This window comes from Nicotiana tabacum, chromosome 20, assembly GCF_000715075.1.
Source record: "Nicotiana tabacum cultivar K326 chromosome 20, ASM71507v2, whole genome shotgun sequence".
In the NCBI taxonomy this organism is placed as follows: domain Eukaryota; kingdom Viridiplantae; phylum Streptophyta; class Magnoliopsida; order Solanales; family Solanaceae; genus Nicotiana; species Nicotiana tabacum.
The window spans coordinates 84,714,697-84,786,785 of NC_134099.1; the positions used below are offsets into that span (position 1 = coordinate 84,714,697).

The 72,089-nt window shown below is 38.8% G+C and overlaps 2 protein-coding genes across 5 annotated transcripts; one reads left to right on the forward strand and one right to left on the reverse strand.

Moving 5' to 3' along the window:
• Nucleotides 1-37,014: 37,014 nt before the first annotated feature.
• Nucleotides 37,015-44,268, forward strand: LOC107813058 (putative RNA methyltransferase At5g10620). Of its 3 annotated transcripts, none has more exons than XM_075241036.1 (8): nucleotides 37,015-37,179; nucleotides 37,261-37,295; nucleotides 37,396-37,538; nucleotides 38,366-38,432; nucleotides 39,582-39,659; nucleotides 39,876-40,021; nucleotides 40,605-40,684; nucleotides 44,250-44,268. In XM_075241036.1, the coding sequence occupies exons 1-7, from the start codon at nucleotides 37,131-37,133 to the stop codon at nucleotides 40,642-40,644; spliced, it is 558 nt and encodes a 185-aa protein (XP_075097137.1). In that variant the 5' UTR covers nucleotides 37,015-37,130; the 3' UTR covers nucleotides 40,645-40,684; nucleotides 44,250-44,268. The 3 variants fall into 3 exon arrangements, with proteins under 3 accessions (XP_075097137.1, XP_016493760.1, XP_016493752.1); XM_016638274.2 differs by lacking the exon at nucleotides 44,250-44,268 and adding an exon at nucleotides 41,273-41,410; XM_016638266.2 differs by lacking the exon at nucleotides 44,250-44,268 and having other exon boundaries at nucleotides 37,016-37,179; nucleotides 40,605-40,861.
• On the reverse strand, nucleotides 43,245-45,793 carry LOC107813044 (gamma-glutamylcyclotransferase 2-1-like). 2 transcript variants are annotated; one of them, XM_016638258.2, is made up of 8 exons: nucleotides 45,625-45,793; nucleotides 44,970-45,105; nucleotides 44,809-44,885; nucleotides 44,487-44,543; nucleotides 44,345-44,401; nucleotides 44,116-44,156; nucleotides 43,892-43,963; nucleotides 43,245-43,801 (listed from the first exon to the last, which is right to left on the reverse strand). In XM_016638258.2, exons 2-8 carry the CDS (start codon nucleotides 45,076-45,078, stop codon nucleotides 43,537-43,539), a joined length of 678 nt encoding a protein of 225 aa, XP_016493744.1. In that variant the 5' UTR covers nucleotides 45,079-45,105; nucleotides 45,625-45,793; the 3' UTR covers nucleotides 43,245-43,536. The 2 variants fall into 2 exon arrangements, with proteins under 2 accessions (XP_016493744.1, XP_016493739.1); XM_016638253.2 differs by having other exon boundaries at nucleotides 44,970-45,110; nucleotides 45,625-45,790.
• Nucleotides 45,794-72,089: the final 26,296 nt, after the last annotated feature.

Consider the following 72,089-nt stretch of genomic DNA (forward strand, 5'->3'; position numbering starts at 1 on the left):
TGGAGCTTTCGGTTGTGTTCTGAGGCAGCATGATGAAACGGGAAGAAAGGAGCAGGCCATCTATTATCTCAGCAAGAAGTTCACCCCGTACGAGGCCCGGTACTCTTTATTGGAACGCACTTGTTGTGCCCTGACTTGGGTAGCTCAGAAGTTGAGACACTATTTATGTGTCTATACCACTTACCTCATATCAAGAATGGATCCTTTGAAGTACATCTTTCAGAAGCCCATGCCTATTGGCAAGCTAGCCAAGTGGCAAATCCTGTTGAGCGAATTCGACATTATTTACGTGACTCAGAAGGCAATCAAAGGACAAGCACTCGCAAATTATCTTGCTGAAAATCCCGTGGATGGAGAATACGAGCCTCTAAAGATGTATTTTCCCGATGAAGAGGTATCTTTCATAGGAGAAGACATTGTAGAATCCTATGACGGTTGGAGAATGTTTTTCGAGGGAGCAGCAAATTTCAAAGGAGTTGGCATAGGAGCAGTCCTAGTATTAGAAACCGGTTAGCATTATTCGGTATCTGCCAAGTTCAGGTTCCCGTGTACCAACAACATAGCCGAGTACGAAGCCTGCATCTTAGGGCTCAAGATGGCCATTGACATGAACATTCAGGAATTGCTAGTGATCGGAGATTCAGACCTACTTATACATCAGGTCCGAAAAGAATGGGCAACCAAGAACTCCAAGATACTCCCTTATCTGCATCATGTACAAGAATTGAGGAAAAGGTTCACAAAGACAGAGTTCCAACATGTTCCCAGAGTTCAGAATGAGTTTGCCGATGCATTGGCTACCCTATCGTCCATGATACAGCACCCCGACAAGAACTTCATTGATCCTATTCCGGTAAAGATCTATGATCAGCCAACTTACTGCACTCATGTAGAAGATGAAGCGGGCGGAAAACCTTGGTTTCATGATATAAATGAATACTTGACGAAAGGAGAATATCTAGAACTCGCAAATCCTACTCAGAAACGCACACAAAGAGACTTTCTAACAACTTCTTTCATAGCGGAGGAATCCTGTATAGGAGGACTCCTGATTTGGGGTTACTAAGGTGTGTCGACGCAAAGAAAGCATCCAGGCTATTGGAAGAAATTCATGCAGGGACCTGCGGTCCGCATATGAACGGCTTTGTCTTAGCCAAGAAGATACTCCGAGCTGGTTATTTTTGGATGACTATGGAAGCGGACTGCATCCAGTATGTCCGAAAATGCCATCACTGTCAAATACATGCGGACATGATAAAGATGCCTCCAAACGAGCTTACTGCAACAAGCTCACCATGGCTGTTTGCCGCTTGGGGGATGGATGTTATCGGACCTATCGAGCATGCTGCATCAAACAGGCACAGGTTCATTCTAGTTGCAATTGATTATTTCACCAAATGGGTGGAAGCAACATCGTACAAAGCAGTGAGTAAGAAAGTGGCAGCAGATTTTGTCCGCGGCCTCATTGTTTGTTGGTTCGGAATTCCGGAGTCAATCATCACTGATAATGGTTCCAATCTCAATAGTGACCTGATGAAAGTCATGTGTGAAACCTTCAAGATCAAACACAAGAATTCTACAGCATACAAACCTCAGATAAACGGAGCTGTAGAAGCCGCTAATAAGAATATCAAGAAGATACTGAGGAAGATGATAGAAAAGCATAAGCAGTGGCATGAGAAGTTAGCATTTGCTTTATTGGGATACTGCACCACAGTTCGCACATCAACCGGGGCAACTCCCTATATGTTGGTTTATGGTACAGAAGCAGTCATTCTTGCCGAGGTAGAAATTCCCTCGAGAATCATACAGGAAGCAGAACTTGATGATGCAGAATGGGTAAGGAGTCGCTACGAGCAGTTAGCTCTTATAGATGGGAAAAGAAAGAATGCAGTTTGCCACAGTCAGCTCTATCAGAACAGAATGTCCAGAGCCTTTAACAAAAGAGTCAAGCCGAGACAGTTTACATCGGGGAAGCTGGTGTTAAAGAAGATTTTCCCGCATCAAGATGAAGCCAAAGGGAAGTTCTCTCCCAACTAGCAGGGTCCATACATGGTTCACCAGGTTCTAACTGGAGGAGCCCTCATACTTGCAGAAATGGACAGTGAAGTTTGGCCGAAGCCGATCAATTCAGATGCAGTGAAGCAATACTATGTGTAACCCTTACGATTACTTGCATAATGTATTTGAACTACGCCTGACCTGATTCCTGTTTAAGAGGGGATACGTAGGCATCCCTATGGGTTCGGTCATAATTCAATAAAATTTTCATTTCCTCCCGCTATTGGAAACTGGGGCAGAATTTTGAGGAGGACCCTCAAAATTCTGAAGTGATTTCAGCCATTCGAAGCAAGCAGCCATCGGAAGCAGCAGCCCAATAAACTGGGGCAGAATTTTGAGAAGGACCCTCAAAATTCTGTAGCGAGAGAAGTTGCAGTATCTTGGACCATGTCGCCGTTGTCAGTTCATCTAAAGAAAACTATTCTTAATTATGTATTTATTGTCACATTTCTTTACTAAATCATGCATGTCTGTTACCAAAGTTGCTTCGTTTAGCAACGCTACCCCAATGATATGCCCAATATCATCGGAACAGAGCCGAGCAGGTCAAGCAGAGCCAGCGGGAATACGAACTAACCTCCCCTTTTTACAAAACTCATGATTTTCCTTTGAGTGCAGGCACTTGAGTTGCAAAATCATCAAATATACCATACACTCACGAGACTCACATTGCTCAGGAATATAACTCTCAAAACCGTTGCACTTACTCACAGCTGCCATCCGCACACAGTGCCACCAGCAGACACAGTATTCCCAGCAGTCACAATGTCTCGATCCGCTATCAGCTAAGAAAATCCTATCATCATTTTGCCCTTTTTCTGCATTGCATAAGGCTACCTTTCTACCTTCCGAGGTTAAGCTCTACCTTCATCTGCATTCCTGCATTGCATAAGGCTACCTTTCTGCCTTTCGAGGTTAAGCTCTACCTCCATCTGCATTCCTGTATTGCATAAGGCTACCATTCTGCCTTCCGAGGTTAAGCTCTACCTCCATTTGCATTCCTGCATTGCATAAGGCTACCTTTCTGCCTTCCGAGGTTAAGCTCTACCTCCATCTGCATTTCCCTGCATTGCATAAGGCTACCTTTCTGCCTTCCGAGACTAAGCACTGTCTCCATCCTGCATTGCTCTGTATTGCATAAGGCTACTATTCTGCCTTCCGAGACTAAGCACTGTCTCCATCCTGCATGGCTGAAATATCGCCACTTTATCACTCTTGCATCGGCTAAACACTGTCTCCATCCTACATGGGCTGAAATATCGCCACTTTATCGCTCTTGCATCGGTTGAAATATCGCCACTTTATCGCTCTTGCATCGGCTGAAATATCGCCACTTTTTATTTTCGTCTTGCATCGGCTGAAATATCACCACCTTCTGCATTTCATGGGCTAAAAGATCGCCAAATTGTCCAAAGGCGTCATTGTTCGGAGGCACCATTTGCATAGCCCGAAAACGCCATGCCATGGCTTGAAGATCACATTTTATCTCTTGCATATCATTATTAAAAGGCTTCATAGTTCGGAGGCATCATTCTCATAGCTCGAGAATATCATTTCATGGCCTGCGAATCCTTTATCATACGCTTCATGGCCCAGGACGTCATGGTCCGAGGACATCATCCTAACCGTCCGAGGACAACATTCATGGTCCAATGGGAACTTGCATCACGTTTAAATTTATGCACAATATATGCTCATTTGCAGGTAAACCGGCTAGCAACGGCCGTCTCAGCAAGGGAGATCTCGTTCTAGTTCCCGCAGCTTATCAGACTCTGACCATCTTTCTCAACCCAAACATCGCATCCGCTTTTCGAAATCTCCATCGGTATATTCCGCCAATGGATCCTGAACTACATATGGCCTGATTCCTATAAGACCAGGGATATGTTGGTAGCTCAGGAACCAGAGCTCGGTCAAAATTCTTCAAAGCATTTCATTCGGTCAAAATTGGCCATCATATCTTTACCCGGCAACTCTTTTATCCTTCCCGGGTAAAGAGGGACAACTGTTGATACCTAATTTTTCTTTATGTATTTTTTATACACAAAATACTTTCAAAATAGCATATACATGCATACATAAGCATACCCAAGTGTTTTAGTATTTTTCCAATCTTTTGAAGAGTTTTTAAAATCAATTTACTATCCATTTTAGCTGTACAAAATCCATAATTATTCCCAAAATCATCAATTTTGGTGAATAATTTATTTTATTCCCATATTTATACCAAAATGCAGTTAAGATAATTTTACAAATCTATTTGGTATTTAAAAGACTAAATTGCATAGAATTGCAATTATAGCCTACTTTAAGATTAATAGCATTTTATAATTGTAAAATTTGTTCCAGTATTTTTATATTAATATTTGTGTATTATTAACTGGTTTTGTACTTTTAATTTGTTTTTAAAATCATTTTTTACCATTTTTATAAAATAAAAGGGAAAACCTGGCCATTTAACATTTAGCCTCATTTCATTTCAATTACAACCTATTTACTTTTCAATTTTAGCCCTCAAATTAACCCAATCCTAACCCCCAGCTGGACCGGCCCAATTTCATCTTTTACCCGACCCATGACCCAATTAAAAAACCCGTCCGGTTTCCCTTTTTGATCCAGGTCATTGATCATTTTGATCAACGGCCATAATTCCCCCTTTCCTTTTTAATTTCCCAAACACCCCTAACCCTAATCACTTTCACCTAACTAGCCGCCTTTGAATCCCTTCGTCTCTCAAACTCTCTCAAAGGTTCTTCGGAACCCTAGTCGACCTCAACCCTTTTCAACCGTTACTTCACCGGAATCCATGGCTTCTCAGGCCATGGATGGCCTATACCCACCCTCTCTCACCATTAAGCCTAAGCTGTTCGATGATTTGAAGACCGAATTTGATGGTTCTCTTTAGATCCTGCTAAGATCTGTAGATCTATGGCTTCTCCGGCCATGCTCCGGCATATTCAAGCACTAGAAGCCTTTTCTGACCTCTCCGACTAGAGATCGGACCTTCTTCCAAGCCTTTCTCATTTCTAGGGTTTCTCTGAAACCCTAGATATTCGAGGTTTTTCTCTGGTTGTTTTCTTAGATCTATGCTATATCTGTGTTCTACTGGAGTTTTAAAACGTTTTCCTCAATCTTCTCTTTTAAAATTTGTTTCTCTTCGATTTAGGGTTTCTGAAAAAGTTTTAAAATGTTTTCTGACTCCTCTTCTTCTTTTCTTTGTGTGACTCTGTCTATGCTATGTTTTTATGTTCTCTTTTCTACCTCGCATGACCTTCTCCCGTGTTCTTATGTTTGCTTTATTATACATATTCTTCTATTGTGCTCCGTTCTTTCTCCTATTGGTCCCTATATCATGCTTTCACACGTTTATCTTATGTGTTCACTTAACCCTGTGTCCCTTTACTGTATTTTCTACTAAGCTCTTAGTTTTTATTTGCCTTCTTCTGGATTTTGTTCGAGTTCTTTGATTGTTCTCTTAAGTGCTATGCTGCCTCTTTTCTCTTCTGAACCTGTTTAAGTTCTAGATTCTTCTTAAAACATGTTCTTTATGTTCTCTTAAGTGCTATGCTGCCTCTTTTCTCTTCTGAACCTGTTTAAGTTCTAGATTCTTCTTAAAATATGTTCTTTGTGCTTCAAATCAGTTTCTTCACTATGTTTGCCTCGAATTCAGAATTCCCTTTTTAATAAGGTTCGATTGATTGTTACTGATTTTCTTTAATTAAACCTTTCTTTACCTTTTCCGGTTGGATTCATTCCTACCAAAACTCAATTTATGATTTTTACTAGCTGTTGATTGATCGCCTTTCCTTATTTGCACAAACCGTGTTGCTATCAAACCCTTTCCTTAAATGGTTTCTATGTATTTTCCCTTATTGTACTACTTTGAAAAAGATTTTAATCCAATTCTTTCCTTAATTGTCTTCTACCCGTTTGAAATCAGAATCCCTTAATTGAAGGGAGATTCTGTGTGATTGATTGCAAACTATTCCCTTACCTTTTCTTACTTGTTTTCTGCACTATAAAAGGGGCACGACCCTTCTGCACTTATACACCTTGAACCTTCAATTCAATACTTCAAATTCAATACTTTGCACACACACCTTTCAATTTCAATACTCTACTCTCTTCTGAGAACTTTTGTTCTGATTGCTTGCAATTTGGTTTACAAGACTTCAGCTTTCACTTATTTGTTTCCCTGAAACTGGTATGCCTTAATCCATATGTGTTTATTTTACAGTTGCTACATTTTTGTCTATTTGCTGTTCATGTTCTGTATTGAATATGCTACTCTCTCTTTGCATCTGTTGTTTGTTATGAACTCCATATACCCCACTCCTTTCTATGTGTTTGAGTTAAGGTTCATGGCCTGACAGCTTCTAAATTGCTGCTTAGGTCTGAACCTGATCCTCAATGGATCCCAACTCTTAAAATGTGGATAATAGGCTAGACAGGGGTGTGCCAGCACTCCTAATTGCTGGGCATGACCACCAGCCTGCCATGGCTTTCCCTGATTTCCCCCCTTTATGCACTTATACTCTCTCTCTTAGATTCTAAGTTCTGCCCTCTTATGAGCATTGCTTTGGGACCTTGAGTTCCCTCTGAACTTGGACATCTGAGGGCTTGCATTTCCACACTGCACTGTCTTAATTCTGCAATATAGTTGGGTTATAAGTACTGCCCGGAGTCCACTCGAGGTTCTTAGGGAACTTTGACACACCCCAAAAAAGAGAAGGCTTTGGAAATCTGTTCCTGGAAGTTGGTTCACCTCATATTGTTGGACCTTGAGTCTGAATTAGGCTTCTTGGTTGTAGCTTAATTTCTGATGTAATTTTACCTTTTTCTTAATTCATTCTGGTCTGTAATATGTTATAATAACTTATGGGGTTCTAGTAAAAAGGGAAGGGTCACTTATGTATGCATACCGGTAGACATCATGATCTTAGGTATTTATTCCTGCAATCACATCCTATTTTACTTCTGCATTTCATATAGAGATCCTGTCTATAGGATTCTGCACTTCTATATTTCATATAGAAATCTTGAGTATAGGATTCTACACTTATGCATTTCATATATAAATTATGCCGATAGGTTTTCTGCACTTCTGCATATATATAGATCATGTCTATATGTTTTATTCACTTCCGCGTATCATATAGATAACCGGTTTATAGGGTTCTGCATTTTACATCTATCATTAGGCAACAGTCATAGGTTAAACAATAATCAATTGCATTCTAGATACCATGTCTATAGGATGCCTGCACTTTCATAATCGTTTTAAAACCAACAACGCCTAGAAATCATGCCTATAAGAGTAACCTTTGAATCTGATTCATTTATTTCATCTACAAGTCTAAAATCAGTGGTAGTGTCATCTAACATCTGCAGAACTTATGTGTTTTCCGCAATTAGTAAGCCTTCTTTAAAATCGGAGTAAGCGCTGTTAGATATCATGCCTATAGGTCTCATTTAGGCAAACCATTAGGTAATTAGGTGCATCAGTCTTTGATAAATTACAATCAGGGAAGGATAATTAGGACTCCTCATCTGAGAAATATGTGATGAACCAGCCTATCCCACACTTTAATTTGATTTCAGACCATAGCCAGTACTTGTAAGGCATGCTAGCCAATTTGTCTCTTTAAATGAGAAGGCCTGTTTGAGCCCTTTAAACTGTTATGTGTTCTTCCCATACTTGCCCTATATGTTTTGATTGTCGCCCTAGAATTTTATCCTTTTAAAACTCTGAAAAGCCAAATTTCCCTTCTCTTTAGGACTAGTAGTCCCAAATGCCTCCGGGACTGATAGGATTGGGGCGGGTACTAGCATGCAATAAGTAACGACACCATTCTGCGTTGTACTACCTTAACGACGTGGAAAGGGTAGATATGGATATGATGACTGGTGTGCTAATACCACGTGCAACCCCTCTTCTGAGGAGCGATTGCCGGTTATTGCATTGATGTGATCCATATTAATCATAAACCTAGGAACCCCCTCCCTTTACCTGTCCTTATCTGCTTTCTTTAGAATTGCTTAAATCTTTCATAAATTTCTGCCCTCTTTGCTGTTCCTCAAACGTTTTCAATTTATTTGCCATATTATATGCAAGCCCCTCTATTTGAGCCCTTAATTGCTTGTTTGATTATGTGAAGTCACAATTGTAACATGGCCGGGAACCACACTAGTGGATCTTGAGGGGTGCCTAACACCTTCCCCTCGAGATAATTTCTAGCCCTTACCCAAACTCTGGTTCTTCAAACTCAAACCCTTCTTAGTGTCCTAATGCACTTAATCATTAGGATGCGACTCTTCAAGTTCCAAAACCCAATTCCCAAAAGGGAACGAGTTGTCCTCCCAAATGTCACAAACCCGATTTCGCGAGAAAAAGGGGGCGTGATAGTCAAGAACATACCTGAAGCCTTAAAGAGGTGAGGATATCTACTCCACATCTTCTGCTCGATTGCCCAGGTAGCCTCCTCCACGGGTCGACCTCTCCACTGCACTTTCACTGAGGCTATATCCTTTGATCTCAACTTTCGAACCTGACGACCCAAAATAGCTAATGGCTCCACATCATAAGTCAAATCATCATCTAAATGAACCGTGCTGAAATCTAGAACATGAGACAGATCCCCAATATATTTCCGGAGCATAGAAACATGAAATACCGGATGCACACTCGACAAGTTGGGTGGCAAAGCAAGCTCATAAGCCACCTCCCCAATCCTCCGAAGCACCTCAAAAGGCCCAATGAACCGAGGACTCAATTTACCCTTCTTCCCAAATCTCATAACACCCTTCATGGGCGAAACCTTCAACAGAACCTTCTCACCAACCATGTAGGACACATCCCGAACCTTCCTGTCAGCATAACTCTTTTTTCTCGACTGCGTTGTACGAAGACTCTCCTAAATTACCTTCACCTTTTCTAAAGCATCATGCACCAAGTCTGTCCCCAATAGCCTAGCCTCACCCGGCTCAAACCAACCAACTGGAGATCTACACCGCCTCCCATACAAAGCCTCATATGGAGCCATATGAATACTCGACTGGTAGCTGTTGTTATAAGCAAACTCTACAAGCGGTAGAAACTGATCCCATGACCCTCCGAAATCGATGACACAAGCACGCAACATGTCCTCCAATATCTGAATAGTGTGCTTGGACTGCCCGTCCATCTGAGGCTGAAAAGTTGTGCTCAACTCAACCTAAGTACCCAACTCTGCTACACCAACCTCCAAAACTATGAAGTAAACTGAGTGCCCTTATCTGAAATGATGGAAACCGAGACACCATGCAAACAAACAATCTCCTCGATATAGATCTCTGCCAATCGCTCTGAAGAACAGGTAGTACACACAAGAATGAAGTGCGCAGACTTGGTCAGTCGATCCACAATCACACAAATAGTATCGAACTTCTTCAAAGACAGTGGGAGCCCAACTACAAAGTCCATGGTGATCCTCTCCCACTTTCACTCTGGAATATCCATCTGCTGAAGCAAGCCACCCGGTCTCTGATGCTCATATTTCACCTGCTGACAATTGAGACACCGAGCTACAAACCCCACAATGTCTTTCTTCATTCTTCTCTACCAATAATGTTGTCTCAGATCCTGATACATCTTCACGGCACCCAGATGAATGGAATACCGCGAGCTATGGGCTTCCTCCAGAACCAACTCCCAAAGCCCATCCACATTGGGCATACAAATCCAGCCCTGCATCCTCAACACCCCATCATCACCAATAGTCACATCTCTAGTATCATCGTGCTGAACTCTATCCCTAAGGACGAGCAAATAAGGATCATCATACTGGCGCTCTCTGATGCGATCATATAAGAAAGACCAAGAAACCACACAAGCCAATACCCGACTGGGCTTCGAAATATCTGACCTTACGAACCGATTGGCCAAGGCCTGAACATCAACTACAAGAGGTCTCTCCCCAACTGGAATATATTCCAAACTCCCTATACTCACCGCCTTTCAGCTCAAAGCATCGGCCACCACATTGGCCTTCCCCCGATGGTACAATATAGTGATATCATAATCCTTTAGCATCTCCAGCCACCTCCGCTGCCTCAAATTGAGATCTTTTTGCTTGAACAAGTACTGGAGGCTACGATAATTAGTAAACACCTTACAAGACACACCATACAAGTAATGCCTCCAAATTTTCAACGCGTGAACTATGGCAGCCAACTCCAAATCATGAACGAGGTAGTTCTTCTCATGGGGCTTCAACTGATGAGAAGCATAAGCAATAACTCTACCCTCCTACATCAATACACACCCAATACTAAGCATCACAATACACGGTATATGAACCTGAAGCTGATGGCAAAACTAACACTGGAGTTGTAGTCAAGGCTGTCTTGAGCTTCTGGAAGCTCTCCTCACACTTATCCGACCATACAAATGAAGCACCCTTCTAAGTCAACTTGGTCAAGGGCGATGCGATGGATGAAAATCCCTGAACAAATCGGCAATAATAGCCTGCCAAACCAAGGAAGTTGTGAATCTCTGTGGCTGAAGATGGTCTGGGCCAACTTTGAACTGCCTCTATCTTCTTCGGATCAACCTGAATACCCTTATTGGATACCACGTGCCCGAAGAAAGCCACTGAACTTAGCCAAAACTCAAACTTGGAGAATTTTGCATAAAGCTTCTCTTCCCTCAATCTCTGCAACATAACTCTCAAATGCTCCGCATGCTCCTCCTAACTACGCGAATACACTAGAATATCATCAATCAATACTATGACAAACGACTCGATATAAGGTCGGAACACTCTGTTCATCAAATGCATGAATGCTGCTGGGGCATTGGTCAGCCCAAAAGACATCACCAAGAACTCATAATGACCATATCGGGTCCTGAAAGCTGTCTTAAGAATATCCGAGTCCTTGATCTTCAACTGGTAATAACCTAAATGCAGATCAATCTTGGAGAACACTCTCGCTCCCTGAAGCTGGTCGAATAAATCATCAATGCGAGGCAAAGGATACTTGTTCTTAACTTTTACTTTGTTCAATTTCCTATAATCGATGCACATCCTTATAGTGCCATCCTTATTCTTCACAAATAAAACTGGCGCACCCCAAGGTGATACACTAGGCTGAATGAACCCTTATCAAGGAGTTCCTGAAGCTGATCCTTTTAACTCCTTCAACTCCGCTGATGCCATACAATACAGTGGGATAGAGATAGGATGAGTGCCCGGTACCATGTCAATACCAAAATCAATATCCCTGTCCGGTGGCATACCCGACAGGTCTGCAGGAAACACATAAGGAAAATCCCTCACAACTAGAACAGAATCAATACTGGGAGTCTCTGCACCGACATCCCTCACAAAGGCTAGATATGAAAGACAACCCCTCCCAACCATATGCTGGGCCTTAAAGAATGAGATCACTCTACTGGGAACATAATCAGTCAAACCTCGCTGCTCAATCCGTGGCACACCCGGTATAGCCAATGGGACTGTCTTGGCATGACAGTCCAGAATAGCATGACACGGAGTTAGCCAATCCATACCCAAAATAACATCGAAATCCACCATACATAATAGTAAAAGATCCACTCGGGTCTCCAAACTTCCAATAGTCACCACACACGATCGGTACACACGGTCTACAACAATAGTATCACCTACCGGGGTAGATACATGAATAGGTGAAATGAGAGACTTATGAGGCATATCCAGATAATGAGCAAAGTATGATGACACATAAGAAAAGGTGGAACCGAGATCAAATAATATAGAGGCATCTCTGTGGCATACTGAGACAATACCTGTAATAACAACATCGGAAGCAATAGCATCAGGTCTAGCTGAAAGTGCATAGAAACGAGCCTGACCGCCTTCTGATCGACCTCCCCCTCTAAGGCGACCCCTAGCTGACTGACCTTCACCCCTAGCTGGCTGGGTGGGTAGTGATGAAGTAGCTGGCGCTGAAGCCGATGGCTGACTCCTCTGCTGAGATGAACCCGCAAGATGACAAGGACACTGCCTCCACATATGACACATCTCTCCACACTCGTAGCACACCCGATCCGTCAATGGTGGTGGGGATTGAATCGGACCCCGAGAACCAAAATAACTTCTAGAAGAACCCAGCATAGATGAACCTTGAAATGATGGAGCATGAGATGAACTCTGAGCTGGAAGGGCACTGAGAGATGACTGGCCCTGATGAGAACTGTCAGAACCATGACCCGATGACGCCCCACGATAACCTAGACGAGCTGGCTGAGCATGCTTGAATGGACAGCCTCTGCCATGCTGAAACCGACCTCTCGAAGGAGCACCACTATAACTACCAAATCCTCGAGGCCTTTTGGCCTCCCTCTCCTCTCGCTCCTGGCGACGAACTGACTCGATCTCTCGAGTAATGTCTACAACCTCCTCAAAAGTAGCACCAGTCACCCTCTCTCTAGTCATGAGAATACGAAGGTGATAAGTGTGGCCATCAACAAACCTCCTAATCCTCTCTCTATCTATCGGAACCAACCAAATAGCATGACGAGCTAACTCAGAGAACCTCATCTCATACTGCATCATAGTCATCTCTCCGTGATGCAACCACTCAAACTGCCTGCATAGCTCCTCTCTGCGAGACTGTGGCACATACTTCTCCAGAAAGAGAACGGAGAACTGCTGCCATGTAAAGGGTGCTGCACCAACAAGCCTACGCCTGAAAGCCTCCCACCAAGTGAAGGCAACCCCACTGGTCTCCAGAATACCCATTGTATGAAGCACCCTCTAACACTTATCTAAGAAACCCTGGGCATCCTTGCCCTCTGCACCACTGAAGGTCGGAGGCTGAAGTCTACCAAACCTCTCCAACCTACGCTGCTCGTCCTCTAGCATGGCAGGAATTACATAGTCTTGAGCAGCTACAACCGGTTGGGCTAGATGCTCCCCCGGTGTCTGAAGTCCTTGCATGACCTGCTCAGGTGTGCGAGCGGTGGGAGTTTTAGTGCCTCCCCAGCCTGAGAAGTAGCTGCGGCTGTAGTAATTGAGACCGCCTAAGCTAGGCCAGTGCAAACTGATAGAATCTGAACCAAGGCCTCCTAAAGACCCCGAATCACAATGGGAACACCTGGTTCCTGAGCTGGTGCTGGTGGAGCCTCCACAACTGGGACCTGATCCTGAACTGGGGCGGCTGGTGGATTTGCAGGTGCTGTGTAGGTCACACCTCTTCCCCTACCACGACCACGACCGCGTCCTCGGCCTCTAGTGGCCATAACTGGTGGTACTGGTGGTCGTCCATCCTGACCGGTAGCACGTGTCCTCACTATCTGTGAGAGAATAGAATAACAGAAGTTTAGTACTCGGATTAACGAATTCGCATGACAAGAATTTCAAGAATATGAAATTTTTCCTAGAGGTTCTGCAACCTCTCGAGGATAAATACAGACTTCTCCGTACCTATCCACGAGACTCTACTAAACCTGCTCATGACTCGTGAGACCTATGTAACCTAGGCTCACCAACTTGTCATGACCCTAAACCCGGACCCAGTCGTGATGGCACCTCTCGTGAAGACAAGGCCAGCCAACACATTCCCACTTCATTTCAAGCAATTAAAATAATAAGTATTAAGTCTATAACATGATAAAATCCCCCAAATAAGTAGCGAATAGTATAATTTGCGAAATTTAAAACCAACACAACCTAACATCGGGGTGTCACCAGTCATCAGCATCTATAATAATACTACAAGTCTTCAAGAGTCTACTCAAATTATTACAAAACACTAATAAGAGAAAAGAAATAAGATAAAGGGAGGAACACGGGGTGCGAACGTCGAGCAGCTACCTCGTGAACTCCAAAATCTGCCGGGAGCTCTCAACCCTCGCAAGCAGGATCTACAATGCCTAAATCTGCACACAGGGGGTAGGGAGTAAAGTAAGTACTCCAACTTAGTGAGTAATAATAATAAATGAAGACTGAGAAATAAGAAATCACGTAAGGCACATTTCAGGCTATAAGGAAGTAGTAAACACAAGTAAAAGTAATGGAACAGTGAAAATATGCAAAGTTACTTAAGTTTAGTTTAAGCTTCTTAAAATGCCTTTTTAAACAGTTAAGCAAGCAAAAGACAGACAACTAGAAAAGGTAAACACATAAAGAACCGCCTCTGGGGCACAATACTACCAGAATTAGCCCCTCGGGAAAAACATGGAACAATACCAGCCCCTCGGGCTCTATCTAATATCACAATGGGTACCCGCGCTTTTAGGGGTGTGCAGACTCCTGGAAGGGCCCCTTACGGCCCAAGCGCAATATCAAGCCATCTTGTGGCATAATCACATAGGCTCTCGACCTCAAACCAACAAGCCACCTCGTGGCATACAAATCTCAGGCCCTTGGCCTCATAATCATAACCAGTGTTTCCTCACAACAAAGGCCCTCGGCCTTACTCAGTCAGAATCTCACAAGCCACTTGGGCAACAGTAAAAACATGATGCTCAGTCCAAAATATCATTCAAAATATCATTTTATGTGTTAAAGCAGCGTAAACATGATTGAGTTATGAAAACAGTAGAATATAGTATGACTGAGTTCAAGTATAAAGTTAAAACAGTGAGGAAATATTAGTAAAAATCCCCTAAGGGTTCAAATAGTTTGCACAAGGCCCAAATATGGCATTCAACCTAAAACATGATGATAGCAAATAGTTTTCAGTCAAATACATGGTAAAACAATCATTTGGGATGGACTAAGTCACAGTCAAATACTCTAAACACCTCATCATTTTTATTTTTCAAATCTAGAGCACCAAAAGGGGTTACATTCACCACTTCAAAGGGGCCACTCCATTTTGACTTAAACTTGCCCAGAATCCGTAATCATGAATTGAACAAAAACACAAGATCACCTTACTTAAACTCCTTGTTGTGGATATAATTGTCATGGAGGTACTTCATTTTCTCCTTGTAAAGGGACAAACTTGTGTAGGCATGATACCGGAATTCATCCAAGCTCATTCAAATGTGCCACTGTTAGGTTTGCGGCGACATCCCACTTAAGGTTTAACTTTTTGAAAGCCAACATGGACTTATGCTCAAGTTCTACCGGAAGATGCCATGCATTCCCAAATACCAATCGATATGGAGACATCCCAATAGGCGTCTTGTAGGCCATCCTATAAGCCCAAACAGCATCATCAAGTTTTCTTGACCAATCCATCCAGTTGGCATTCACAGTCTTTGAAAAAATACACTTAATCTCCCGGTTGGAGACTTCAACTTGTCTATTTGCTTGAGGATGGTAGGGGGTCGAGACTTTATGAGTGACACCATACTTGGTGAGTAAGGTATCAAAAGCCCGATTGCAAAAATGCGAACCCACATCACTAATAATGGCCTTTGGAGTACCAAACCTTGTGAAAATGTTCTTTTTCAAGAATGCCACCACACTTCGAGCATCGTTGTTGGGTAAAGCCACGGATTCGACCCATTTTGACACATAGTCCACAGCTACCAAAATGTAATTGTTCCCACAAGAGCTCACAAACGGTCCCATGAAATCAATACCCCAAACATCAAAAATACCAATTTCCAAGATGGTGGTGAGGGACATCTCATTCTTCTTAGAAATCCCACCGGCCCTTTGACATTCATCACAATGCTTGACTAGATCACTAGCGTCCTTGTAGAGCGTAGGCCAATAGAATCCACAACTCAATACTTTTGTTGCCTTTCTCGCTCCACAATAGTGACCACCATATGGTGAGGAGTGTCAAGGCTCAAGAATTCCTATTTGTTCTTCCTCCGGCACACATCACCGAATCACACCCCAGTATATATCCGAAAAAGATACGACTCATCCCAATAGTAGTCAAGGCAATCTCGTTTGAGCTTCTTCCTTCGGTTTAAAGAGAACTCACTCGGTACAAGGCCGCTCACTAGATATTTGGCTAAATCCGCAAACCACGACATCCCGATCATTGAAATGACTAGCGATTGCTCGTCGGGGAAGGAATCATTAATCTCAAGGCCGTCATGTGGCCTCCCTTCCTCCTTTAATCGGGACAAGTGGTCCGCCTCTTGATTTTCACTACCCTTACAGTCTTGAATCTCTAGATCAAACTCTTGTAATAAAAGCACCCACCACATTAACCTTGCCTTAGAATTTTTCTTGCTCATCAAATACTGAAGCACCGCATGGTCTGTGTGAACAATCACCTTTGTACCCATCAAATACGGGCGGAACTTCTCCATAGCAAAAACAATAACAAGTAGCTCTTTTTTGGTCACTGTGTAGTTGACTTGGGCATCATTCATGGTCTTGCTAGCATAATAGACCTAATGGAAGATTTTCTTGATTCTTTTCCCCAACACCACTCCAACCGCAACATCAACATCTCTAGCGTCACACATGAGCTTAAAAGTCAAGCTCCAATCCGGTGCGGTGATAATAAGAGTAGTAGTCAACTTGAACTTAAGAAATTCGAATGCCTTCATACAATATTCATTGAAATGGAACTAGGCATCCTTCTCTAAAAGTTTACATAAAGGGTTTACCACTTTGGAAAAGTCCTTGATGAATTGGCGATAGAAACTCGCATGACCCAAGAAGCTTCCCACTTCCTTCATGGATGTAGGGGGAGTTTGGAGATCACCTCAATTTTGGCCTTATCGACCTCGATAGCACTTCCGGCAGCAGCTCTGGCCACAGTCCCTTGGTGTTTTTGAGTTTCTTTTTCATGATATTCAATATCATTTTGTTAAAAGATTCACCTTGTCCGTTGCCTGCTAGGTGATATAGAGTGGAGAGTATTCTTTTGATGTGCCATTTTACGAAGAACTCGACGACCTTCTTCCCTGTGAATTGTGGTCCATGGTCATAACTGATTTCTTTGGGAATTCCGAAGCGGCATACAATATTCCTCCATACAAAGGCGATCACATCTTGTTTGCGTATTTGGGCGCACGCACCTGCTTCCACCCATTTAGAAAAATAGTCAGCTAAAACCAAAAGAAATCGTACATTACATCGTCCTGCTAGAAGGGGGCCGACGATATCCATTCCCCATTTGATGAAGGGCCATGCGAGGTGACTGAGTGGAGGTGCTCGCCCGCTTGGTAGATCATGGGGGCGTACTTTTGGCATGGCCCACATTTTTTAACAAAATCAGCTGCTTCCTTTTTCATTATGGGCCAGTAGTAGCTTGCTCATATGAGACATCTGACTAGGTCTCGATTGTCGGTGTGAGCTCCGCAGTGACCTTCATGGACCTCTTCTAGGACGCGCCGTGTCTGGTTTGGTCCCAAACATTTTGCTAGAGGGCCACCATACGTCCTTTTATATAGGTCATTGTTGATGATGCTATACTTGGCCGCTTGCATTCGAAGTTTTTTGGCTTCTTTTTGTCGTTTAGGAGCATGTCGTCCTGCAGGTAGGCGACAATACGGTTGCACCAGTCCCAAGTTAGGTTAATAGTGTGTACCTCAATATAGTGCGGTCCACACTCCTTGACATTGGAATTGAACCCAGCTCTCCGATTCTTCTTTCCTGCGGATTGCATAATTGTGAGTGCGACCGCACTTGTCATCCTGCGACCTCACAATTATGGTGCGGTCCGCATACTTTCAGCTTGCCCAAAACCAACTCTCTGAATCTCCTCTTCTGCGGCCGTACAATATTTGTGCGGTCCGCACACTCTGAAGAAAAACTAACATGGCTCTTTCCTTGTTTTGCGGCCGCACACAGTATTGTGTGGTCCACACTGTGGGCCTTTTTGCCTTGTTTTGGTCCTTGCCCACTTTTGACTCCTTTATGAGTTGATTTTGATTTCTTTGGCTCATATTACAACACTCCTGCAAGCAAGCACATTTCATTAGTTTTCGAGAATACCTTTAAGTATTTTTGAATTAAAACGCAAGTAAAAAAGAGCAAATAAGTGGTAGAAAATCCTACTTATCACACGGGAAGCTGGGATCCAATTGGGATGGCCCATACAAAATCACATCGGCAGTAAGCAAAGGATCTTTCCAACTAGAAACAATTGAGGGAAAATTATTACCAAATAATTGGAACGTTGCCCATCTCAAATACTTTAACTTCTAAGGACAGACGTCCTCCAAGTCGTACTCTTTTTCCCTCACCTCGTTCGAATTAACTTCATTTGAGTCAATCACAATGGCATGAGACCTACCCAGATCCAATCAAAGATATATTTGGCCATGTTCGAGAAAACACATAGCAACTCAACTCTTCTAAAGAGACTACTTGAATAAAATCATTCGAAGAAGAATAAAAGACCCAGTAACGTACAACAAAGGGCTGCAATCATTTCATTCCAAAAGTATCTTACAAAGGCCAGAAAGATGCCCATAAAAAAAGAACAAAAACTAACAAAGTACTAAACATCATCCCCGCCTTCCATCTGCACCACTCGGCCTAACAACGCCGTCTCCGCTATCACCTGGGGGTATTCATCCTCTTACCAGGAATCCTGCTCAAGATCATCCAATTCCTCCTCTTCCTCACCATTGCCTACTCCAGGGGTAGCTGGATCATAACCACACGCAATCCTAGCCACACGTGCCTCGGCGTGAGCATCTTCAAAATTAGCCTCAGGAACCTTCCCTGCCATCATCAAATTCCTATAAATGTCCAATTGAGCCTCGACATGGATCCACATCTCGTATAAGTACCATGGAACGTCAAGGAAAGCAGATGCATGATAGGACGACAGTTGGGCCAACAGCTTCGCCTTCTCAGCCTTAAGGACGATGACCTACTCCTTTAGGTCCAAAATATCTTTCTCGAGACCACTAATTCATTCATTAGATCTCGCCTCCCTGAGTGCGGCTATCTCAGCATCACTTTCCCGTTCAGATCTAAGGACACGAACAACATCCTCCAATTCCGCCACCTACGCCAATACTGCCACCCGGGCTGCCTCATCCCTCTCTAACTTCGCCACTCTCTCGACCAACTCATCACTCAAGCCATTGGCTCTGATCGAGATCTGACCAAGCTCAGCCCGTAGAGACATCACTTAAGCCTGGAGGTCAACACATTCAGCCGCAACCCCCTTGTTCACTTCGATCTCATCCTCCTTAATCCTGAGCGCCCCCTCAAGCTTGCTACATTTGCCGATGACTCTCATGAGCTTATCGTTCATCTATTTTAACTCCTCCCTAAGGAACTGGAGGTTACCTCCCACATGGAGCCGAGCACGCATCTCATGATATTTATCACGAAATTGGCGATACTTCATAACCATTTTCATAAAAACCACCTTCCGCTTCTCCGCTCTGCGGGCACTATCACATCTCAAAGCTAAGAGTCTGAAGAGAGAAAGAGCCAAAAAAAGGGAGAAGGGAAGAGTCAGTAAGAATGAAAAGGAGAAAAACACAAGGTACAAGAACAAAAATGAAGATACCAACTCACCCGCAAAGCCAGTCCAGATACGCTTAACGATAGGTCGGCATCCTTGAATGATTGTAGAGTTTTGTTCTCGGCGCCAGAGCAAAGAGGGACCAAAGAGGGGACCATGCTCTCTGTATTGGTCAACAAGTTGCAATCCAAAGGGATGACTATTGAATGAGAAGATCCATTAGTTCTGACCTCAACCCGAGTAAGCCCCCCATCAAACATCTTTTCTTCCTCGGGGTCAACGTCAGAACCAGATTCAAAATCATCTATGATCACACCTCTTTCACTCTCTTCGGTAGAGGAAGGAATATTGACTGGCTCAGATGTTGATAGATCATTCCTCGGCATGACCGTGGCAACCTCTAGTCAAGGAGCAATCTCATCATCAAGAACCGAAATCCCGACGTCCAAAGTCACGCTGATTTCAGGCACGGGAATGGTCGGCTTGGGTTCACCACCTATTGATTCCTCGCCCCTTTCTACGTTGCCGCCAACCTCTACTCACTGCCTTTTCAACGAAACTGCTTCCTCATTCCTCGGCGATGACCCATCCACCAAATGCAGTAACGAAGAAGCCGTAGTCCTCGTTGATGGGGCAGCCGCCCGACGGCCAGGCCTACACAGAACTGGGACTTTAGAAATAACATCTGCCCGTACAGATTTGCCTATAGTCACAGCGGTCAGAGACCTGGTCGTAGTACCCGATTGACAGAAAGCGGGGGTGGGAGCTTTCGCCTTCTTCGGAGCCCTTCGACCTAAAAGCAAGGAAAATTGCGTGAGTAAAAAAAGAAAAATGATATTGAGGTCGAGGTGACCATAGATCAGAACTGGACTCACTGGTCGAAGAAGAAGGTTGGGGCCCAAACTTCTTGTTGAATGACGACCACTTATGGATCCCCACCGTGTGGGGCAAAACCTGAGCCACCCAGTCGCGAATATCGACGACCAACGTAGGAGGCTCCTTCTTGGCTGCACCATAAAAGAATGATTAGGTAACCAAAGGAAGAGAGCAAACGACCAGTCAACAAAATACTTATGTGCAGTCAACAAAAATACTTACGTGCGAAGTTTCACTCATCGGGAAACCCAGTAGGGTTCGCCATCACGTGCTCAATTTTGACAAAGAAAAAGTCAACCCAAAACCTACGATTGGTCTTATCGTCCATTTTCAGCACCAGACCTTTGTCCCCTCATTGGCGAAGGTGTATCATCGTGCCCCGATGAAAGCTTAGAGCGAAAAGATGTAGAAAATGGCGGATAGAGATTCCGCGATCGGCCAGCTCTGCGTACTTTATCAACATAATGAAGAGTTTGTAAATATAGGTAGAGAGCTAGGCCGAACAGATTTGTAGTAGCGGCAGAATTCCTCCGATAATAGTGGAAGAGGAAGAGAATAACCCACTCGAAACGGGTACGCGTAAAATGCGCAGTACCCAGGACGATGAATATGGACCACATCGTGAGCAGGGATGTTGTGCTTGGCCCTAAGCTCAGAAAGATGGGCCATTCCCATCTCAAATTTCACAGGCATAGGCTCGTTACCAGGAGGCTTTGAGAAGTCCAACCTGGCCTTGTCACCACGAGGGATAATCTCTTCTACTATGGGAAAGCTATCATCTTCTGCAACAATGGCCTCCCCTGAATCACGAACGGGCATGGCCACCGATATCGGAGGCGGGCTGAGAATCTCCTCAGAATTCGAAGATGCACTAGCCATTTGTATAAACTATATAGGAGCAAAGGAACCAGAAGCAAAGAAGAAATGATGATGGTGAAAGTTGCAGGAAATATGGACACAGGAAGAAGAAGAAACGAAGTACATGACAGAGAAATCAAAGAGTGTAAAGTTCTCTCCAAAGAGTCTCCCCCTTTTTATTTATAGAAAACCACGACGCTCGAATCAATGCAAACAACTGTCAATAGCACTAGAATCGAAATAACAGAAGCACAAGGAACGATGCGACACATTGGGAAGATGCATAATGATGACACATACAGTTGTGACGTCACCCTGAACCAGCCTCACTGAACGCAACCCTTGGAGCGACACGTCATCATCTCAGCAGCGATCACTACTGGTCGACCTCCTCGTCCGAATTTCTCAAGAATTTCGATTGATAAAGTCCTCTCATTGAGGTCGACCAAAAGATGACCTCGATAAGTGGAGGGACTAATTATATGGGTCAAATTCCAACTAAGGGAGATTCGGCACGAAGAGGTAACCAAGTGTGAGAACTGTGGTTCATCATGGGCGACTAGGTTGAGGTCAATGATACGCTCAAATTACACTTTAATAAATAGTGTAAGGCGGTCGGTGTCAAATATAATAACCCAACAAGGTTGGGATCGAATCCCACAGGGAATAGGTGTGAAAAGGTTACTCTTATAGTGAGTTGCTCGACTAAAGTCGTATCTCTATTCGGTTAACAGTAACAAGAGAATGGTTTTATAGTAACAAGATTATGAATTGAGTTTGTCTGGAAGTATCAACTAATTGGAATATTTATAGAGTAATTAATTGGATTAAAGAAACCAAGGTTGTGTCCTCTTTAATGGAGTGTAATGTTTATCGGTGTTAATATGATATATTTTTAAAGAAGGTTCTTTTGATATGCAAATGATGTCTAAGTGACTACCCAATATTTCCCAATAGTTGAGTAGTATTTCCTCTTTATAATTTTCCCAAATATAAAAGAGTTGCAATTTAGAACCATCAATATATTCCAAATAAAACCCATTTATTCCTAAGCGGTTCTATTAAACATGGTTTAAAGCCTTGAGTCATTGATATTTACTTCTACCAAATTCTAACCCACTTTCCCAAGCAAAACAAGAATTTAATGGCACTTGTTAATGTTTGCAACCACCAACAATAAATGAAGAATGAGAAGTAAACAAATATCAACCAACCATTATATATATATATTCAATGTTAAACACTCATTTAGGGCACAACCTTAGTATTTAAAGTTAGCTACTCATACTACAATACAAAAACCAAAGAGTATTTAATGTCATAAAAGCTTACAAAGTAGAGAATCTTCACCGAAAAACTTTCAAAAGTGAGGAATATTAATGTCTTGGAATGTGGTTCAAAGACTAGACAAGATGAGCCCACAAAGACATCATAAAACTATTTATAGTGGACTCAAAATCGGGATAGAAAACGGACAAAAATTCCCTTTCAGGTCTGATATGCGATCGCATTCTTGTCGCAGAGCACGTATGCGGTCCGCATCTTGAACATCCTCATCGTAGACTGGAACCCTAGTTTACATTCTTCGCATTCCAATTATGCGGATCGCATTGCGCATTGCATCTTCGTCCTTCAGTGACCTTCATGGTTGGTTTGCGGTTCACTCTGCGGCTCGCATGTTGGTTCTGCGGTCGCATAATGGACCACATTCTTGACTTGAGATTTAACCCAGTTCTCTGCTTTTGTCTACGATTTGACGTGCATTCTGCGGCTCGCATGTCTGATCTGTGATCGCATAGTGTATCGCAGACCAACATTTTTGCTACATTTTGCTCTTTTCTTGTCTTTTTGCTTCCATTTCCATGTTCTTGGGTTCTCAGTCCTTATGTACTGTATAAACAACAAAACTACATAAGTAACGGAGATAATTACATTAAAACAAGCTAAAATCTAAGCAATTAATATTCAAATGTGCCGAAATTCTCCAGCACATCAACACTCCCAACTTAAACTGTTGCTTGTCCTCAAACAACTAAACCAAACTTAGCCTATTCTAGACTTTATTTACAAAACATGAAATGATAATGACTACGGGTGGTGTTCGTTGCTAGTACTTCAAGCATACATCTATAATTGTTTTACCCTTCCTGAACTGATAGTATATACAAGGAAAACTAATCAACTTGTGAACCTTGAGCCTCAGACATTGCGACAAAATGTTACCCTCAGCTGAGTGCAGTTGCATTTGACTCAGAAGCTCAACTTTTGTTTAACTCCACAGTTCATGTACCCTCACTAGAAAGAAGGTCCCAAAATCACAATATTTACAAGGACAACAAAAAGGGACAGTTTACAAATACACTCACTCTTAGAAAGAACTTCAAGTGTTACAACATTTCATACCATAAGCTTGCCCTTATTTTAGTTCACCGCTTATTCAAGAATGTTTGGTTGGAGGTCTCATAAGGACTTTTTAAGCTTGTAATGTAGGTTTCGGGAAGGGTTTGATAGACATTTGGGTACAAGTGACTTCACCCTCCTTGAACACTACTCACAATTTTCCATTTGTTTTACTTTGCTTCTTTTCAAACCCTCATAGCCTCATTTGCGTCTAATTTCCAATATAGAACCACCTTACATACCTCTTCTAATTTTATTCAAGGCTCCATACTTTATATACATACACATATTTTCTCTTTTGTTTTTCTAAAACAAACACTTTTGAGGCATGTGGTCCTAACTCAACGTACAACCTTACCAATCTCCACTGCGACACCACCCCCAACTTAGGCTTTTAGCCTCGTTCTCAATGTTCAAGGAGGGACGGGTTCAAGAGAGGGGATTATTTTACAAAAAAAGGCGAGGTTTGTAATGAGTTGGCCAAAGAAAAGGCTTAAAGGCTCAAATTGGGTACTAGTGATATTATTTATGTACATGTCGGCTTGAAAGGCTACAGAGGTCTAGCAAATAAGACAAAGAATGCCTACGATCATCCCTCCAACCAAACATACTATCATTAGCATTGAAAAACCAACTGGGCAAGTTCTAGATGATAGAAGTAAACACGAGAGTTATATACACACAGAGAACTCACACACACATGGTATACGAACTGTTTCATTCACATAATTTGACGCTTTCGAGTCAACACTTGGCAACTCAAGGCTTTCATCATAGACACATGTATAACTCTAGGTTGCCATAGAGTCACAAAGCGAGCCTCAAGTTCACAAAGTTGATCACAAAGACTAATTCCCTTAAGAAAGTTGTTAATCTATCCATCATCGGGAAAAGTTGACAAAAACAATATTTTTTTATGTGGAAGGGTATATGCTATGTACAGACACACATGCTTGATACTAGGCAATTACACCAAACCGGTCAAAATGATTCATTCTACGATCCTGGTTCTACTATTACACCCTTGGAAAAGAACCGGGAGAAAAAAAAACCAAGAGGAATTGATTCCTAATCACTATCTACTTGTTTTTGTTGTTTTTCCTTTATATGGACAACGGTATCATATTTACACAACGCTATTATGAACACAAAACAAACACTAATATTAACATCATCACAAATTTCATAACACAACTCATGTACCGAAGTCATACTAATATATACAGAACACAAAATACACATAAGTACAAGAGTCTGATTGTAACATAAAGATATGCATATGTACAACAGTTTCCAATATCACAAAAATATCTACAATGCTACCCTCCACCCCCAACTAAAAGCATGCATTGTCCCCAATGCATAAAAACAGAGAGATGAGTTTGAGGGGGGCTCCCTGAGGCACACTAAGTGCTATGGGAGTCAGTAGTTGGCTGAGTACTGGAGGGGTCACCCTCGGATGTGGAAGCTGGGATCGATGAGAGCTCGGTTTGAAGAGTGACCTCTCCTGATGGAGTAATGCTCTGAGGCTGGTCCAAAGCAGGAGTTGGAGCTGGAGCTGGTGTTGGAGCCTGTGAGCTGCTACTCTCACCCACTGATGGCGGGGTGACTGATGGAGCTATAGGGCTGGCCATGTCTACTAGAGACTGCTGGATCGCTGTCTGCATATCTACTTGTTCCACTTCTGCAATAGCAGCCTCCTCAATAATAGCATCCTTGACAGAGACATCCGCAATCTGCTTTCCTTTATCCTGAGGGCTATCATCGCTGGAATATCTAGAACTTTCCTCATCCTTGCTCCCATCTTCCTCCTCATCTTCTGATTTACTAGAACCTCCGGACTCCTCCCCAGAATGGATCACAATATGGGCTGGAGGGGCTTTAGGCTGGGAAGCTCCGGCAGTAGGAGGGGCAGTATCAGTCATCAATGCAGTGAAGTCAAGACCTAAGTCCGGAGGTGTTGTGCCTGTCACATGATCACCATCTGTGAGAAGGAGGGATGATAGATCGAACTCCAAGTTCTGCATCTTTTGGAGCTCGGTCTTCATAGAAGCAACCTCCTTCTTGAGTCCAGGAAACCCACTAACTTCACCCCGATCTATCTTCTCCACCCTCAACTCAAGTTGTTGTAGATGATCCTCATATTTTAATTGTTGATGTTGGAGGGCAGTCACTGAAGATTGCATGGGCGTCAGGGATTGTTTGATTAGATTTGGCAATGTCTTCAAAAGCTGATCTACTTTGGCATTGGCATGCTGAGCCAGTAGACCAAGCTTCGAGACAGCAGGAATGGTGATGGCAGGCTGGACAGTGGTGGACTGAGAAGCAGGCTCGGAAGTGGAAGTGGGGGCCACTATAACCTGAGGAGTCACTGGTGTCTTGGAGTCACTGTGCTCTAGATCAATCGAATCTTGGACCTGAACCTGTGATGGGGCAACAACAACAGTGATACTAGAGATATCCATGATACGTGTGATATCAATATCCCTCGTTTCCTTTCCAGTTTTATCAGTTGGCAGGATGGGAACTTTCACAGCTTTACACAGAGCAGTGATCAGGCAAGGGAAATGAAGTGAAGTTGCATGCTGCATTGCTCGGATCCCTATTTATTGGAAGATCAATGCTCCCATATCTATCTTGATACCAGTCATGATGCAAGCAATCAAAAGGGCCTTCTCGATGGCTATTTCAGTTTCATTTTGAGTTGGTACCAACCGAGAAGTGACAAAACTGAGCCAGTAGCGACCCTCTCTCGTGAGATCTTCCTTATATATCTTGTGCTGAGGATCGACCCAAGCGGGAGACCCTTTTGCTATCACTGAGGCAATCCATCCACATTCATTCTCCTTATTTTTGAATTTTTCAGTGTACTCAGTTGTGCCTGCTCTCCATCCTTTGACGTAGAACTCATTAAGGGCCTCAATGTTGTAGAAAACAGTCTTTCCCCGGACAAGCACTTGGTCTGTGAAAACTTTGTTGCGTTTGTGGTATTTAGTCCTGGAGGCCCCATAGGATGCATAGAATTCCCTCACAAGGGTCTCATTGTACTCCGTGGGTGGCTCAGTGAAGTTCTCCCATCTCCGTGTTTTTATATTTTCCAGGATATTGGGTATTTGTCTTTGAGCCCGTTCAAGCTCAATTGTTTCTCGCCTAGGATTTTGCGCTTTGTGAGCCCTTTTATAAATACCTCCCTGGACCCATCAACCCCAAATCGGAGTTGGAAATCTTCACCTTGTTTCCTTCTCTCTTCAGCCTCTATATTGATTGAGGGCCTGAGCTCCTCCGCCTCAGACTGGGAGGGGCTCGGCACGTTGTCCTCTATCCGTGATCGCTTACTGGTGGAAGCCCGCTTTGATGAGTGTCTCTTTTGACCCATATCTGCACAATGGTGAAGAGTGAGTGACATCATTAACAATACGGAGAAGATACAGACGAATCAAAAGCAAGAAAGAAAATGCGATATGGTCTACGATCGCAAAACCATAATGCGGACCGCAGACTTGTTGCAGATCTTGTAGTCTCAACTGGTGGTCTCATTCTGCGGTGAGTTATGCGGTCACATAACCACTATGCAGGCCGCATAACCATCGCAGAATTGACATGGCTATATGTTTCAAAACTGAAATCTCTGTATCACTCTGCGGTGAATTTGCGGTCCGCATGTCAAATCTGCGATCGCAAAGACACCGCATTTCATCATCTTCTTCAGAAGATTTAGGGTTTAGTTGTGCGGCCAAAATGCGGACCGCATTTTCACAATGCGGGCCGCAGACGCCTTCTTCTACATAGGTCACCCAAGCTTTCAACAATGGCGGTCCTATTTCATTCTACCTCGTACCCCAAATTATTTTCAACCCAAAAGCATCTACACTACAGAGAAGCAACTACACAAGCATCTAAACACATTTTTGCACAGGATTTAAATGAAAAATCTCAGAATCTACAGTGGAAATCAAAGATAAAACGAGGGAAAAACGGGTACATACCAGCAGAGTTTGATGATTGGGACAATGAGTGTGACAAATGGAGTCCTTTGGTTGCACACAATTTGAGCTTGATTTGGTTCGAAGTCCGTTCGTGTTCTTCCCCCCTTTGTTTTTCGTTTTTTTTTGTTTTGTTTTAAGTGAGTGAGAGACGAGAGGGTTATGCGGACTTACCTTGTCGATTCTGCGATGGATAGGACATCGCATAACACACAGTGCGACCGCATGTGTGTTATGCGATGAGGTTAAGGACCAAGCTGAAGGGAGGCAAATGTGGTGCAAAATGCGGTCGCATAAATTAAATGCGGACTGCATAATGCACCACCTCACCGCATTTTCAACCACAATTTTAACCCAAATCTCTGCTTAGGTTTGCGATCAGAGTGCGTTCCACATAGCTAAAATGCGATCGCATTTGTGCAGCAGAATTCACCTAGTGTTTTTTCTTCCACCTTTTATGCATTCGTACCAATTGTTGTGATCTTTTGAACCCCCTGCACTCTGACACGCACTTTAAATTGCTCAAATAAATCTATCTATCAAAAACTAAAAATTCATAGAACAAAAGAGTGTTACCACACATGGGTTGCCTCCCATGAAGCGCTTGATTTAACGTCGCGGCACGACGAAGTTGATGTTCCTTTGGTTTCACTCAATGGTCGGACATGGACCATCTTTGAGAGCCAGCAGCTCCACCAAATGTTTTTCTCCATCAGTGCCCAAGTAGTGCTTGATGCGTTGGCCATTAACCTTGAATGTCCGGGACCCATCTGTTGATTCTAATTCCACAGCTCCATAAGGAGAGGCATTGACCACTTTGAATGGACCGGACCATTTTGATTTAAGCTTGCCCCGAAACAATTTGAGCCTTGAGTTAAAGAGCAAGACCAAATCACCCGTCTTGAACTCTCTTTTCAAGATCTTCTTGTCATGGACAAACTTCATCCGTTCTTTGTACATAGCTGCACTTTCATAAGCATGGAACCGGAATTCCTCCATTTCATTGAGTTGTGTTAACCTCAAATTTACAGCTTCAGCCCAATCTAAGTTCAGCCTTTTCAACGCCCACATAGCTTTGTGTTCCAATTCCACGGGTAGATGACATGCTTTACCAAAGACTAGCCGATAAGGAAAAGTACCAATAGGGGTTCTGTAGGCCGTGCGGTATGCCCACAATGCATTATCTAGCTTCCTTGACCAGTCGGTCCTATTTGCGTTCACAGTTTTTGCTAGAATGCTCTTGATCTCCCGGTTGGAAACCTCAACTTGACCACTTGACTGTGGATGATAAGGTATGGCCACCTTGTGCTTTACGCCATATTTCTCAAGCAGACCCGAGAATGCCTTGTTACAAAAATGAGATCCACCATCACTAAGGATGGTTCTAGGAGTGCCAAACCGAGTGAATATGTTTTTCTTCAAGAAGGCGGTCACACTCCTTGCCTCATTGTTTGGTAAGGCAACTGCTTCAACCCATTTGGAGACGTAGTCCACAACTACCAAGATGTATTTCATCCCGCAAGAACTTACAAAGGGGCCCATGAAGTCGATTCCCCACACGTCAAAGATCTCTATCTCCATCACAAAGTGCATTGGCATTTCATGCCTCTTGGAGATTGAACCTTGTCGTTGACATTAGTCGCAAGCCTTGACCATTTGATTGGCATCATGGTAGATGGAAGGCCAATAATACCCACATTCAAGAACTTTAGCCGCCGTCCGATTTCCTCCATGATGACCCCCAACCGGTGAGTCATGGCATGCCTTGAGAATTGGCATAACCTCTTCTTCGGGAACACACCTTCTGATAATATTGTCAGCACAAACACGGAACAAGTGTGGTTCCTCCCAATAGTATTGCCGGCAGTCTCTCAAAAACTTCTTTCTTTGATAAGATTCCAATCCGTCCGGGATAAGGTCACTAACCAAGTAGTTAGCAATATCGGCATACCAAGGAGCAAAAGTGCTAGATAATGCCAATATGCATCGTTGATTTCAAGATCTCCCTGTGGTCTCCCTGCTTTCTCAAGCCTTGACAAATGATCTGCCACTTAATTTTGAGTTCCCTTGCGATCTTTGACTTCGAAGTCAAATTCTTGCAACAACAAGACCCATCGAATTAATCAAGGCTTTGTATCCTTCTTTGCTATGAGATATCGAAGAGCTGCATGATCAGTGTATACCACCACCTTGGACCCCAACAAATAAGCCCGAAATTTTTCAAAAGCATACACAATAGCAAGAAGCTCTTGCTCAATTACTGTGTAGTTCATTTGTGCCCCATTGAAAGTTTTACTTGCATAGTACACTGGGTGGAGAACTTTGTTGTGACGTTGGCCAAGCATTGCTCCAATGGCTACACCACTGGCGTCACGCATGAGCTCGAAAGGAAGTGACCAATCGGGCGTGACAATAATGGGTGTCGTGGTGAGCCTTTGCTTTAACTCCTCAAAAGCTTTAAGACAGTTCTCATCAAACACAAACTTGGCATCCTTTTCGAGGAGTTTGCACATGGGGTTAGCAATCTTGGAGAAGTCCTTGATGAAGCGCCTGTAAAACCCAGCATGCCCTAGAAAACTTCTAACACCTTTCACGGAGGTCGGTGGAGGAAGCTTAGAAATAATCTCAATCTTTGCCCGGTCGACTTCAATACCATGCTTTGAAATTTTGTGCCCAAGCACAATGCCTTCGTCAACCATGAAGTGACACTTCACCCAATTTAGCACAAAGTTGGTCCCTTCGCATCGCTTAGGCACTTATCTAAGATTGTTAAGACAGTGCTCAAATGAATCACCAACCACCGAGAAATCATCCATGAAAACTTCAAGAAAGTCCTCAACCATGTCGGAGAAGATGGACATCATACACCTTTGGAAAGTGGTCGGAGCATTGCACAAGCCAAATGGCATCCGGCTAAAAGCAAAAGTGCCATACGGGCAAGTGAACGTAGTTTTCTCTTGATCTTCCAAAGCGATGTTGATTTGATTGTAGCCGGAGTAACCATCAAGGAAACAATAAAATGACCTCCCCGCTAGACAATCAAGCATTTGATCAATAAAAGGCATAGGGAAGTGGTCCTTGCAAGTAGCACTGTTAAGTTTCCGATAGTCCATACAAACTCGCCATCCGGTCACAATTCGCGTTGGAATGAGCTCATTCTTCTCATTTTCGATCACGGTCATGCCACCCTTTTTTGGCACACATTGTACTGGGCTCACCCACGAACTGTCGACAATGGGGTAAACTACCCCGGTATCCAACCACTTGATAATCTCCTTCTTTACTACCTCTTGCATTGATGGGTTCAACCGCCTTTGATGTTCCACACTTGGCTTTGTTTCGCTCTCCAATTGGATTTTATGTTCACAAATTCCCGCGGGGATTCCACGAATGTCCGCAATGGTCCATCCAATGGATTGCCTATGTTCTTTCAAGACTTCCAACAATTGGTTTACCTGCACATCATTTAGCAAAGACGAAATGATTACAGGTAAAGTATCATTAGAGCCAAGAAAATTATACCTTAAGTGCGACGGGAGAGGCTTGAGCTCTAGTTGTGGTGGCTCAATGATTGATGGCTTGGCAGGAGGTGTGGCCCTATTCTCCAAGTCAAAAGAAAGCTTTGCAGAAGTGTAAGTATAGGATCCAAGACCCTCCAATGCATTTACCGACTCCATGTACCCATCCATGTCCTCACCATCAAAGTTTACCAAGATAGCCGCCAATGCCTCACCAAGGCATTGTTCTTCCATTTTCAGTTCAACGGCATCTACAACCTCATCAACCACATCTATCACTGAAATGCTCTCATACTCATGGGGTAATTTCATACCCTTGCTCGCTTGAAATGTGACTTCTTCATCATTCACCCGGAACTTAATTTCATTTTGCTCCGAATCCATGAGTGCTCTTCCCGTGTCTAGGAATGGTCTCCCCAAGATGATAGGGATCTCTTTATCAACAGAACAGTCAAGAATTACAAAGTCGGCGGGCAAATGGAATTTTCTAACTTTCACAATCACATCATCAACAATTCCTACTGGTCGCTTAATAGATCGATCGGCCATTTGTAACCTCATGCTTGTTGGCCTCGGCATCCCTAATCCCGCTTGCTTGTAGATGGCAAGTGGCATCAAGTTGATGCTAGCCCCATTGTCACAAAGGGCTTTTGCAAAGTCACGCTCCCCAATAGTGCATGAAATAGTAAATGCTCCCGGGTCCTCTTTCTTTTGGACAGGGCTTGTGGCAATAATAGAGCTAACCCAGTGAGTCATGTTTACCACCTCATTCTTTGTGGTCCTATTTTTGGTGATCAAATCCTTCAAATATTTGACAAACCCCGGTATTTCTTGAAAAGCCTCCAAAAATGGAATGTTCACCGACAATTGCTTTAGAATATCATAGAATTTCTCAAGCTTACTATCATCAACCCTTCTAATAAGTCTTTGAGGAAAAGGCGGATGAGGTCTAGGAATAGGAGGTGGAGCTTTTAATGTCTCCTTCTCCTTTTCCTTCACCCCTTCTTGGTTCTCTTCTTGCACCTTCTCTTTTTCCGGTACCCTTTCAACTTCAACAACCCTTGCTCTTCTGCTTCAACTTCTTGTTCGGCTTCTTCCCCAACAACCTATTGCTCAATGTCACCTTATAAAACCTTCCCACTTCTAGTAGTTATTGCCATGACGTGAGAAGTTGAGCCACTTCCACCACTCTTCGGGTTCGTAATGGTATCACTAGGAAGTTTCCCCTTTTGCTTTGGGTTTTGCTCTCTTGAAAGGTCTCTCATCTGCATCTCTAACTTTTGGATAGATGCGGTGTGAGAGCCAACATCTTCGGTCATGTTTCTCATGGATGCGTCAGACTTTTCTTGGTTTTCCAATACTCTTTCAAGCATGCTTTCTAACTTGACTCACTTGACGACCCTTGATTTGCATAATGACCTTTTGGGGGAACATACGGGTTGAAGCTCCGATTTGCAAAGTTGTTGTTGTTGTTCCAATTTCCTTGATGCGAGTTACCTTGATCATTTCTCCATTGTTGGTTGCCTTGCCCTTGCGGGTTTGGACTCCACTGGCTTTGTTGCCCTTGACCATGGTAGGGTTGCCTTTGATACCCTCCTTGAGGGTTGTTGATATAATTTGCTTCCTCAAAATTTTCATCTAAGATGGGTTGGACATCTTCCACTGCATTCACTTCTTTGTCTGATTCTGGGTAAACATCTTTGTCAGCACATTTACATTTGTTGCAAGCCCGGCAATCACTTGATCCCTCTCTTGATTTTCCTTGATTAAGTTGCTCAAGGAAGGAGAGCCATATGAGATTCCTCCGGTAGTATCCTCTAAATGCCATGCTTGGTTGTGCTTTGCCATTTTGTCCAGGATTTGTGTCACTCTTGCAAATGATTTATCCATGAATGATCCATCAGCTGCATTCTTGGCGATTGCTTGGTTCATGGGATCCAAACCCATATAAAAATTTTCCAACAACATGGAATCCGGAAAACCATGGTTTGGAGACCTCACCAAGTATAATTTGAAGCAATCGCATGCCTCATGCAACTGCTCTCCCTGTGTCTGCTTGAAGAAGAAAATCTTATCCCGCAACTCAGACTTTTTGCTCTGCGGGAACCACTTGGATAAAAACGCCGAGAAAAGTTTGGGCCAAGAATGGATAGAGTTGAGTGGTAGATTCTGGAGCCATTTCCTCGCATCCCCAGCTAGAGAATACTTGAAGCATCTCAACCTCAGGGCATCGTTGGAGACATTGTTTTTTTTTTGCATTGCACACACACCCAAGAAATTCCTAAGGTGTTGTGTTGGATCATCATCTGTGGAGTTTCTGAAAAATCCTTCTGCCTTGAGCATCAGAATTAGACCGTGTTCCACTTTAAATGTTGCAGCTCCAACAGCTGGCGGTACAATGGCGTTAGTATCCTCAATGTACTCCTCAATGTCTGCGAAAGGATTCTCTCCCATTTATGTCTCCGCATCATCACCATATTCAGACATGTTTTCCTATCAACACCAAGCAAAGCAAACAAAGTGTGATGGAATAGAAATAGACGTTAAGTAAAGTACACATTAAATAGTAATTTCAAAACCGTATTCCCCGGCAACGGTGCCAAAATTTGATACGCTCAAATTACACTTTAATAAATAGTGTAAGGCGGTCGGTATCAAATATAATAACCCAACAAGGTTGGGGTCGAATCCCACAGGGAATAGGTGTGAAAAGGTTACTCTTATAGTGTGTTGCTCGACTAAAGTCGTATCTCTATTCGGTTAACAGTAACAAGAGAATGGTTTTATAGTAACAAGAGTATGAATTGAGTTTGTTTGGAAGTATCAACTAATTGGAATATTTATAGAGTAATTAATTGGATTAAAGAAACCAAGGTTGTGTCCCCTTTAATGGATTGTAATGCTTATCGGTGTTAATATGATATATTTCTAATGGAAGGTTCTTTTGATATGCAAATGATGTCTAAGTGACTACCCAATATTTCCCAATAGTTGAGTAGTATTTCCTCTTTATAATTTTCCCAAATATAAAAGAGTTGCAATTTAGAACCATCAATATATGCCAAGTAAAACCCACTTATTCCTAAGCGATTCTATTAAACAAGGTTTAAAGCCTTGAGTCATTGATATTTACTTCTACCAAATTCTAACCCACTTTCCCAAGCAAAGCAAGAATTTAATGGCACTTGTTAATATTTGCAACCACCAACAATAAATGAAGAATGAGAGGTAAATAAATATCAACCAACCATTATATATATATATTCAATGTTAAACACCCATTAGCATAACATTTAGGGTCCACAACCTTAGTATTTAAAGTTAGCTACTCATACTACAATACAAAAACCAAAGAGTATTTAATGTCATAAAAGCTTACCAAGTAGAGAATCTTCACCGAAAAACTTCCAAAAGTGAGTAATATTAATGTCTTGGAATATGGTTCAAAGACTAGACAAGATGAGCCCACAAAGACATCATAAAACTATTTATAGTGGACTCAAAATCGGGACAGAAAACGGACAAAAATGCCCTTTCAGGTCTGATATGCGATCGCATTCTTGTCGCAGAGCACATATGCGGTCCGCATCTTGAACATCCTCATCGCAGACTGGAACCCTAGTTTACATTCTTCGCATTCCAATTATGCGGATCGCATTGCAGAAATGCGATCGCATTTTGCATTGCATCTTCGTCCTTCAGTGACCTTTATGGTTGGTTTGCGGTTCACTCTGCGGCTCGCATGTTGGTTCTGCGGTCGCATAATGGACCGCATTCTTGACTTGAGATTTAACCCAGTTCTCTACTTTTGTCTGCGATTTGACGTGCATTCTGCGGCTCGCATGTCTGATCTGCGATCGCATAGTGTATCGCAGACCAGCATTTTTGCTACATTTTGCTCTTTTCTTGTCTTTTTGCTTCCATTTTCATGTTCTTGGGTTCTCAGTCCTTATGTACTGTAGAAACAACAAAACTATATAAGTAACGGAAATAATTACATTAAAACAAGCTAAAATCTAAGCAATTAGTATTGAAATGTGCCGAAATTCTCCGGTACATCAGTCAACCAGGGGTTAACAATAATGATCCGTCGAGTAAGCCATTAGGGCCAAGGTCGAGTAGTAGGAAAAGAAGTAATGACTAGGTCGAGGTCAACCAGGGGTTGACAATACTGAGCCGTCGAGTAAGCCATTAGGGCTGAGGTCGAGCAGTAGGAAAAGAAGTAACGGCTAGTATAGCTTTGGAACTTTCAATAAGAATATTCTATTGAATATTCCTTCTGTTGTACTTTTTTAGGGTTTTTGGGAATATCCCACATAAATAGTAGAAGAAAGAAGGAAAAGGCATGTAATGTTCATTTTGATAAGCACCCTAATAAAAAGTTGACTTTTGAGAGAGATAATACAAAATATTACCTTTCACAAGGATTCAATTTGTTGTTTATTCCACTTTTTTCTCGCATCAGATCCGAGAAAACCTCATATATTTCAATATCCATTTGTCTCACATCGTTGTTAGAGAAGAGAATCATCCACCTCATTCAACATTTGGGTGAATCATTCTCTCTATTTACACTTATTGCCATTTAATATATTTATTGATCATCATTGTTCCTCCATTCATTCTTGACAACATCATTTAATACCATTTATATTAAATTGGCTCAAACGTTATTCTGTACTATTTATACAACCATGCGTTAGATCTAAAACTTATTATATTTAATTAGGATTTGCCCATCACCTTTGTATTTAATTAGTTTTAACAAACGGTTTCATACTTTTTGATCAAACAGTGACCTTTGGATTTTCTTAAGGACATACAATGACGAAATATTGAGTAAAAAGGCAAAAAAATAAATAAATTATGATTCTTGATCTATGAGGATGCCACATCAGCCTTGTCAAGTCCCAACCTTTTATAAGCATAGGGTAAATCGGTGGATGGTATATGAACAATTAATCGGAATAGAAAATTTTGCATAAGACAATAAAATTCTTTATTGACCTCATGAGAAGAGAAATAATGAACTTATAATAATATAATATTTAATTAATTTTGTATAAAATAATATCAATAATATATCATGTAAGAGTTAATATACTTCATTATTTTAGGTGAAATATCACATAGAGATGTCCAAATGAAATATTATGCCACATTTAGGGCCAGCCTATATATTTTGACAATAGTATATATTAGTATTGGAGGAGTAAAATAATTTAAAGAAGAATAATATTGTTTTCAAGTAAATTATTATTTTTGGAGTAACTTGTTCATGTATAACAATATCTTACTATTAATCACTAACAATACCTTCATTATTAGTCTCGCATAACTAACATATGAAATAACAACCTTATAATATTTGACTTTATCTTACATGAAACTCACTTATATTTGCCATAATTATTAAATAGCATAAACAATAATATAAATTTCTTTATATTTTTTAAGTATAGTTTGAATCCTTATAAACTTGAGGAGGTTAATCACGCATAAAATCATATAATTTATAGTTTAATTGCAGAAAAATTATCAAATTATTATCTTTGATAAAATAATTATTCAACTTTCACTAAATATTCTAAAATGAATTTGAACGAAAACCAATTAACTTGTTGATGAAAAGACCAAGTTGCTTTAATTTCTTATTCCCTTGTTTATTAGGTTCCTTGAAATATACTCCACTTGGTTAATTCTTACTTACTTATAACGTAAAACTTAAGTATAAAAAAAGAAAAAACATGGAAGAAATAGACAGAGTGAGATAGTGCGATGAAACAATGGTTGGGAAATATATATTTATTTTCTTAAATAAAAGAGAAAGACAGAACAAAGCACCTCAGCATTAAAAAATATGATTATGGAAGAATATTTTTTACCCAGTTAAAAAAACAAAACACAAAAGAAAGAATATGCAAAATTGACAGGAATTCATCCAAAAGCATTCTGAAACAGTTTTTTTTTTCATTAAAATATCATTTTAAACTAAGAAAATGCTACCCTAAAATAAACCCATCATCAGTGTGATAGGATAATTCAGACTTTTCACCTGAAAATGGCAGTGTCGCCTCTAGCCGGTTTCAACAGCCTTTCAATTCCTTCGGGTTCGTAAATTTTTCCACAGAAATCTCAATTTTTTTGTGTGTGTATTTTTGGATTTTAATATTTTAGAATTATTTCTCCAGGAAAGCTGCAGTCCAAATTCGCTGGCCAATCAGTGGTATGAAATTCCTTAAATTTCTCTCCTTTTCTTAATTAAGCTAAAAAAAGAAAAAGAGGACTCCTACTATGTGCTTGCATTTTTTGCTGGATTTATACAGAGAGCAATACCTATACGCGTATTGACGGTTGGAAAGAAGCGGTCACAAGGAGTGCAGCTAATAGTTGATGAGTATATGAAGAAGCTCAAGCATTATTGTAGTGTTGATGATGTACGGATTAAGTCTAATCCCAGAAATGCACGGTGTGCTTGAATTCTGCCCTTTCTTTTGCCAAGTTGATTTATTTCAAATTTTAATTGCAATGTTGGTGAAAATTTGTGAACTCTCGTCTTTGTGTGACAGATTTTTACGGAAAATATCTTTTCCTGAAGAATAAGTGATTTTTTGTTACTCTTTTTTTTGGTGTTTGGTAAGTAAGCAGAAATATTGTCTCTGGAGCATTTATATTTTTATCTAGGCAAACACTATGAGTGTTGATGGTAGGAATGCTGGTTTGGGGTTGGGGTGCATGGGAGGAGGGTCAGTGGGTTGGCAGGGGCTGGAGGTGAGGGGTTGGAGGGCGGGGTAGTGGGATGGGAGGAGACAATCAGCGTGGAATGCCACTTATGGAACTTGTTTTCCCTACTCCCACGACATTTAAGGAACTTGTTTTCCTTGAAAAAAAGGTTTTCGAGAACATTTTGACCAAATGTGGAAAAATTTAAAAAATTCCTCCATACCAAACACAACCTAGCTAGATGTGGTCCATCTCGCTTTAGCTTTGAACTTGTATACCAGTAAGCTATGATCTAAATCAGCAAATCACTATCTTGCTCTATGGTTAAGTTTCATTTTATTTCGTCGGGCCACTAATGGAATTAGTCGGATTTCTTTGTCGTATTACTGTAATGAGCACATTGACATATTTGTGTAACTTTAGTTCATAGTCTTTGTACTTTTTGGTAGATATAGAGGCTTGATTGATTATCATCTATCTACATTGTAAATTTCACTTCTGTTGGATGCTTAACCTTCAGCATTTTGTTAAGCAGAATATACTTTTGAAGCTTGTTATTTACATTTGTAACAGTGATGTAGTGGCTCAAATTGAACATGAGGACATGGCTGTTATGGGCCACATCAGGCCTGATGAATGGGTAAGAGTTCAGAAGCATTTAGCTCGCTGGAAGTTTTTCTTTTCTGTGTGGATCTACTTCTTTTACCTGTCAAAAAACTTTCTCTTCATTTTGCAAAAGGTGAAAGTTGAACAAACTGCTTGGAATACTACTCTTTCTAATTCATAACTTATAGAACCTTCTATGTATTAACTGATATATACCTTACTGACAAAATTAAATGTTGCCGAACTATTCTTTTTGAAGAATGACCACGCACTGACAACAGTTGTGAAAGAATTCTTCTAAATAAAGCTGACTTACAAAATGATCCCTGTTATTATACATTGTATTCAAAAAGAAAAATTTCATCCGAGCATTTTATGCTTGGAAGGCTACTTCCAGTAATAGTTAGCATGTTTTTAAGGAACTAGTGACCAATGCGGTCTATTTAGAAACTAGAATTTTGGTATTCAACCAACACTTTTCACCTTCAGAGCGGAAATGGGGGAAGAACTTTGGAATAAAATTTGCAAAATAAAAAATGGAACAATCTACAAAATTTGGGTAGATTCACCAACATGAGGAGGTATAAATTTAAATAGAAAGTGACAACCTGGACGGAGTCGACGGTTGCTGAAACAAAGTAATCCTTAAAGAAGTATTATTAAGGAATGTTTATATTGGTGAAAAGATGGAAAAAGGAATTAAGTCGATTTGATTATAATAAAATTGCATAATAGACTAGCTGGTGGATGACCTATGGCTATGTAAGACCAACTGTCAGGATTCCTGTAGCGATGTTGCGTTAGGAGCGAATTCCAAGGGAGTAACAAAATTCATTTATATCTCGAGTAGTAAAAACAATTCCTAGGCTGCATGCAATTTTTGACTGGTTTTACTGAAATTTTACCTAGTTTTATTATTGTACATCTGAGTGGTTTGATATCAGGCAGGTTTAAATGATTTTGTTCAACGGGAATATTTGCTGTCTTTGGGGTGTTCAGAAGCTTTCTCATTCTTGTTGAAGCTGTTGATATCTTCGTATTTTTTCCATGCCTCAACATTAATCAATTTTCTGGGAGATGGAACACAATAATCGCACTCTCTTGACCCTCACAAAATTAATGGTTACATTCTCCCCCTTTTCTCTTTCTGAGTTCTCACTATCCCTAATCTGTTTAAAACCAGGTTGTAATGTTGGATGAACGTGGTCATGATGTGGGATCTGAGCAGATGGCTTCTTTAATTGGAGATGCTGGAAACAAGGTGAGTGATGCGTCATCATGGTAGTCTTTTGTTCATGGTATTACTATCATGATTTAGCAGCAAATCACCCTTTGGAATTTAAAGTTCTTTACTGGTCTGGTGCCTACTGTCAAAAAAGTTGTTTAGTAAGACATCTGTCATCAGTAGGATGAGGATCTATTCGAAAAAGATAGACACTAGAATTATTGTGTGATTCTACTCCTGTTTGTGTTGCAGGGTGCATCAAGCTTACTCTTTTGCATAGGTGGACCTTATGGACATGGAAGACAATTGCGGGAGAGAGCTAACATATCAGTCAAATTGTCATCTTTAGTCTTAAATCATGAGATTGCCGTAGTTGTACTGATAGAGCAACTTTACAGGTGAGACTGGAACAGGCTATTCTTCTTTTAAAGTATTGGTGCCGCTATTTTCTCTCTCTCTTGCATATCTCTCACTCTCTGTTGTGCTCTCCTTCCCCCCCCCAATTTCTGTCAGTAAACATTTCAATGTTGAGAAGATTGTTTGAGAAAATAGTTTCACAACTTGAAGTATTCATGCGTCCTAGTCATACTGTTCTCATTACCTATCCACTTCCTAAGAGGAAGAGAACATAAAATTATTCCTTTTAAAGAGCTCTTATATATCTTTTGAACTAAAATGCAAATATCTATTTTCATCCCTCTTTGTATTAAACACTGTCTCCAATAGGATTGTTTTAATCAAGTAAAAGCTTCCCATAAACGAGATTCGATGAAGCATGTAGTCTACAACTACGGCGGACATAGTATTAAAATGACTAGTTACATAATTCCTCCCTTCCCTTCTTTATAGGTTCCTTTCAGCCACTTACGTGGGAAGTGTCTTGGCTTTAAATCTTTTGTCAAATCTGATTGTTTATCCTATCATGACCTTACATGAATTTCCAGAAACCTAATAGATACATTGCTCTAAATATTTTGACAGAGCGTGGACCATTCTTAAAGGACAGAATTACCATCACTAGGCATTGGTGTCTTAACTATGATAAAGCGACAGAGCTACAGGTAGTACTTTCATATCCTAAATATTTGAACTGCTATTCTATTTCCTCAGTGAACTTGGTGCATTATAATTTAAGTTTAATAGATCGAACTTTGCCATATATGCTGCATTGGCCTTAAATAATGAATTTGGAGAGTGATGCTTTATTTGCTTATTAAAATAAGGTGAGCTTTATTACCCACTGTGCTTCACTATTTCAAGTGTACTAATTAGCAAAATGATTAAATTCATTGGCTTGTCATACCCTTGCTAATCACCATGTTCTTTACTGGCTTGAATATAAGATGTCCTTTTGCCGCCAAAAGCCTAGAGAGAAAAATCATGCAGAATCATACCGTGGGAAACCGGGAATAACTTCAGGCCAACTCAATGTAAACAGTGACAATGATAAACTAGGTTTTCACCAATTTCATTTCTTAAACTAACCATAGGTTACATGATCTAGGAGTTGGATGTCTTTGGCAGCAACCCTATCACAGTTCTCCTATTACTTGGGATTATTGCCTTTATTAGTATATTCATTTTGCTAGTTTTCCTGGTCAAACTAGAGATTACCATCCATACAGTCAATAATTTATTGACTGTTTCAGGATTTTTATTTCTTGGAATTGGATTAGAAGAACTGAATGACTTCCAAATTTCATTCAACCACCATCAGAGGAACCAAATTCAACTCAGGTTTGAAATATCTTTTGAGGATAACCTTGGCCCTCATTTATAGATATTGGACGTGCCTAACCACCCGCCTAAATATGGTTGAGAAGTGAGCGGAACCTCATCCTTAGATCTTAGAAGTCTGTTGAGGTTGTGACTGTCCAAATCGTTGATGCTTAACTTGGTTTACGACATGGTCTGCGAAGTCGGATATCGTGATGGTGTGTCATGTCACGCCTTACTAGTTGGGCTTAACCGGTCCGGATCTGACGTCTCTACACTTGATGCCTTCCACTGCCTCTAATCTGACTTCTTAAGAGTGACAAATATGGTCTATGCAAACTTTAGATGATTTTGAATGGTATGTGTTGATCATTGTAGTCCCTTTTCAACTTGAAGACTCAGATATTGATCTCCTACTCCATGTAACAATATCTAGCCGTGACATGAAACCTAAGGATTGAATCAACGAGATGACTGCGCAGAAAATCTGAAATGCACAATCTAACAGTTGACAAATTTTGCATTTTCCTGTTTACATTCACTTACATAGAGTAACTAAAAACTGCTACCGGTTGAAATCTCTTGTTCTCACTTCCATTCAGGTTTTAAAGAAACAAGAGAGGATAAAAAGAAGTAAAACGTCAATAGATGTTAAATCTATCATCACAATGAAATCAGAATCTTCGGAACAAACAACTGACAAACACAACCTATTTTTGCCAATGAAAACAACCAAACAGCAAGGTGCAGCTTCTTACTTGCAACATACAGGTTTCCGGAGTTCAATAGACAGAAAAGAATACTAACCCACAAGAAAATAAAAAAAGACGTCATCAAATGGTATCTTTAGATTGAAAATAGGGGGTTACACACACAAAAGAAAATCCAAAAGATGTCATAGAAAATGGGTTTCTTAAAGAGACCAGTTATCAACCGTTTTCTTTTCTTTACGAGAAGATTTTTTTAATAAAGAAACAAGGCTAAATAGTGACTAGATTGGCATGAATTGTCAGCTAGTCATTCCAACTTAAATAGTGACCAGATAGATGCCTCTACTTGACAAAGGTGTGTTTTGTGAGCCTCTGCTTGACAAAGGTGTGTCTTGTGAACCCCTCACCCTGATATGGAAAATCAAGTCTTCTACACTTACATTTGAGTGCATGAGAGTTTTAAATTATGTTTTTTCCCTTTTTCTTTTCTTTTCTAAAAAAATTCCACCTTCCTCCCTCTCACTGCCCCTCCATTATTCCACCCTATAGCCACCATTATACAACCCGAAGAACACAACGAAAGCACGACATGAATATCTCTCGGGTTTCTAACTTTCAAACATTCTCAAGAACTCACTGTAGTTGGCAGTAGAGGTGACAAATTGGTTAAAAGAAAACAATTATCCACCCACATTATCCATAAAAAATGTGCTGGATAATGAACCACTTAAAAATGGGTCGAATATGGATAAAAAACCATACTATCCACTTAGAAAATGGTTAACCAATGGATAACTAATGTGTATTAACTTTTATATTTGTAAAGCCTCAAATTGGAGTTCCTCAAGTTTGGAAGCAAGGAATTCTCTCATAAGTGATCATATTTAAGAAGCCATGGATAATATGGATATCCATATTATCCGCCGGATAAACCCGTTTTTATCCGTCTCAAATATGGGTCGGGTCGGATAATTTATCCGTATTTTAAATTATCCGCTTTGACCCGCTCATATCCGGCCCGACCCTCCCGTTTGCCACCCCTAGTTGGCAGTAAACATTGTTACTAATTACAAATTTAATATTATAAAGAAAGAAAGGGATCATAGTCAACAACCTGCACAAGGGAAAGAAATGGCCATCTTAGTTCTTGTAAACAATCTTTTCATACTCATATGAGAATAAATTGATCATGTACTCGCAACATGTAAGCTACTAATCAAATTTCATAATATCGGGCTCAAAATAACTCAAGATCCATGTTCACGCTGGCCACAAATTCGTCTGGCTGGTTAGAATGTCAACTCAACTCGCTATCCTACCCCACATTGATCTAGCTTCCTAATCTAAATTTAAAGGAAAAGAGAAAACACAAGGGACAATTTAAAAACAGATCACTAGATATGTAACATTTTGTGGAAGACATAACTATAGCAGTTAACTAGATTAGTCAGGTCAGAAGAGGAAAATTTCATCGTCCTGAACCTTCGTCAGGAGTCTGCAGCAACAGCAGCTATAGCTTCTGGCAAGGGGCGGATTTTCACAGGTGAAATGTGAGAATTGAGTGGAATCTGGGAAGGACCTAGTAACTTCTTCTCCTTTGGGAAAGATCCCACAATTCCAAGAACTTTTCGCAATTCATTAGCCAGCTCAATGATGTAATCATCTTCATGGCCAATATCATACAAAGCCTTCTCCATTTTGAATATATACTCCCTGTTATCTCCACATGGTCCAGAGGCAGTTGCAATTTGCCTGCAATATGTAAAATTAGGATGTATTAAAAGTGATTTATCTCAGAAAATAATTGAAGGAAGGAGCAGATAACAGAAGCATAAATCTCACCTAGCCATCTCTTCCAGTGGAGCAGGACCAAGATAGTATTTATTATTTACTTTGTCAGGAGTGGATGTAAACCTGAAATAAGTATTTGAATCATGTCAGTGACCATTTATAGTAATTCTCTACCATCTATTGTGTTCTTTGATTTGCATTTCATAGTGCTTTATTAGATTGTGCTTAGATAGGAAAGAAAGATATAAAAAAAGGACAACAGCCAAAGAACCTACACTATCACTCCAGTTAAGGCTGGATGTAAGGAGTCTTCTTCCTGAAATAGAAAGAACAAATATGTTTCAGCTAAGCCAAACATGCGATTCAATGTTAACTTAAGTCATATGTGTTCTGTGCCCTTTTATAACAGGATAACAAGTTCAGAATTTCAAGTTATAACAAACAGTGAGCTTTAGTAACACGAGACCAGATATCAAACAAAACATCAAAGGATTATCGACTTACAGTGAAGAAGTTCACCAAAGTCTTGCTATCATACTCGCACTCTCTTCTTTCTAAATACTGTAAACCAAACAAGAAATTATCAGGATCACTTCCAAACAATATAAGTTCTGAAAAATAAATTCGCTTTTGCGAGTCAATGTACCTCCATTGCCTTCTTTTCTTTTTCAGGTCCTCCTCGCACACAATAAGCAGCACCCCACTGAAGGAAAATCCACAGATAAGTTAAATTGAATGGCTATGAATTAATATAAAACTTCAGTTTACTTGTGAGATCAGTTTCAACATGTTAGGCTACATATGGAAAAGGATTTAAGTTAATATAAAGTGTAACGATACTTTTATATCATCACCAATAAATAAAAAATGATTTTTTACAACAAATATAGTACAGGTTTATCAGGTTTCACATATTAATATATTAATGATTGTCATAAAGGTAGTAATGGATGGTAATATCAACTTACGCAAATGGATCCTTTGCTTTCATCCAAAGTGCAAGTTCTTGCAGGGTGTTCAGGTGTACCTCTATGATCAATGCAAGCTGATGATCATGAAATTTTAGTATTTCACACTATAGATTAGACAAACAGAAATCAACTATATGAAGCAGGAGAAAATAACGTACCAAGATCAAACACACGCCTGTAATCCTTTATGTAACCAATAAATTTCTCATCATAATCAAATCCAGGGTTCCATACCAATGAACCATACCCAAAAATCCAAAACACCATGATTGTGAATCTTCCTCAATTTAATACCTGCACTATTAATAATAACATAAATTAATTCATCCACCAATTATTTTTCTCCATCAGGCGAAAAGAAACACACACAAACATGGATTTCTGAAAATGGTGGAAAAAGAATAGGTCATAAAGAAAAGGCCAACTGGGTTTTCTAGTTGTCGCAAATGGTGGAAAAAGAATAGGTCATAAAGAAAAGGCCAACTGGGTTTTCTAGTTGTCGCATTGCGAGGCATCAGAAAAGGCCAACTGGGTTTTCTAGTTGTCACATTGCGAGGCATCAGAGAAGGTCAAATCAGCTTATACTCGCAAAAGAGGGTCAAAACAAGAGGATAGTACAAGTGTTGCAGCTAAATGTACAACATGATTATGCACCTTCCAACGGATAAACAGAAGGGGAAAAAACGTGAAAAGTACTCGTTGGAAACTAAAAGGGATGCATAAGATTGCAAAAATGTGATGAACACCCAGAAAATAGAATGATCTAAATTAAGAATAAAAGGGGGGAAAATGGAAATCAAATATAATACTTACAAATAAATCTTGTTATGTTCAAATCAATATGAGGCAATGCCTTCCAAACGAAATGTTGACTCTATGTTGTATACAATTTGTTCAAATAGAGAGACAAGAGAGAGCAATGTGGGTATTTTCTTCTTCCTTAATGGTTCTCTCTTTCTCTCTCTGTATCTCTCTGTGTGTGGTTTAGGGAGAAGGAGGAGAATAAAGTATTTATAGAAATTATGTATTATCCCTTTTTGTATATGTATGTACGAATCTATTAGCGTGTATAATCAAATGTACTATGTGCTATGAAATATTCTTTCCAAAATATTTTTTACAAAAAGGGAGAAAATCCTTATTGACTTTTGAAATATTCTTATTGAATTATTTTTTAATGAAGATGAATGAAATACGTGTAGAAGATGGTGCTATAGCACTATTGGAAAAAAAAACTAGTTGTGCCTATACAAAGTACAAATGCTCGTATAAGATCAACGCCTGCAAAATGCATTTTGTTAAAAATTATGTTAGTATAGCAAAACCAGTTTCACCTAACTCGAACAAATTCCTGCATTCAAAGACCATGCCAAAAGAAACCAATTTCACCTAACTCTATCAAAATCAATGTCATGCCTTGTACGTGACAATAGTATTTTAGTATTTCCCAAGTACTATTTTATTATATTTTCCATCTCTTCAAATCTTTGACATTTGAGTGACTCAACAAACTTGTATGCGTATGTATATGTATATGTATATGTATATGTATATGTATATGTATATGTATATGTATATATATATGTATATGTATATGTATATGTATGTATGTTAATGGCATTTTGCATGATACGAAAGAGCAGTACAAATGAATGCCTTTTTGAGTCCACAAACGTTGTTTCCCAACTTAGAGAGTGTTTGACTAAGCTTATAAACTAGTCAAATCAGTTTATAAACACTTTTCAGTTTATCTATGTGTTTGGTAAAGTTTAAAATGCTAATAAGCCTAGTGCTTACCAGTTAAAAATAAGCCAAAAGTCATAAGCTAGTCACCCTCAATTTATGAATTTTTAGCTTATAAACACTTTAAGTTTGACCAAATTTGTTACTATTTTATCCGTAAAATATTCCTTTTTAGAACAAAACTCCTACATCGCTACTCCCCGCCTCTTCACGTCTGCAATTTTTATTGACTATTTGAGGTAAGCAAATAATTCTCTATTCCTTTGCATATTTGTATCTATATGATTGTGTATAATCTTTGAAGTGTATGTAATAAACGAGGACACACCAAATTTTTGGTGTATTGCTTTCTAAGTGTAGTAGGATGAAGACAGTATTTGTTTCTCTTCAAATATTTTGTCCTATTTAGTTTTTTTTTGTGATAAGCTTTTGTCAATTTATTAATTATTATAACTTATGATTATATGCTTATCATCAAATAAATTATATTTATCATAAAAATTATCTTATTTAATCACAGTTTGTATTTAAAATAAACTGACAAATAGAATATTTTTCAACTTACACATTTTAAATACTAGTTTGTTATTTAAGAAAGTATATTTTGATTCTCAAAATATTTATAGTATTTATTTACCTTTTTGTACATATGTGTATAAAAATTAAAAGACTTGATTTATGTAAGATGAACATGGTTCTACAAAATGGGTCAAGTTGGGCGGGTTAGGTTATAACTCATTGTTTAGCCCATCTTGACCCAGCCCATCTTAGCCCAAGTACTTTGGGCTGGGTTGAACAATAACCCATTTATTGACCTAACCCATATTGACCCACCCAAATTCAGCTCAATCCGCCAATTTGCCATCCCTGGTTCATTGAACCTGGACAGTTTCTTGAATTACCTCGTTTTCCGCATTTTTTGGACCAGAATTTAATGCTGTGATTAGGGGCGTACATAAGCTGGGTTGGTTCGGAATTTACAATTACTAAATCAAACTAATTGTGTCGGGTTATTAAATCTAAAGACCAAACCAAACCAATAAAACTTGGGTTTTCATGTTATTCGGGTTTTTTCGGATTTTTTTCCATTAAAATCTTCGTAGAACAAAACATATAACGTATGCTCAAAATATTTCTTTAATCCTAGTAAGATACAATTATATAAAGTATTTTCCAAGAAAATAATACAAAATATGAGATGTGTCATGGCATTATCCTAAAATATTCAACAATAAAGACAATAAAATTATGTAATACAAATATTGCTAATTAAAAGGCCATAATAAAAATAAACATAATCTAAAAGTACTTAGTATGCTAAAATAAATAGATTAATAAGGGAGTATTAATTACATGGCTAAACGCTAAAGAAAAATAAAAATATGTTATGCATTTTAATCTAAATTATTGCAAAACAAAAAATAGATATTCAATACATTCTCGTTCGTAATATTGAATTGAATATCTTTTGTTAGTATTAGTATTTTAATTTGATTTTGGTTTGGGCTTTTGTTAGCATTAGTTAATTTACTAATATTAGTGGCTATAAAACTTATTGGATCATTCAAAAGTTCTAAGTCTAACCTTGAAATAATATCTTAAAAAATAAAATTATGAATTTTTTTAAGAAATATTTATAAATTACATCACAATAAGTATATTTATATATTAAATATACCTAAAATTTCTATATATGTAATGTCGGGTTGGTTTGGTTTCGGTTTGACTTTCTTTAGTTAAAACCAAACCAAACCAATTATGGTCGGGTTTTTTCCAACACCAAACCAAATCAGATCAAACCATAGTCGGATTTTTTTTCTCGGTTTGACTCGGATTATTGGGTTGGTGCGGTTTATCGATTTCCTTTGTACACCCCTAACTAGGGGTGTACATAGGCCGGGCTGGTTCGGATTTTTTAATTACTAAACTAAACCAATTGTCTCGAATTTTTAAATTTATAAACCAAACCAAACCAACAAAAGTCGGGTTTTTCAATCACGGGGTTTCTCGGGGTTTTCGGGTTTTTTCCGAAAAAACCTTCATAGCATAAAATTTATAATTTGTACTCTAATATTTCTTAGGTCATAGTAGGATAAAACTATATAAGATGTTACCCAATAAAATGATACAAAATAATAGGAGATGAGTCATGATTATACTAAAATACTCAACAAATTGCATAAGATAAATATTGCTAATTAATAATCCATAATAAAAATAAACATAATCTAAAAGTACTAAGTCATGTTAAAAAAAATACGACTAATAAGTACTAAGTATTAATTACATGACTAGATAATATTAAAAGTGAGTTATGCATTTTCACTATCTAAATTAATGCAAAACTAAAAAAATAAATATCCAATACTATTGTTATTTCTAGTATTGAATTAATTTTTTTTTGTTAGCACTAGTATTAATTTGATTTTGCTTGGGGCTTATTTGAGTTATTAACTTTTATAGGCTATAAAACATATTTGACCATTCAAAAGTTTTAAGTCCAAGCTTGAAATAATACATTAAAAGAGAGAACTATGAAAGAGTTTAAATTATATTTATAAATTACATTACAATAATTATTTTTATGTATAAAATATTTTTAAAACTTGTATATATGTAATATCGGGTTGGTTTGGTTTCGGTTTGACTTTTTTTTAGTTAAAACCAAACCAAACCAATTATGGTCGGGTTTTTTTTCCTAACACCAAACTAAATCAAAACAAACCATAGTCGAGTTTTTTTTATCTCGATTTGACTCGGATTATCGATTTGATGCGATTTGTCAGTTTCCTTTGTACCCCTACCCCTAGATGTGATATGGGGCAAGTTTAATTACATGGAAAAGCTTGAACTGAAAACAAGTCGCTTAATAGATTTTTGAAAATCTTATCCATAAATGTACTTAAAGACTATTGTTAAACATATTAAAAATTCATTGAATCTAGTCCTCAAGGCCAAAGAGCAGGTTTAAGAAAATAGTACAAGAAGCTAGCCCTGTGGTCAAAGAAGTAAAAAGATAATATTAAGAATTAATGTTCAATTTTTAGCATAAATGGAGCTACATAATTGTTTTTTCTGTTCAAGTTTTTAATTTTTAATATTTGTACTTATACTAATAAAAATAATAAATATACAATAAATAGTACTGTTAAATTAAATATGCACGAAAACTAATTGGAACACCACCAAAATTAATGAGATCAACTTTGACAAAACGAAAAGGGACATGAGGTACAAAAATTGATGGCATTGCACATGGATATTTTTTTTTGTTGGTATAGACCATCCTTGTCCTATCAATTAAAACATAACATGTGCGGTTCAAACTTTCAAAAAATCCATTATTCCATCTTCAAGATCCTAATTCCCAGCAATGGTCCAACAAATCTAAGTATGTTAATGAAACAATAAAAGAAGAAGAATAGTATTGCGGAGAAAAGCAGAAAGATGATTCTTATTGATTTGGGATGAATTACAATGGAATAAAAACCTTCTATTTATGGGGAGAGGGTGACTTAGCCACCAAGAAATGAACCCTAGAATCTCTCTAAATATAGACATTTACCATAAATATAATTCTATTTATAACACTCCCCCTTGAATGTCTATTCAACAGATAATGTGCCTCGTTAAAACCTTAACTAAAATAAAACCCAATGGGAAAAAAATTCTAGAAAAGGAAAAAGAGTACACATGTTTAATACGTCTTTTGGTTGCCTCGTTAAAAACCTTGCAAGGAAAACCCAATGAGACAAAACCTTGTAAGGAAAAAAGAGTGCAACGCGCATTAACTCCCCTGATGAGAGCATCAATTCACATCCTTGAGCCTTCGCATCTCAATCTTGTACACCATCTTCAAGAGATTGTTGGTAGAGATTTGATAAATAAATCAGCCATACTAACTTGAATGAATATTTTGCACCCTGAAATCATCATTCGTAATAGATATATAATGTCTTCATAAATATCGTGGAATGACTCTTCAATATCTCTACAAAGGTATTCTTGCTATCACATTATCATACTTATAGTTATAGTAAGATACATTTGACCACAAATTGCACTAAGGAAGTGGTACTTCAAGATTAAGAATTGTATATGCTTCAAGCAACTTAAATCCTTCATGGATTGTCATATAAGTTAAGTCATATAAGCCATCTAAAGAGACTTTAGATGCATATCAAATTTTCATGTCATGCTAGACATATAAGATATCGAAAACTGATTGCACATATCATTGACTTTATACTTTCAAGTGTTTGAACTACAAGTCCAAAACTATATGTCTTTCATATGGAATCAATTCTACTTGAATTGTGTCTCTTCCATTTGGCCAATACTTTTGTGTCTATATTCGATAGACTTAAGATCCTTATCTATACTTAGCGCTATGATAGATGTCGTCGACAAACATTTTATATCGGTTCCAATAATTTTTCATAAAGACATAACATAGAGATTTCTTCATTCATATATTCAGGTACCTAAATCTCTCATGAGATTTTATGAAGTGTTATGTCATGTGATCTTCTAGATCACTTGCCTCTTTTATTATGATCATTTTGATCATTTGCTCATCTTCTTTATCAAGAAGTTTATTTGAAACCGATCTGTCTATACGCTTTAAGCGTACCATAGACTTTGTCCTTCTAGGACTTAATATGAGCATTTGCAATGAGAATATAGTTACTTTCTTTGGGTCAGCAAATGCGCATGACATGCTTTGCAATATATTGCAAATGAATTATCTTTTTATGAACTTCAAGTTCATATGATCGTATTCGAGGATCTAGATATACAAATGATAATTCATTCCACGTAACTTTTTCTCAACTGTTTATCATATCCCCCCTCATGTTAGAAAAACTAACTTGTTTCCCCAACTTTGAGAACTCATCTTTGTGTGTTATGGTGTTAATCAAAATGTACACCGCACATCAATAATAATAAGATGAAATTATTTGGTTCCTGACCCTGAACCACTTGTGGGGGGAGAATGTACTATACTTTCGTATATAACCTATATCAAACTAATATAGATAACTTTGTTCTCATAAGCAATAGTTTAGTTATTAAGTGGAGGCACTTAATAAATTATTTTGCTAAACCAACTGTGATGTAAACCAACTTATCAAGATGGACTTCTTGAATAGAAAATCTAGAAATTATGCTCGAAATTAAATTATTGAGCAAGTTACCTCGCAAACACCAGCCAGGTTGCGGATTAAATAATCGCACATGTAACCATCTCATACATGCATCTTATGTGGTATACATGGCGGGTGAATGAGCACATATTCACCTTTGATATTTCCAGCATTCATGGGATTCAATCCCAATTTTAGTTGGTCAATTAATTAATGAGAACAAGCAATATAAGAGATTTCGTAAAGAATTTTCTAGTTCTTTAATATTTACCCATGTGAATTCTCTATTATTTTTGCACATCATACTTAAATTGGTATGGCTAAACCAATTATGCCAACTGAATAAATTATCAATATTGATAAACTTCAGATTTACACCATGGTGTGTGCAATTATCAATACACTCCAAGTTTATTATGATCTGGGTTTTTATATCAATAAACTTCTACTTCATTGTGGCATTCTTTTATTTGTGTAGTACAAACTAGAGAATAAAGCGGGTAATTTTTAACATACATATTACCCCGCTACAAGTTATAGTAATAGAAAATATTAAATCTTTCCTTTATTTATAGTCTCAATATAATCAACCCCTTTTGCGTATACTTTGGAAACTGATTAAGTTTCTTTAAGACTTACTACAACACAGTACCTTATTGGTAATCAATTGTGTTTCTCCAAAATAGTATAATTGGCTCTTCTAGAGCTCTCAATTAATTTGGTTCTACCACATATTCATCAACATCCATATGGTGAATATCTATTTTAAAGAGAAAGTTATACCATTATAGTTATGGTAAAAATTATATGTAAAATATGTTTCTTGCATTAATGCTATTCTTTAATAATCACATTACCAAAATATTTTGGCGTGCAATAGGTACATAACCAATGACCATTCATGCCATAATAATGATACTCCCTCCGTTTCAATTTATGTGAACCTATTTCCTTTTTGGTCCGTGCCAAAAAGAATGACCTCTTTCCTTATTTGGAAACAATTTACTTTTATGCAATGATTTATAGCCACACAAAATATATGTGCCTCATTTTACACCACAAGTTCAAAAGTCTTCTCTCTTTTCTTAAACTCCGTGCCCAGTCAAATGGGTTCACATAAATTGAAACGGAGGGAGTATTATTTTCTTATATCATCTCAAACCTCCTTCTAGAGGTAAGTGTGGTATATTCACTACCACTAGCACGTTCATATTCTTTCAAGAATGAATATGTATTCATAAATCAGATGTTGTCACATTCACATCATGAATGGACCATAGTCATCTATATGTGATTTATAAAATCTCATGTCAAATCAATGACAAATATTACTTTCACGGAGTGAAAGATTATTTTGAGAATCCTTATTATTCTCATTATCATAATGATGACGATTATAATTTCGTCTATTGCCACATCCACATCCATTGATACCTTCACAGTAATAATTTTGTCTTCTTTCAGACTTATCACATACTGCTATCACATTCTCTTAAGGGAATGAGAATGGAGCAAATTCAATGGGACGTGTTTTAATTCTTTGCCCACAATCATACATGAATTTGATCATGACAAGACATAGAAACTTTACCACTTTGAGTGATTATAATTTCTTTCAAACTCCATTAGAGTTACAATCAAAATTTATCGTCTTCGTTTGTATTTAAAATCAAATTATAGAATAAAAGAGAAAAATACGGTAAAATACATACCTTAAATTTAGAATTTAATCACGAAGGAAATTCATGGAACAATTGACAATCATTATGCTCAATCCCAAAGCTTCTACTCAATTGTTTAGAGTCTCGTGCTGATAACGTGTTATGAAACAATAAAAGAAGAAGAATAGTATTGTAGAGAAAAGCAGAGAAAGATGATTTTTATTGATTTGGGATGAATTACAATGGAATAAAACCCTCTATTTATAGGGAGAGAGTGACTTAGCCACCAAGTAATGAACCCTAAAATCTCTCTAAATATAGACATTCACCATAAATATAATTCTATTTATAACAAAGTAAATCTTTAGATTTCTTACTTGTTTCGTTTGATTTATTACCTTTTTTTAAAAAATAAATTGCATTAATCAAAATTACAAGAAGCAATTCCTTTTTATTTTTCTTGGGAGTTGATTTGCTTTGAGATTGAAAGCTGCTTTGTGATTGCTGATTTGGGGCCAATATTCTTGTTGTCCAAAGGCTTCTGTAACTGACCCAGCTAATAACGAGAATTGCAAAACGTAGATCGAGAAAATAGGCCAATATTACACAAGAAGCAGTTTGTATATATAAAAGTTAGAGAAAATTATACCCAATGACCTTAAAAATAAATAATCTTGAGCCATCATAAAAGTTCTGGGTCTCACACAATAATAAATTGAGAATAGATTTATGCTAACCGATTTGGTCGACATTAGCACACATGGTATGAAACACGTGTTACAATATTTTCTCCCTTTTCCAAAGGAGCGTATGTCTTTATCTCATAAAGAATGTTGTACAGATGATATTTAGACACCGTAAGTATCTTAATTTGAGTTCCTTTATCTAAAAAGTCATATTTAACTCACATCTAGCTCACAAAGTAGACTAGGTGAACGTTTTTCACCTTAATGACCTTATGTCATTGTTTAAGCGACATTCTGATTTTAAGCGAATAGCTCTCAAATTATCCTTATGATAAATTTGCTTAGAATCATGTCTCATCTCCTCACATCACTAAGATAAGGAGGCGGTTTATTGTGTGAGAAGGCCAACCTCTTGTCTACCCGACATACTTATAAAAAAATAAATGAATAAAGAATGCACATAACATTCAGCAATATAAATATGTATGTATGTAAATCAACTTTATTGATAATCAAAGAACATCAATTTTATAAATACGGAAAAATAAATAACAAAATAAAGTATCTCATATTCTACGCAAGCCTTGAGACCTAGTTGTCTCACAAATACATCTCCAGAAGGCTTGGTCAATAATTTGCTAACATATCTTTTGTAGACACATACTTCACATTCACTACCTTGCGTCTAACCATGTCTCTCGCATAGTTATACTCTATCTATATGTTTGGTTTTACAATGAAACTTAGGATCCTTGGTGGAGGATATTGTAGCCTCACTGTCACAGTAGACTAATATCGGTTCAGTATTTTCAGCGATATCCATCAAGTGTTCCAAGAATTTTTTCAACCAAACAACTTATTATGCTGCTGATGCGAGAGCCACGTATTCAGCTTCCATCATAGATAGTGATACACATGATTGTTTCTTACTACTCCATAATATGGCGCTATCACTGAGTAAGAAAATATATCCTGAGGTAGACTTCCTCTTGTCTAGATCTCCTCCATGATCAACATCACTGTATCCAAGTAATTGCATATCCTTTTCGCCTTGGTAACACATGGCATAATCAGCAGTTCCCTTCAGATATCTCATTATCCTCTTTACTGCTTGCCAATGTGCTAAACCTGGGTTGGTTTGATATCTACTTACCAAGCCAACTGCTTGACAGATATCAGGTCTAGTGCACACCATAGAATGCATTAGACTTCTGACTGCATTCCTATAAGGAACTCGGCTCATTCTTTCTGTCTCTTCAGGAGTCTTAGGACACATCTTACCTTCCAATATATGGCCTTTATTGATAGAAGTTTCTACTGGGCTACTATTTTGCATATTGAATCGTTCAAGAACTTTTCTAATGTAATTCTCTTCTGAGAGATACAATAGTTTCTTTGGACGGTCTCTTAAAATCTTAACTCCAAGAATATATGCAGCTTCACCCAAATCTTTCATCTCAAATTGGGATGATAACCATGTCTTTATCTCGGTGATAAACTCCTTATCATTTCCAGCTATAAGTTTGTCATCTACATACAATGTTAAAATCACAAGCTTGATCCTTGATCTTTTGATATAAACACAATTGTCTTCATCCATCATAGTAAAATCATCAGATACAACAACATTCTGAAAGCGTATATACTACTGCCTTGAAGATTGTTTGAGGCCATAAATAGACTTCAAAAGTCTACAAACCTTTTGTTCATGGCCCTTTTCAATGAAACACTCAGGTTGTTCCATATAAATTACTTCATCTAGTTCTCCATTGAGAAAGACAGTCTTTACATCCATATGATGTAATTCAAGATCGAAGCTTGCAACAATAGTTAGAACCAGGCGAACAGAGGTAAATCGTATAACATGCGAGAAAGTCTCTTTGTAGTCTATTCCTTTCTGCTCTGTATACCCTTTCGCCACCGGTCGAGCCTTAAATCTCTCAACAGTGCCCTCAACCTTGAGCTTAATTTTGAGAACCTATTTTCTTCCAATTGCTTTATGTCCTTTAGGGAGGCCAACTAGTTCCAAAACTTTGTTGACTCTCATAGACTCTAGTTCATCTTCTATTGCGTTTGTCCATTTATACTTAAAAGGCATAAGAGAGCCTCTTTTACATTTTTAGGCTTGTTTTCTTCTTATAGGATCATCATAAATGGTTCACGCCTTCATTATCAAATCGCCGACGGGGAATCTTTTTATGAGAACCACGTCTTATTCGTGATTCATCATTATTCCTATTTGGATCAATGTTTCTCCCACTCGGATCAAGAACATTCATCCTGCTCCCACTTGGAACAAGATCTGTGACCATCTCGCTCCCATTTGGAACAAGATCCATTTGGTCACTTTCACTAAATGTAAAAAGATTACTTTCATTCACATCTGTTGATAAAGGAGGTCGTTGATGAGAAACTAGTTCATCATCTGCTAAAATTCTCCCACTCGAACGAAGTAATTCTTGTTCTTCTTGATCCATTATCTCAAATAAGGTTAGGTCTTGACCTACCTCTCCCTTCTTAGGGAACTCGTCTTCTAAGAATGTGACATCTTGTGATTCAAACTCAGTTACACTCCCGCTGTCTTGCTGGCCTATAAGCACATAACCTTTTGAGGTTTCAGAGTACCTTAGAAAGATACTTTTCTTTCCCTTCGAGCCCAATTTGCCATATTTGTGAGAGGAATCATGTGTATAAGCAGCACAACCCTAAGGTCTTAATATACTTAGGTCGGGTTGTCTTCCAGCCCATAACTCATATGGAGTAGTAGTAACTGATTTTGTAGGCAATCGGTTAAATACAAAGGTGGCAGTAAGCAACACATCACCCCAGTAACTAATTGGGAGGTTAGCTTGTTCCATCATTGACCTAACTATTTCTAGGAGCGTTCTGTTTCTTCTCTCTGCAACACCATTTTATTGTAGAGTATTTGGGATAGTCAACGGATGAACTATTCTCTTTTCATCATATAACCCATTAAACTGGATTGATAAGTATTCACGACTACAGTGAGTTCGAAGAGCTTTTATCTTCTTGTCTAATTGATTTTTCACTAAGCTCATATAACGTTTGAAGCAACTTATTGCTTGTTATTTTTAGAAAATTAAATAGACATAATTGAAACAGGTAAAGTCATCAATAAATGTGATGAAATAACTTGCTCCATGCCTAACCTTAACATTCATAGGCCCACAGATGTCCGAATGGACTAATCGCAAAGGATAATCAGCTCTAGTCGCCTGACCAAAAGGTTTTCTTGCAGATTTTCCAGTTAGAAAATTTTCACAAGTGGACAATTCCACATGTTCAATGTTGGAAATCAAACCTTATTTTACTAACCTTTGCATTCTTTGTTGGCCAATATGACCAAGTGTAGCATGCCATATGTTTACATCACTATCATATTTTTGTGAAGAAATAAGTATAGAAAAACTAGCATTATTATTAAATAAATCATAATCCAAATCCATAATAATTAAACCTCCGGTCACATGACCAAAATCAAATAAAGTTGAACCAAAATTCAACTTGGCATAATTGCCATGACAAAACAAGTCAAATTCTAGCTTAAGCAAAACTGAAACTAAAATAACGTTCCAGCGAATTGTTGGTGCAAAAAGAACATCATGTAGTATTAGATATCGACCACCATGCATGACTAACTTACATGTACCGATACTTTCAACAACAACTTTATTGTTGTTCCCTATATATATCCACTTTGCTCCATGTGAAACTCATCGAAATTCAACAAAGGCACTGCGTTTTCAGGCTATATGGTCCATTGCTCCTGAGTCTACAATCCACAAAGGATTAGATTTAGTTAGAAAAACAGAACTAGAAATACAAAGTTCACTAATTCGAGCATCGTGAAATACTTTTCTAGGAGGCTCAGAACAATCTCTAGCGTAGTGACCCTTTTTGTCACAATTGTAACATTTCACTTTAGCAACTTTGACATGTTTGAGATGTCTTTTCCTGTCTTTTTCAGTCTTTGCCCTTTTTGGAGGCTGAGCTGGCTGAGCTTGAGGTTACCCTCTCTTCTTTCCCCAGTTCCTTTTCTTTGAATCACTCTTGGTTTTGGAGGTTGTTGCCATGTCCAACTCAGTTATTGGCTTTGCAGCCTCAAGTCATTCTTCCTCTAACTCAAGATGCCTTCGGACATCTTCCAGAGTTGTGATTCGCTCATTATGGGTCAAATGCATGTTCATATGATCCCAAGAACTAGGTAAATAGCGTATGACAACTTGGATTTGTTGTTCATCAATCAACACATGACCTGCATCTTTCAACTACCCAATCATATTTGTCATTTGCCTCATATGTATTTTTATTGAATGTTCTGGGCATTTCTTATATGAATCAAATTTGATCGTTAAGGATAGCAGCCTTGTAGTGGAACATGTACCAAATCTTTTCCTCAAAGCATTCCAAAGATACATAGCTCTTTGGTGATCCTTAAAATCCCTTAGGATGTCATCATCCAAGGTGCTCAACAATGTAATGCGAGCAATGAAGTTCTTTTTCTTCTAACTGTCATAGGCTTTACGCTCACGCCTATGCTGAGCAGTGTTGCCTTCCTCGGGCTCATTCATGACATTGTTAATGGTCTCCAGAGCCTCTTGCTCCTCTAGCACATACTGTACTTTCAAGCTCCAGGTTTCATAGTTGTCACCATTGAGTTTCAACCCTTTATTGAGATCACCAACAATATTTGTAGTCATTCTTTAACAAAACAAAAAATATAATAAGGATCATATTAAAAATAATAATAATGTAAGACACTATGTTCAACATACATACATATTATGACACTACACATCAATTGATTAAATTAATAAATACGTATATTAATTATGAAATCAAGAGTTCACTATGTTCTCAATCATCATCCAAATATTAAAATATTATGAAAATTAACCTATTCAATTATCTAGTCAAGTGTCTTAATCATGTTTAAGACAACATAATTATCTAACATAATTTTATAATCCCAATAACTAATAAAATTAATGTCAAACTAATTAACATTTATTACATGTTATTCAAATTCACTAAAATTTATTTTGATATTAAACTAATTAACATATCAAACATGTTAAACAAATTAACAAGCATTGCTAATACTAAACTAATTAATATTTATATCATGATCAACAAATAACATAAAGCATGTGTTAAACTAATTAACAAAAGTAATGTTAAAATAAATAAACATTCCAAGCATGTTAAACAAATTAACATTTTAGAGCATGTTAAACAAATTAACAAATAAATTCAATGTTAAACAAATTAACATTTCAAGCATATTAAACAAATTAACATTTCAATGTAATGTTAAATAAATTAACATTTTGAAGCATGTTAAACAAATTAATAAATAAATTTAATGTTAAATAAATTAATATTTCAAGCATATTAAACAAATTAACATTTCGTCGTAACGTTAAATAAATTAATAATTTAAAGCATGCTAAACAAATTAACAAATAAATTTAATGTTAAACTAATTAATATTTCAAGCAATTGCGATAGTAAACCAATTATAGTTTTCATAAAAGAATATAAAAAATAAATATATGTTTTGAAAATTAGGTTCATATAACCAATTTTCATAATATGTATTTATTAAAAAATATAACTTAATTAAATATTTTAATTAGGTCATTAGCCCAAAATAAAATTAAACAAGACATATAAAAGTGGACCTTTAGCCCATTGTCTTAAGTCTGCCTAGCTTGTCGAACCATCAGCCTTGCAATTCTAAATAGGCCTTCTACCCAATTATTAAATTTGTCCAATTTTAAAAGAGGAGCCAGCAACGTGAGGCCTAAGTCCTTAAAAAAAAAAATAGTTTCTCCTCTTTATATACTCAGTCGTCACATAGTTTATGAAGACTTTTTCTTCAAATTTCATTTTTTTTATTTATTAAAACATATTTTAAGGAGAGAGAAACCTAAGTTTCTTCTCCAATTCTTTTGGCCACCACCCTCCATTGAAGCACCAAGCTTCAACCTCTTTTTTTGTTTTTTCCAAAGAAGAGAGAAGTCATAGCCTTTCTAACCTCCTCCTCCTCCTCCCCCTTCTTCTTCTTCTTAGTCAATACTCCATTAATGGAGCACCAAGCTTCATTTCTGTTTGATGTAGAAAGAATGGACCTGCTAATGTAGAAGCCACTTTGCTTCTCCGTTTTTGGCCATGGTTTCTTCACTGGTGGCTATCACGAACCGAAATTCTCATCGTCGGGACCGTGATGACGCCTAACATTTCACTTGCTAGGCAAGTCAACATTAGATGATTCTTAATGCTAACTTTAGCCAATTTCAACAAGAAGAACAATTGAGCTAAACAGAAACTAAAACTGATTTGCGGAATAACATAAACTCATAACATCTGATACATTTAGGATCTGGAGTCATAACTCACGAGCTACTACGATTTACTACAAACAAAGTCTGAAAGAAAAAGAACAATTCTGAAAGAAAAGATACAGTAAAATAATAAGATGACTAGAAAGAGACTCCAGGGTCTGCGGACGCCAGCAGATCTACCTTGGGTCCCCTGACAAGCAAGTCCAGCTGCTAACCTCACGATCAGCTAGGGGCGGTACCAAAATCTGCACAGAAGTGCAGTGTATAGTATCAGTACAACCGACCCCATGTGCTTGTAAGTGTCGAGCCTAACCTCGACGAGGTAGTGACGAGGCTATGAAAAGACACCTACGTAATAAACCTGTGTCAATTTACCAGTATATGTACAAAATAACAACAAATAAAAGCTAGACAAGTAATATCGGGAGGGGGACATGCTGAGGGGGCACGAGATAAAAGAATCATAGCAGAAACGATAACCAGAACAGTCAATATGCCTTGAACCAGTGAAAACAATTAAACACAATAAAGGAAAGTGCACGTCATCACTCTTCGTGCTTTTACTCTTAACCTCACCATATAAACCAACATAAACGGCACGACATCACCCTTTGTGCATTAACTCTCAAAATATGGCACGACATCATCCTTCATGCATTAACACTCATAATATGTCACGACATCACCCTTCGTCCATTAACACTCACAATATGGCACGGCATTATCCTTCGTGCATTAACACTCACATATGACACGACATCACCCTTCGTGCATTAACACTCTCCCTTACTACATAACAATGAACAAGTAAAAACAGGGAGATTGATCAATAAGTATAAGCCTTATTTCAATAACGGTCCCACAATAGCAATCTCAACTCGGAATCCATAATCAATTATCACCAAAGCTCATAAACATGATAAGAACAATCAATTTAACAATTAACTAGTCTAAACATGGATAATATGATCAAGGAAAGCAACAATTACAAGAACAAGTCCCACCTGCATGCCATAACCCGACAACAATGCATAAATACTCGTCACCTCACATATGCATTGTACCCAACATCTAAACACGTAGCAAATAGACAAATACATCCTAATCCCTCAAGTCAAGGTTAACCACGACACTTACTCGCTCCAAAAACCAAACTCAAAGCTCAACCACCGCTTTGCCTTTCAAACATGCCTCCGAACTAATAGAATCTAGCAATTTACCAACCAAACAATTCAAATTAACCTTTATGAACTACCCACAATTGTAAAGAATTCAATTTAGGTCATTATTGAAAAAGTCAACAGAAGTCAACACCCGAGCCCGCTGGGTCCAAACCCGAAATTCGGATCAAAACCCGATTACCATTCACCCCGAGCCCGATTTTGTAATTTATTTTGGAATCCGACCACAATTTGAGGTTTAAATCCCTATTTTTCAAAAATTCCTAATTCTACCAAAAACCCTCAATTTCCATCATGAAAACTCTAGATTTTAGATTGAAATCTTAGGAAAAGTAGTGAAAGATTGAAAGAAACTAGTTTAGAATCACATACCAATAATTTGGGGAAGAAAAGTTCTTTGAAAAATCGCCTCTAGGGTTCTTGAGTTTGAAAATTTGAAGAATGGACAAAAAATCCTGTCTAAGTCCCATTTTGATCAACTGAAGATGTCACATTCGTGACCCCGCAAATGCGAAGAAACTGTGATGACCCGAAAGGTCGTATTGTGTTTTAGAACTCAATTCTGCGCTTTTAAGCCCTAAAAATCTCATTTTTACCCTCTTCGATTTACGTGCACAGTCCGGACGTGTTTCCGAAATCTTTTATGTTAAAAGTTGATGAAAATAAGAAATTTTGCTTAAAAACTTCATTTGAGTTGACTTCAGTCAACATAGTTGGTAAACAGACCCAGGTTCATATTTTGATGGTCCATGTGGGTCCGTATCGTGATTTGGGACTTGGAGGTATGCCCGAAATCGAAATCGGAAGTAACTAACCTGAGATATCGAACTTTGTTCAAATTTAAAAGTTAAAGGCTTAATGAAATGGAAGTGTTTGACCAAGGTTTGACTTTTTGGATATCGGGTCCGTATTTTGGTTTCGGAACCCGAGATAGGTCCAATACCCTATTTATGACTTGTCTGTGAAATTTGGTGAGAAACGGAGTTGGTTTGACGTGGTTCAGACGTCTGGTTGAGAAATTAGAAGTTTCAATGTTTCTTGAAAATTTTATTTGATTTGGTGCTAAATACGTAGTTCTAGGTGTTATTTTGGCGATTTGATCGTGCGAGCAAGTTCGTATGATGTTTTAATACTTGTGTGCATGTTGGGTTTGGAGTCCTGAGGGCTCGGGTGAGTTTCAGATAGGCTACAAAGTGAAAATAGGACTTAGAGTATTGCAGGTTTTTCAGTTGCTCGTGTAAACCTCTGCGAGATCAGGAATCGCATTTTCAAACTTTGCATGTTCCACATTTGCAAGCTATTTCTCGCATTTGCAAGGAGTAGCTGGGCCATACAGTCTTCGCAATTGCGAAGTAAACCTGGGAAGGGCAGTGATTGCAAATGCGATCCTAGAGCCGTAATTGCGGAGTTGCATGTTCGCATTTGCGAACAAACCTTTGCATTTACGAAGGCAGTAGAAGTGTGAAGGATTTCGCATTTGCAGGCTTCGCAAATTGTCGCAAATGCGACATCTTCAGCTATGTAAAAGTGACCTAGACGGTATTTTTCTCCCATTCTTCAAATTTTCAAAACCTAAAACACAAGGGGCGATTTTTGAAAGACCATTTCTTCCCCAAAACATTGGTAAGTAATTCTAAACTAGTTCCTTTCAATCTTTCACTTCATTTTACAAGATTTCACCCTAAAATCTAAGGTTTTCATGGTGAAATTGAGGATTTTTTGGGTAGAAACTAGGGATTTTGAAATTTGGAAATTTAGACTTGAAATTGAGGTCGGATTCCAAAACCAATTATATAATTGGGCTCGGGGGTGAATGCGTAATCGGATTTTGGTCTGAATTTCGAGTTTAGACCAAGCGGGCACGGGTGTTGACTTTTGTTGACTTTTTAAAAAATGGCCTAAATTGTGCAATCGTGGGTAGTTTCTAAGGCTTAAATTGAATCATTTGGTTGGTAATTTGCTAGATTCTATTGGTACAGAGGCTTTTTTGAAGGGAAAAGCTGTGGTTGAGCTTTAAGTTTGGCCGTTGGAGCGAGGTAAGTGTCGTGGTTAACCTTGGTTTAAGGGATTAGGTCTTATTTGCCTATTTGCTACGTTTTTGAATGTTGAGTACAATGTATTGGTGAGGTGACGAGTACCTATGCTTTGTTTTCGAGTCATAGCATATGAGTGAGTCTTATTCATGAAATTGTAGCTTTTTGTGATCATATTACCCATATTTAGACTAGTTTATCGTCATGTTGATCGTTCTTATCGTATTTAGGGTTTTTGGTATCGATTGAGTATTAATTCAAAGTTGAGGTTGGTATTGTGGAACCAATTGTTGAAGTAAGACTTGTTCTTGGTATTTCTATCTCCTTGTTGTTATTGTTCATTGTTTTGGTGAGGGAGAGTGTTAATGCATGAAGGATGATGCCATGCCATGTTATGTGAGCATTAATGCACGAAGGGTGATGCCGTGCCATATTATGAGTGTTAATGCATGAAGGGTGATGCCGTGCCATGTTATGAGAGAGTTAATGCACGAAGGGTGATGCCGTGCCATTCCTATTTAATTCATATGGTGAGGATGAGAGTAAAAGCACGAAGGGTGATGCCATGTATTTTCTTTGATGTGATTACTTGTCCTTTTCCGTTCTACTTATATCGGTTGAACAAGTTCTAGATTTTGTTGTGATCCTTTATCTTGTGATCCCCTCAGCATGTCCCCCTCCCAATATTACCCGTTTTGTTTATTTTATCTTTGTTATTGGCATATATATATAAATATTGTTATACTGTAGAGGTTTGTTTTGTGGTGTATTGTCCTATCCTCGTCACTACTTCGACAAGGTTAGGCTCAGCATTTACTAGTACATGGGGTCGGTTGTACTGATACTACACTGCACTTCTGTGTAGATTTCGGTATCGGCCCTAGCTGATCACTGTCGCACCCCTTTTTCCTCGCAGAGTCCGGGTTTCGACATTCATTGGGAACAATTCGTTTTCTTTTGGGAATTGGGTATTTGAATTTGAAGAGTCGCCACCTAATGGATTTAAGGTGCGTTAGGGAACCTAAAGCAAATAACTCATGAGACCGGTTTGCATTACCAGAGATAGAGTAAGGGCTCGAAATAACCTTGAGGGGAAGGTGTTAGGCACCCCTCGTGGGCCACAACGGTGGATCCCTACCGAACTCAAATTATGTGAATTAGTCATTTAACAAATAGGCAGTCTAAGCACACATATAAGAAAATTTGACAGATAAGTAGTCTAAGCACACATGTGTAAATAAGATGAGGGAAGTCCTAGGTTTGTTAGCCTATAAGATCACATCTATACAATACCCGGTAAGCCTTCCTCAACAAGAGGGGTTACGCGGAGTATTAGTGCACATGTCATCATATCCTTTACTACTCAATTACCCTCCCCTTGGTCATAGCCTAAAGCGTTCTAGCAACCTTAAGATGTATCCTATGCGTGCACTACCCGTCCCTTTACTTATATAGTCCTGGAGGTATTTAGGACTTCTAGTTAAGGTGAATCTAGACTCCTCTACAGTAATTAAAAAGAGAAAACTCTAGGCGACAAACAAAACATGTAGGACTGGACCAAGGATAGAACAGTTAAAGGCTCACATTTTACCTCCACAAATAGAGCAAGTAAGTGCACGTCTCATTCAACAGATTTCAGATATTTCAGAAAGGTCCTAGAACAGGATATCTAGGTAAGCATGGCAAGCAGAGAATATGCAGCATTGTGTTAAGGTGAAGTGATAGTGACCTAATCAGTTTGCCTACTGATTGTTTAGAACCTGTTGAATCTAGGCAGTCACAAGCAAAACATAGTTTCACAGTTCTTATTAGACCTTGATTACCTATAGGCTTGCCTAGGCGTGGATCTGTAATACCCTATAAACATGCTGTCTAAATGCAATTGGAATTTTGGGAATCAGTTTAAAACAGTTTGAATTTATTAAGTCCTATAGGCATGCTGTCTAGGTGTAATAACCGATTTTAGACTTATAGATACTGGCAGCTAAATAAAGAAATTGGTTTTAGAATCCTATAGGCATGGCATCTAAATGCAGCAATTAGTTTTAAAACATGCAGAAGACTGATTTAAACCTTGTTAGTATGCAGAAGCTGATTCTTTTCAAACTTACATGCAGGACGAATTAATTTTAAAAAACCCCTATAGTCATGGTATCTAAATAAACAATATTGTAATAACCTATAGGCATGGTATCTAAGCAAACATCACAACAAATTTACAAACATGTTATCCAAAATGCAGGGTCGATTTTTGAATCCTATTGGCATGATGTCTAAGTGAACAAACATTGTAACAACTTATAGGCATGGTATCTAAATAGACAAATATTGTAGCAACCTATAGGCATGATATCTACAATATTTGTTTACAGGAAATTATTATTACAGACCAACATTAATAATGAATTACAGAAGTGAAATTGCTACAACTATAGGGAGCCTGAATATATGCCCAAAAGATAAACCTGGTAGACCAGGCCTTCAACCAGTCCAAAAGTGCCATAACCTCATAGTGCATCTAATAGTATCCTGGTGTGTCACAGTTTCCAAGGGCCTTAGGGACCCCGGACAATGCTCACACCAAAAAACTTTCAAAGTAACCCTTTGTGAGCAAGTTTTGGAAATCCAACTCTAGTGTGTCAAAGTTCAGAAGAGCCTCATGGACTCCTAAGAAAGACTTACACTAGAGGGGCAAGACCCTAGGTGTTCTAAGAATAGGAGTTTTAAACAAGAGGTAGTTTTTAAGAAAATAATTTTGGATTCTTAGGAAGTAAGGAGAAAACAGGGTCATTCAATCATTGTAACTCAAACAAAGGTCCCAACAGTCAAATGGTATACAGAAACAGGGTAACTTAGAGTTTCAACTTAGTTAATTAACTGTTACTGGGTGAGCATTCAGTCACATACAAAGGGGTAGTAGGATTGGGAAGTCATATTGGTCAGAGGTGAACATAAGATAGAAGAGATATGCTAGTGAAGAAGAAATAAGCATGAGTCTGGAAACACAGAAGTCTAACTAAAGCAAGAATAAACAGACTGAGAGCAGGACACACATGGGTTCAATCAGACAGAAGTAGACATGTTAGTGCAGTCAACATAGAAGTAATATGTTATTGCAGTAGACACATAGGCTCGATTAAGACAGAAGTAGGTATGTTATTATAAAGAAGCATATAGGTTAAGTTGAATAGCAGGAAACATGTAGTCTAATTGTGTAGCAGTACACATACTGACTAGGGATAATGAGAATGAATCACATAGGTCCAGTTAAAGATAAATAGGCTGACTATAAAGATCCTACTGATTTAGTAATATAAAATAGACATGCTCGGAATAGTAAATACACAGATCAAATCATACATAGGTTTGCATGATAGTAAAGTGATAGCATACTAGTTAGTGAAGCAGAAGTAGAAAGTGATGTAGCAGGATTCAACAGTTTAGTCCTGGCTTTCAACCGACTAGACAAACAATGAGCACAAGTAGTAGAGAGAGATGAGAGCAGAGTTTGTGTGTTAGCGTGTTTGTGAACTGTTGTTCGTGTCCTTAGAAGAATCAAAATGAGAGTATATATAACACTTAGTGAGGTAAAAACAAATAAGGTAAAGAGTGAATCATAGTTCATAAAATAAGGGTAATCAAATAAATCAATAAGCCAATTAGCGAGTCAATTCATATAAAAGAATCTGGAAGAGACCCCTTAGAATGAGGAGAGTCAATTAACAGTACAAACTAGGGCTCAAATAAGGCAAAAAATCATTCTCATACCATGTAAGAATCAATCAAATCCCTAAGTCAGACTGATAGTTTCAAATAAGGCAAGTATTACTAATTAAAGTCACAAATAAGGAAATAGGTAAAAATCATAGAGAGATACTGATCTTAACAGGAAAATATGATTCGAATCCCAAATAAAAATCAATCAGTATATTGGATTGACAGAATTACAGAAATAATCAAATAAGGGGAAAAATCACTAAAATAACTAGTGCCGGAAATAGAAAGACCTAGGGTTTAAGCATATACACAAAAATTAATCAAACCAGTAGAGAATAGTTAGATTCAATACTTGGAAGTTTGAAAACCGTTTGAAGAGAACTTAGGGCGAACCCTAGTTCTTAGATATCACTGAAATCAAATAATGATAAGAGAAATGGGAAGTTTTTTCGTAGAAAAATACCAAATAATACTCAGAACGTTTCAGATCTATAAGGATATGAACAGACCCAAGTAGTCATAAGACTAGGGTTTTTGGAAATGACAGAGACAAAAGGAAATCAATCTAAATCCATAGATTCGAACCAAAAATAGGAAGAAAACAACACTCACACACGAAAATGGCCATAGACAGGCCTGTGAAAAAGTTTCGAGCAAAACCAAATTGAATCTCTTTGAGATTCTCTCATAGATCAACAAAGTGGAACAACCAGAAGATGTAGCAGGCCGGCAAGGGCCAGAAAATACAGAGAAACCCCATAGACAGGGAGTTTTGCAGGTGACGATGGCTAGGTTTAGGGTTAGGTTGAGAGAGAGTTGAGAGATGAGGGAACGAAGGGCGGCGGAAATGAAAGAAATGAAAAGGTTTAAGGGGTCGTTTGGGATTAATATGGTAAGTTTAATCGTGGACCGTGGATCTAAAAGATCAACGACCACGATTAAACGGAGTTACTGGGTCGGGTAGGTTTAATTGGGTTAGGGTTGTTTTAGATTGGGCTTGGGTTTAATAAATTGGATTGGGGGGGGGGGGGGGTTCTGATTTTGGGTGTAAATTAGGGGCTGTTATTTAAATACCCATTTTACTAATTAAAATATTTTAAAAATAGCTAATATAATGATAAAACGTCGTTTTCAAGCATGAAGGTGATTCAAAATAGTTATTCAATATTATAAAAATATAAAAAGTCAATTTCTGTAGATAATGTAGTTATGCCTATGTAGGGGCTATATTTGCAAAATATGCAATTATAGCTTTAAACATGCAAATATAATTATAAAAAATGCAATTAAAGTGTTTGAACACTCATATGAACATAAATGATGAATTTAGATAATTAAATCATCATAAACTAATATAAGGGATAGTTTTGAACATTTATGTAATTAAAAATACAAAAATAAATGGATTTAGGGCCTTTAAAAATCGTAGAAAAGTTGTAAAAATACTTGTGCATGTTTGAAAATACAGGTACAATATTTTGAAAGTGTGTGTGCACATTTATAAAATATATGAGGGAAAAATTGGGTATTAACAGCTGCCCCTCTCTACTTGGGAAGGATGAAAAAGTTTTCGGGTAAAGAAATGATAACCTATTTTGACCGAATGGGTGTTTTGAAAAAATGGTGGACGAGCTCTGGTCTCTGAGTTGCCTACATATCCCTGGTTTTACAGAAATCAGGCCATGTATAGTTTTGGACCCAACGGTGAATGAAGCCGATGGAAAAGGTTCTTTTGTGAAGGACAATATCTGATGGAGTTATGATTTGTGAGTTTGGAGTGTGACTTCTCAAGTGCACTCATCTCCTCCATCATCGCCCTCTTCTAGTGAGGGCCATCCTTCTCATCCTCCCTAAGGAAGTAGAGCGTGGTGAAATAATTCCGTCGTTCAGTCGAAGGGGTTCAATGAAGGTTGCTATTGAGGTTTTTATTCCAACTAGCGAGGAAAGGCCTCTATGAGATGTATTATAGGGCAGATATCTGAATGGTTACAGAGTAAGGTGGACAATTGATGGGAATCGATTATAATGGCAAAGCGAAAATGGTATGAGCGGAAACCGGAGCAAAGGTTGCTCATGTTTGAAGAACGGTTACCTCCAAGATTACATGCAAAACTCAAAATATGATGTATGCGAGTATATAGATGATGCAAATTCCCTTTGGACCATGAAAGATTGTCTTTGGACTGTGCGGACGACGTCCTCAAACTATGATGTCCTGGTCCATGAATTGCGGGGTAGGAGATTTGCAGGCCATGAAATGATGTTCTCGGGCCGTGAGGATGGTGCCTCTAAACCATGACGCCTTTGAATAATGATGTGAAAGTATCGAGAGATCCTCAGACCATTACATTGTATCTTCAGGCTATGAGGATGATTCTTTCAGACTATGACGCCTTTGGACAGGTTGGCTATATGTCGGCCCATGAAGTGCAGATATGATAAAAATGATAGCAAGACAAAGCTTAGTCTTGCACGGAGCTTGTTGCAGAGCTTAGCCCGAGAGAAGAAGATAGTGCCAAGAATAGAGCAACATTTATGTAGGAAGGGACAATGCTTAGTCCCCGTGAGAAGGCAGTGCTTAGCCTTACGTAAATATGGAGGCATCGTTTAGCCTCAAGCAAGATTTGAGACAGAGCTTAGTCTCATTTAAAGAGAAGGCAATTCTTAGCCTTATGCAAATATAGAGGTAGGGCTTAGCCTCATGCAAGATTTGAGATAGAGCTTAGTCTCATGCATAGATAAGGCAATGCTTAGCCTTATGCAAATGTGGAGGCAGGACTTAGCCTCATGCAAGATTTGAGATAGGACTTAGTCTCATGCAAATAGAAGGAAGTGCTTAGCCTTATGCAAGTGTGGAAGGAGGGCTTAGCCTCACGGAAAATTTGAGACAAGGCTTAGTCTCATGCAAAGAGAAGGCAATTCTTAGCCTTATGCAAATGTGGAGGCAGGGCTTAGCCTCATACAAAATTTGGGACAGGGCTTAGTCTCATGTAAAGAGAAGGCAATACTTAGCCTTATGCAAACGTGGAGGTAGAGCTTAGCCTCATGCAAAATTTGAGACAGGGATTAGTCTCATGCAAAGAGAAGGCAATGCTTAGCCTTATGCAAATATGGAGGCAGGGCTTAGCCTCATGCAGGATTTGAGACAGAGCTTAGTCTCATGCAAGTAGAAGGCAATGCTCAGCCTTATGCAATAAACATGTAGTAAGTAGGAGTAAAATATGTCTTAGCTAGAGGTATATTTGGTGTCTGGTGGCCCGATTGATAGTGATTTTGCTGCGTGTATATATTCGTGAGTGCTACTGTTATGTCAAATATGCCTGCGCTCAAAGAAAAATTGTAAGTTTTGTAAGGGGAGGTTGGTTCGTGCCTTCGTCTGCTGGCTTTGCTCCGCTCTATTCTGGAGGCCTTGTTTGAGTTGCCATGGGTAACACCTGGCTTTCACGGAAATAGAGTTTTCAAAAATATACATTTATTGATGAAAGTAGAATTATTCTAGAAAACATAGTGAAATATCAAGTAATTTAGATGAACTAGTGACTGTAACACATTTCAAAGACATTGTAGCTTTCTCGTATTAGAATTTGAGGGTCCTCCTCAAAATTCTGCCCCAGTTTGGTAGGTGATCCTTCGGCCGTTTACGTGCGACGAAATTTGCTGACCTTTCTCTGGAATTTTGAGAATCTGCCCTAGTTTCTTAATCAATTTTTGACTTTCTAGCCTATAAAGGCGTTGGCTGGACTTGCTCCGGAATTTTGAGCGTCTTCCTCAAAATTCTTCCCCAGTTTCTGGTTTTGGGGGGAAAATGAAAATTTTATTATGATATGACCGAACCCACAGGGCTGCCTACGTATCCCCTCTTAAACGGAAATCAGGTCAATCGTAGTTCAATTACATCAAATGAAGAAATGTAAACAGTCTAAACATAGTACCTCTTGACTGTATCTGAATTGATTGGTTTTGGCCAGACTTCTCCGTCTATTTCTGCAAGTATGAGTGCTTCTCCTATTAGCACCATGTGAACCATGTGGGGAACTTTCCAGTTGGGAGAGAATTTTCCTTTGGCTTCATCTTGATGCGGGAAGATCTTATTCAGTATCTACTATCCTGGTGAAAATTGTCTTAGTTTGACCATTTTGTTGAAAGCTCTGGACATTCTGTTATGATAAAACTGACCGTAACATACTGCGTTCATTCTTATTCTGTCTGTAAGGGCCAGTTTCTTATAGCGACTCCTTATCCATTCTGCATCGCTGAGTTCTGCTTCATGTATGATTCTTAAAGATGGGATTTCTACCTCGACTGGAATGACAACTTTGGTACCATAAACTAGTAAATAGGGAGTTGCCCCAGTTGATGTGCGGACCGTAGTACGGTATCCCAATAAAGCAAACGGTAACTTCTCGTGCCATTGTTTGTGGTTTTCTACCATCTTCTTTAATATCTTCTTGATGTTCTTGTTGGCAGCTTCTATGGCTCCATTCATTTGAGGCCTGTATGCTGTGGAGTTCTTGTGCTTGATTTTGAAAGTTTCACACATGGCTTTCATCAGATCATTATTGATATTGGCGGCATTATCAATGATAATGGACTCAGGAACCCTGAATTGGCAAACAATACGATCCTTGACAAAGTCTACAACAACTTTCTTTGTTACATCTTTGTAGGATGCAACCTCTACCCATTTTGTGAAGTAGTCAATGGCCACTAGAATGAATCTGTGCCCATTTGAAGTAGTGGGC

Bases quoted from the DNA above. Each gene is read 5' to 3' on its own strand.
- LOC107813058 (XM_075241036.1), top strand. From the start codon at position 37,131: ATGGCAGTGTCGCCTCTAGCCGGTTTCAACAGCCTTTCAATTCCTTCG. The intron at 37,296-37,395 runs GTATGAAATTCC...GGATTTATACAG, and splicing joins AATTCGCTGGCCAATCAGTG to AGAGCAATACCTATACGCGT. The intron at 39,660-39,875 runs GTGAGTGATGCG...TTTGTGTTGCAG, and splicing joins TTGGAGATGCTGGAAACAAG to GGTGCATCAAGCTTACTCTT.
- LOC107813044 (XM_016638258.2), bottom strand. From the start codon at position 45,078: ATGGTGTTTTGGATTTTTGGGTATGGTTCATTGGTATGGAACCCTGGA. The intron at 44,402-44,486 runs GTACATTGACTC...TTTGGTTTACAG, and splicing joins AAGAAAAGAAGGCAATGGAG to TATTTAGAAAGAAGAGAGTG. The intron at 43,802-43,891 runs GTGAGATTTATG...TACATATTGCAG, and splicing joins CCACTGGAAGAGATGGCTAG to GCAAATTGCAACTGCCTCTG.